General features: G+C 34.1%; 2 protein-coding genes across 2 annotated transcripts; one reads left to right on the top strand and one right to left on the bottom strand.

Annotated features, from left to right (window-relative positions):
- The first annotated feature begins 14,214 nt into the window (after positions 1–14,214).
- Positions 14,215–15,704, top strand: LOC124353965. The gene has a single exon (XM_046804059.1). The coding sequence runs from the start codon at positions 14,277–14,279 to the stop codon at positions 14,766–14,768; it is 492 nt and encodes a 163-aa protein (XP_046660015.1). The 5' UTR covers positions 14,215–14,276; the 3' UTR covers positions 14,769–15,704.
- A 9,708-nt stretch (positions 15,705–25,412) lies between these two features.
- Positions 25,413–37,906, bottom strand: LOC124369074 (proteasome subunit beta type-1). The gene is made up of 4 exons (XM_046826793.1): positions 37,673–37,906; positions 33,733–33,922; positions 27,960–28,196; positions 25,413–25,653 (listed from the first exon to the last, which is right to left on the bottom strand). Exons 1-4 carry the CDS (start codon positions 37,765–37,767, stop codon positions 25,468–25,470), a joined length of 708 nt encoding a protein of 235 aa, XP_046682749.1. The 5' UTR covers positions 37,768–37,906; the 3' UTR covers positions 25,413–25,467.
- Between the last annotated feature and the right edge of the window lie 34,183 nt (positions 37,907–72,089).

The raw sequence follows: 72,089 nt of genomic DNA, 5'->3' as shown, positions 1-72,089 counted from the left end.
GATCGCTTTTTTTTTTAGAACCATTTCTGACGATATGAATTTAGTTATGTCATAGTGAGCAGCACATATAGCATACATGATTGTACTTTTACCACTCCTTAAAGCCCAGACCAACTTATTGATATTGGTATTTTAACATTTGATTTTCAACTCATCTATAGATAAATTTCGTTTCAATTGGACCTTTAGTTATACATTTTTTTCTTGGGGGTTTTAGCTTTTTTGCTTTTTCGGATACTACAAGGCAAGAAAGAGTTCGGCACTAAATTCTACTAATTCTAAAATTATTCGATTGCTGATTTTTAACACCCTGACTTATAAATGGAAACGACTTTGGCTGACTGTATCTTCTCTTTAATCTGGTGTCTTCCTGGCTGTTGTCTCTTGATCCTACAAAACTCCCGTTGTGACGATGATTAAAGGGGGGGGGTTTTTTTTGGTTTTTTGTTCGATTTTCTTTGTTTGGGGGTTTCCGACAGGACAGTTAGAGTAGCCAGACAGTACTTACTTGAATATTATCTTTAATTAATTTTTGTTGAGGAATGGAATGCTTTTTTTTTATCCCATCACCTGGTGAAGAGCTCCTAAGAGTGCTCCCTCTTAGACCAATTAACCAAGCCACTAGCCCAGCTCTCCAACTTGAGCCACCACTTTATTAAAAAAAAATTTTCCTTTGCGAGTATCCGGGGCGGAGAAAAAAATCAAAAACAGACAGCAACTCGCGGCCCTAGGCGTACGTGTGGTCGCTCCGCGTTCTACGCTGTCCCCCTATCCCCCGTTGCCCGTCGTTCGTCTTCCTCCCTCTCTCCCCGTTCCGAACCACCGCGGGGGGTTGGGAGTCGTCGCGGGGGAAGGCCGGGTTGCGCTTCGGCCCGTGGGCAGTGTGTTTTTTGCCAAAGCTCCAGCCTCTGCATCGGATCAGCGGTTTACCACAGAGGCAAAAAAAAAAAAAAAAAAAAAGTTTATTAAATGATCGCAGGACATTTATCCACAGAATGGCGAGTTGTATTCAGGAGCTTTCCGGATCCACAGAATGCCTAAACAGGAAATCGCTCCTTATTAGATGTCCTTTTACTGAATGATTATGTAGGTAACTAGTGAATAAAGTTATACTAGTGTATAACAGCAACAAAGAGTACCGTACGATTCTTAAAAAAACTTACTAGACAGTACTGATGGGAAGAACGGGTCTTTAGAATGATCCCACTCATTCTGGTCAGATCACTGAAATGAACCGACTCATGAGCCGGATCATGTGATCATTCAGATCACTGACGCTACTCACTCCGTCTGCTCGATCAGATCATGGAATAAATCAATTAAAAATAAACCATTAATTTAGTAAGTTATTTTATCTTGATGCAATCAATTATTTTAGTTAAAATCATCAGTTTTACTTTTAATATTAAAAATATAATGTAAAAAATTAATTTAGTTGTTTTTTGTCCTGTGTACCATAAAATATAATTGACAAAAAATTACAAAAGTAAATAGTACAAAAAGGAACAAGATGACTGAGGGTTTTGTTTGTTAAATCTCAGAATTCCAAACTAGCAAGAAATAAAAAATGATACAAATTAATTTCTTCTTTAAAGATTATTTCCCAAGCCCTATTGCAATAAAAATCTACCGGTTGATATTGTTCACATAATTGTTTACATAATAATGTTTAATTGAAAAATAAATTAAATAAAACTAATGAGTTTGAGTTAAAATCTGAAATAATTTATTTTTGTTGTGATGCGTTCATAATTAAGGGTAGTCACATTAAGTAAGTAGTATAACACTGGTAGCTGCTCAAGTTTCATGAAAACCCTGGGTTATAAGAAGAAGAGTGATATTAACTTAAAACTTACACACTAACTTTTTGATCACAGATTTGATCATAAAGGTACTTTTATAATGTGTTTTGGGAATGTTAAATAGATTTAATTGTTTTAATAATTAAGTGTCTTAAGGAAAACAACCTAATTAGTTGTGATCTTTTAATGATGGGTTAAACTTGGCAATAAGGAATGTGTAAATAATATATTTATACAAATCTTTATTTCAAGCAATCTTGTAGTAATTAAATGTTTTCTTGAGTTAGTTATTTAGACATTGGAAAAATTTGGTTCAAATTTGTTCACATAAGTAAAGTTCTAGACACTTTTCAACTCCGAGTTTAAATACAAAATAAATTATGGTTAATGTGGTTTTAATTGTTTCATCATTTGTTAAATACATGACAAAATGTCACTAAAGTTAACATCTAGAAATAGTAATGTGAAATTTTTTGAGCATGAATATGGCACATCTTTTAAATCTATTGATAGAAGAAATGGTAAATACATGATTGTGTTCTCCCGACAATGTCTTTAATTGATGCTGGGCAAATTAGTGGGAAAAAAATGAAATATATGTAATATTTACAAATTAAATTTGAACAAATGCTACATAAGTGTTTTGACATTCAGGTTATCACAACTACGATGTATATTGGTTAAATTTAATTTACGTTAAAGTAAAGATTTTAAGAATTTTACTCATTAAGTAACTATTTGTAGACGTTATCAAAACATTGCACTTTCTGTCAAGTTTCTATAATATTAAAAGTAATGAACAGTTTATTTTGAATTAAATCTTCTAATAAAACCAACTTTGCCAGAAATTTTATGTTACAAAAATTAAAGATAAATTATGAAGTAGTAGGCCTAGTGTACATAATTTGCAGGTTATTAGTTATATCATTCATTAAGCTTTTTATTTTTATGTTTTCTAGTTAATATAAAACATTTTAGTCTAAAATTATCATGTATTGCATTTTGTTAATATTTTGATGAGTATTGGTGTTATTATAAATCGATGAAAGCAAATGTATGAATGATGAAAGCAGATAACAAATTAATACGAATAAAAATATGGCCTAACTTGAAATTATTAAAATTTGGTATAGCACTAAATGTGTCCGTACTTTAATATTTTTGGCCAAATATGTATTTTTTAAACTTGTAACTAAAATATTTTGTAAAAGTAGTTTTTGGAAGTAGGAAAGTTCATCTTATTCTAAATAATTATTGTATATTTACATTTATGTACAAATATTAACATCAAACCAAAACATCCAATCAATATAAATTCTATACATACATATCTAGAGAACATTTTGAGTATCCATATGAGAAGACATTGTATTTTTGGTGGGTACTTTAAAACTGACGGGTATCGATTCGTGATGTATATCTGGTGAATATTTTGAATATCCATGGAGTCACCAGTGATCATATACTGTACTTTTTATGGATATTTTAATGGCCATATACATCCATTGTTATGTGGTTTATATTTAGTGGTGTTGAGCATGTCCACGGAGGATACAGTAAGTATACATTATATAACTTATTATTAATGTGCAGTAGACATTCATAGCAGGGCAATATATATCCGTTGCACATTTTGAATATCCATATAAGAGTATATTTTACTTCTGGTGGATATTTTATAAGCATAGTTATCCATTTGCAATGCAGTATTTATCTGGTGGATATTTTAAATATCCATGGAGTAGTCAGTAATTATATAGTGTACTATAGCTTGACATTTTAATGGCCATGGCCATCCATTGAAATATGGTGTGTATTTGGTGGATATTTAATATGTCCATGGAGGACTCAGTGTATATCTAGTGAACCTTCAAATATACGTGGATGATCCAGTGGACATCTGTTGCATATTGGTGTACATCTGTAGGGAATTCTTGAAGTCATTGAAGAATAAAACGGATATACAGTAGCCTATACTTCTGATAAACATTACATTTTTAAATATTAATATACAATGGATATTCGTGGTAATGCAGTGTATATCTGGTGAATATTTTGAATATCTAATGAATATCAATAAACAAATAATAAGTATACATTGTATGTCTTGTGAAAATTTTAAATTATATTTATTGTTAGTGGATATCCATATCAATTCAGTGTACATATGAAGGATATTTTAAATATCCATGGATAATTTATTACTAAATCCATGGATATGCATCATGGATAAACAGTAGATATACAGAATTGGGACAATGGATATCCTGTGTATATCCATTGGATACCAGTCAATATACCGTGTATATCATGGATATTCATGGTGAATAGCCATTGTTTATACACTGGAATGACTTGTACCGTATGGGAAAGATTTACCAATAGTGCCGCGGCCGGCCGTTGTGAAATGAGTGAACAAACGCTAGTCGAAGACTAAAGGAACTGAACATCTGCTTAGTTCATCTGCTTTCGTGTATGTTTTATCTGTATTGCAAGATAACGCGAAGAAACAAGTTATCTATGGCAACAATTCAGCTTACATTGTAAGATTTAATGTGTCTAGTATTAATTATTTATACGAATTAAATATTGTGTCTTAGATCGGAGAGAAAGAAAAATTTCAAAGTAAGAAATGTAAAACAGATGTCAGCTGTATTTCTTTACTATAAGGGATCGCCCCCTAAAACAAATTAATTAGTTTTTGAGGAAAGATTTTCTAATTTTTACTTATAATTTGTGTTATTCTTGTTTGTTCGATGCACGAAAGAAAGACGTACCCTAACAGTAGAGTTAAGCTTAAAATTATATTCTTGTTAAGAGTTCTTCAAGTATCTGTTATAAAACAAATATTTAATGAAACATATTGAGTGCATAAACTAGTACACTTGATACTATCCACATCTCCTGACTCGATCCCCATAAATGAGTGATACATCCTTTCAAAATATTAACTGTGATCGGAATAGGCATGTTTAAATAATTGGAGAATTAATCATCGATCAATGATGCTGATAAATAGCTTAGTATTGATAAATATTACTAAAATATTAAATATTAATTACTTCCGATGAGTTAATTACAAATATCCAATTAAAAGTAAATATATTAAGTTAAAAAATGTATTTATACACTTGCTAACTACGAGAAAAGTTAGCTAAGAAATAGTCGATGTCAACGACGTAGTTATTTTCAGGTTTGTACTTAAACAACATTTTTTTGATAAAAGGTTCATAATATGTTACCCATTAGTTTCTTCAGTTTATTAAAATTACAAAAGTATATTGCTTTATATATTGTTACTTTTTCATATTAAAGTTGGGTGATTTAAATGTATAAACAAAAAATATATAAAAAATGTATAAACATGATCGAAAAATAATAATTTAGAAATTATAGACATAATAATTATAAGTGATTTTATTTTATGATTGGAATTTTTTAATGCACTAAAAAGCAATAAGCATTCAGTTTTACGCCTCCAACAGCACTGCGTTACATTTCTGCCAATCAGTTTAACGTTTCGTTATTTTTAGTTGTAAATTGTATATTATAAAATTAGTGTACTTCCTACATCTTAAATGGCTGAAAATATTACATAAGCAATTTATGTGATACATAACAAATATAAATATTTCTAAAAGTAAAAAAATTCTTGTCTGCCTATTCCGTTACGACCGCCTTCATATTTTGGCCCTGCCTCCTCAACGCTTCGCTTTCTCACCGAGGTCGCTAATCAATCGTATATTCGGGGTTTGTCGGTAGGCTACTGCCAAGGCTACTGCTCCGCTCTACCCCCACCCTTTCTCTCCAAGATTGCTGATCACCCCATCTGAGTGGCCCGTGAGGAGCTCGTGTGTCAGTACGCCCCTGGTATAAATTTGTCTAAAATGAGAGCATTTGAGATCGGTATGTCTGCCACAAGTAGTTCAGTAGAAAAAACTGGAAAGGCAGTCGCGGAACTGACCGACATAAGTGACTACTTCCTATAATGGCAATGAATATACATCTTGAAAAAGTAAAGTCCTAATTTAAATACCTAGTTATTTTATCTTTTAAATTAATATGAGACACTCGATTTTTTAACATAAAAAGTTGTAAATTTTATATCAACTTTGTACACATTTAAAAATATTGTTTACATTTATAATAAATTTTATTATATTACAATGGCCACTAACTTCTAAATAGTTATACATGTTCATAATTATCGTTTATATTAGTTTCTATAATTTGGTCAGTATCAATTTCATTACGATCTTATAATTATTTCAGAAACAATTACTTCGTTTTCATTGTCAATATATTATAAAAATAAATATGGGGTTTTTTATAGTAACTGAAATTAAAAAAAAATACAAATTCTTTAATAAAATCTTGCTAAATATCTTGTACACAAAGCATCTATTATTTTTCATATCTCGTTGTAGTTATGTTTTTATCGTTTGAAATTGTTACATTTAATTTATCTTTTAAAAAGACAATTAATAACTTTGACGTTACTTCAGCAAAATTTGTATTAAAATCTGTTTTTACGTAATTTATTTTTTAAGTAAATGTAAGGTTAGGTCCAATGTAATTGAGTAAAGGTTATAATAAAATCAACAGAAAGACTAATTTTCTTCCAGGATTAAATTACACTACAGCTTTGTTAGCTATAAAAGATCTAATCAATTTATTTTTACTTTTTTTTAAACCTTGTCAGGACGAAACTAGTAGTGAACTGGACTAGGAATTAATGTTAGCCGTGCTGAAATCCATTTTACAATACAATCTTTAAAAATGCTCTTAAATGATGCTACTAATAGCTGAGTATGAATTGATTTTGTAAATTTTGACAGCTTTTAAATTGGAGTCTGCATTAGCAGGATTAGATGCGATATTTCGGAAAAAGGCATAAGTAATCACTTCAATGATATGAGTAAACTGATCGAACAGATAATCATTGTAAAACACTACTAGATTAGAGAAGCTTTTCGTTATTTTCCTTGTATGTAATGTTGTATGTTATTGTTGTTTATATTTCCATTTTAATCTTTCCTAACAGATTTTTCATTAACGTCACCTTTTATTAGTTCAGAACAAAGGTTTATATAACGGTTTGATTACGTTTCGGTAAAGTTGTCATTCTGCTTTGAAATCATGTGCAAAATATACATCCAAAGTCCACCAATAGAAGTAGTTACTTCAATAATTTTGTATTGATATTAAACATCTTCTGACAATGATATAGAAGTAGCGATGTGAGACGTCAGATAATATCGATGATGGCCTAAGTCAGTGGCGTAGCGAGGGGGGGGTTCAGAGGGTCCGGACCCCCCCCCCGAAATTTTAAGACATATTAAAAAATAAAGCATGGAGCAGGAGAAAAAAAGGAGAGTTATCATTTACTCTTGTTTACAAACATTAAATTGATTGATTTAATTGATTAAAGTGACCGTTGTTAACAATATAATTGTCCTTTCGTTTAAATCATAAAGTATCAAACGATACTTATGGGCTCGGACTTTCGGATAGTGTAGTGTAATCACGGTATTGCTATAGAGCGCGGTCACGTGACGTCGCAAAGCCACCTAAATTGTAACACGGCAAACATTCGACCTCCAGCGCTCGTTGTGTCAACAACTCCTGAAACAACATGAGTAACATCTTCAAGAAGATGGGACAGCGTGCCTTTGAAAGCGTAGCCAGCTAAGAGCGCAGCCTAGCTATCCACCTGCCGGCTCGGCGCCTAAGAAGGTCGCTGCTCCTGCAAAGGGCATTTTTAAAGGCCACAACGTCACCACTGCTACTGTGACATCTGACCAACCTACGGCTTCGGTTTCTACGCCCAGGATACCCTTGCTGTTCCTGGACAGTGTTCCGAACTGGCCTACCCACGCAAAGAAGTTGGAGGAGTTGGCGCGGGACGGCCTGACGACAACATTCCGCGGTGCTCACTATCGCTTGAAAGTGACCACCGTGGAGGACTTCAGGGCGGTTCAGCGGTACCTATGTTTCAATAAGCTGCCCTTCTACACTCACAACCTTGGGCGTGAAAGATCGCTTAAGGTTGTGATCAGCGGACTGCCCGACACCGATGATGTGGAGCTCTTCGATGTCTTAACTGACGAGGGCTTCGCCGTCGACGAGGTTGCACGACATCGGACAGCCAGGGGACCTACCAGGAGCTGGCTGATCACGCTGACCAGGGACAGTGAGCGAGAGAACCCTGACACCAAGAGGGCTTGCCAAATCTACAACGTGAAAAGCCTGCTCCATATCAGGGTCTCAGTCACTGTCTACAAGAAGCCGGTCGGCCCGCCGCAGTGCTACAGGTGCCAAGGTTTTGGCCACGGCTCCGGCAACTGCGGGAGGCCGAGAAAATGCGTCCGCTGCGGGGAAAATTCACAACGCCAACTATCGTGGGTGTCCAGCCTACAAGGAGGCCAGAGTGGCAACTGTCCAGTTAGGCCGCAAGTCCCGGCCAACCAAACCAGCGGCGAGGCGATCAACGGCCCAGCCGCCCAAGCGACCAGCGCGAGACGAGTCACCAGCGGACTCCGTATCGGAGAGTGAAGCTGAGGACGACATGCCGCAGAAGAAGAAGCGCCGGAGGAAACCCCAGAACCCAGCCAACCGACTTCCTCACCCGCCGGCATCTGTGGCTGACCTTCCTGTCACACAGAGGCCCAGGGCGACTCCCAGGCAGAAACTAGAGTGGCCAAATACACCAGCCACTCCGCCGCAACAAACGGAGGCGCCAGCAGCTGATGCAGCAGCAGAAGCAGCCGCCCTCGCCCAGCGCAGCCTACAAGCCGTCTTGAAATAGCTGCGCAGCTGACCGCCCTCACCCGGCTCTTCAATGAAGCAGTGGCCCTCAGTGGCACACCGACCAGCTGCTAGACTGCTGCAGGAGCAAATTGTTCCAGTTGACAGGCAAATCATTGATCTCAACCGCTCAGATACTGCCCACAGACCAGGAGGAGCGCCCAGAGGCTATCCTAGCGACCCGACTTGGACTTGGACAGTTTAAATTAGCGACCACTTCGTTCAAATTCGTCTTGGGGACGTAAGAATTAAGTCACGACGTTGATTTTAGTGTCATTAAACTGTAGACGTGTATATAATTATCGAAAAAAATATAAAAAATCACTTTCGGTCGGAAAATACACTTTAAAAGCTCTACTGATAAGAAGTTCCGACTACTTCGGATTTCACTGACTGAGGTATTATTTCATTTTCCTTAGTATATTCCGATCGGAAGTGATTATTTTTGTTTTTTTTCTCGATAATTATATATTTATTAGTCGGCGTTGAATTAATACCTAAAATCAATGTCCTAACAAAATTATAAATACCACTTTTACCTCAACCACTCAACCAGTGAAATCCAAAATCGTCAAAACTTGAATCTGTTCAAAGCTTTTCTTCGGTATTTACCGACCGGAAGTGATTTTTTGTCGATAATTATATAGGTAGTCGAGTACAGTTTTTAATGATAACAAAAAAATCGTCGTCCTAACTCAATCAAAAATACCACGTTTACCTCAATAACTGAAGTCTGAAGTAGTTTAAGTTCTAATCATTAGAGTTTTTCAGGTGTATTTTATTTCCGACCGAAATGATGTTTTGGATTTTTTTCCGATAATTATATACTCGTCTACAGTGTAATGATACAAAAAATCGTCATTATAACTCATTCATAAATACCTTAATCAGTGAAATCCAAAGTAGCCGAACTTCTAATCAGTAGAGTTTTTCCGGTGCATTTTCCGACCGTTAGTTTGATCTGTACCCAAGCAACGCTCGAAAATTGCCCTCCTTTTCTAAAGGGTTTCGACCGTCAGTGGCCCAATGTCCCCGAAGGGGTATTTCATTTTTTCCACAGAATATAGTTGTGTCAATTATAAGCTTGAGTGAAGCTCTGTTTTGTTCTTTTTCTTTCTTATCCAGTGAATCCAACATCACTTTGGTGCCTTATACTCGGCCAGAATCGAACTTCGTAAAGTTTTTGTAGCTATACAAGAAAATTTGTGGTACTAGAGTTGCTGTGAGAGTTGAATTTGCCTATTACATCTTTCCACTTTCTATAAGGCATAGTTACTAAAGCCCATATTTTTGGTATTTACCTTTTACCAGTGAACTCATTGGAAAATAACACACAAAACGTCCCCCGGATCTCCCGGTTTCGGACCCCCCCAAACGAAATTTCTGGCTACGCTACTGGCCTAAGTTCAGATATACCCACTATACTAGTTTCTCATGAATACACTACGTGATTTCTCGACCTTCACCTACAACGTCAATGAATAAACCACTTTTATTCGATGGTCTATAAACACACTGACCCGTGTATGTAAGTGGCAGTTAGTTCCAGTCGTTCCTATTTCTGTAATTTGCGTGAAGAGTGCGCCACTTATTTATACACATTATACACACGTATGCACCATGAATATAGCAAGGATTATGGTTAGGGAGGAGTCCATTGAAGAACGTGGAGGCTTTGAATATCTCAGAGGTGGTTATGTGGACTTCATATAATTTGTGTAAAATTAAGTACTTTTATAATAATAACAAAAATAATACTTTTAGGTGTTTATTAGAGATGTACCCAAAGTAGTCACCTGAATGGTTACATTAGGATAGGTTTTATCTTAAGTATAACCAAACATATAATAAATGTAAAACGAGTTTTATGTCTTTAATTGAAACAACTTTTTAAAATTATAAATATTATAATAAACTTTAAAAATTATAAATAAAAATAGTATTATAAACCCACATTTGAAGGAGCATTTCCCCTTAGATCATACGACTGTGTAGCACTCATAATAGTGTGTTTCTTAACCAAACTTAAAAGGTCATAAGAATCTGTGGTTGATCAAAAACACAGCGTGTTGTTTCTATTTTTCAGATAGGTTTTTAGACTTCGATCAGATTTAATGTCATACAACACTTATACATGTATATCGACCGGCCCATCAGCCTTTTATGGTGTTAATTATGTAAAATCATATAGTATAGAAAATAAGATTTAACATTTCAAAGTCACAACCTTTCATAAAACCTTCCTGGAGACAGGGAAAATATATAAAATTCAATTACTTGACGATAAATTCTAGCATTGAAAGTAATACATTAGGGGAAATTTTGTAATCAGGCCCGAAAAATGACGGCTGAAGGTAAGGATATGAGTATTGACAACGACAGAGCATTTTATGTATAGTAACGAAAAATACTGTCAAGACAGTCGACCATCGTAACTCAGACGTGGATATTGCAGAATATACGTACAAAAATTACATTTAATGTACCACACGACTGATTTTACCGTTACCCAAAGCTTCCTGAAATGTGAACTTAGAATAATCAATTAATTGGCACAAATCAAATGGTTGAGGGGCGATTGATGTAGAGCGTACTTCTACCGCAGAGTAATTAATTTTAAATTAGTGCCTATCCAAGAAAAAATAACGTTATTAAAGAATTAATTCGCTTAGCATTTCGTTATATCCATATGCAGGCCCGTACTCAGACCGGGTGTTTCAGACAATTTTACCCGGACCCGGACCAGCCCCGACACTTGTAAGGGGGCGGGTGGCGGACATGACGGGGCCCGATCGGAAATCTTTTCCGGGCCGCAAAGCTGAGTACGACCCTGTCTATATTTAATATGATATTATAGTTGTTATTAAAGTGTGAAAAAATATTTATATATATATATATATATATATATATATATATATATATATATATATATATAATAATGTACGACCCTTGTAAGTTTAAGAAAGGCGCATTCTTTTATAAAACACTAGTACTAACATGGAGTATTAAAAAAAAAGTAAAGAATGTCTTATTTTACCAGGCGAAGTTAGGGCTAAGAAGCCCTCTCTAACACTTAACCTGGGGACCAACGGCTTAAAGGTGACTTCCGAACCACCACCAATGGCCGGGCAGGCGGGCCGCTTGCAAGGACAGGATCGCTCAGCGGTCACCTGTCCAAGCAGCAGCCACGCTCGCTCGTTGTTATTTTAGTGGGTCAATCAGTCCTAACTTTTTATAATAAAAAGTAACTAAGACTCATTCTGCCTTTCAAAAAATGACAGGTGATTAGTTATTTGGCAATGTAGGTGGCCAACGGTAGTGTCAACGGACTTGCCTCTAGAAAGCCGGTTTCTGATTGGGCTACTTAGTACAAATTTCTCTACCTTGCGTCGCCTTTCTTCCAGCTTCCTTCTCCCAGCCGGACAGCCTTGAAAGTTCAAGTTTGTCTGCTTCGCACGCTCTAGTTTTCGAACCACATCTCTAATATTGACGGCTAGTTTTTTTATCGTCAGCTACGGAAATAGGCTGTTGGGATGGGCAATAGAATATAATAGGAATTTTAGGAACATCATTGGAACCTGCAATATTTTATTCAATCCCGAGAATTCCAATGTGGCTGGGTGGACGAAGTAACAATCTCTGGAAGCATGTTGGTCATACACCTCGTCCACACATTGAGTGACATTTATAATACCACATAGACTATCGATTAATTTAGGTTAATAAACCTAACATAATTAAGTTAATAACTTACATGTGTCGCTTAAAGTAAGGTAGATTTAGTTTAATTTGTAATGATTATTTCTCTCTCAAATATTGCAACTCATCATCAGACGTTATTATGCAATACGACTATTATTATTATGTAATGCCCAGGCGTACTGTATCAAGAAATCCACACTGAGACAATGAAGTCTACTCCCAGGGCCGTATTCAGGGCCGTTTTCTAAAGTGTGATGATACCGTGTATTAAACAATAGAGACCCTTAAGAATCCAGCAAATACCAATGACTAAATAATATTATGCATAAATTAAGTGGTTGGATACTGTTTGGTAAATATAATTTGAATTAATTTTGTACGTATATTTTTATCTTTGGTTACACTTTTGGAGTCTGCATATCCTTCATGGTGGGATAGTTGTAATCCCCATAGATCCCCTCTTGACTACGCCACTGTCTAAACAAAAAATGACGTTACTGAGCACAACGCACTTTGGAGACAGGACTAACCTCAATGACTTGTCATCTTAGTACTTGCATTAGAGCGTGCAAATCACTTACCGCAAATGCAAATCACTTACAAAAAAGTACGGTACAATACCAAATTTTGTCATTTTGGACCTAATATTACATACTCTCTCATTTTTTGTTCTTATGTCAGTTTTGTAAAAGTATCCAGTATATGGCCACGATTTTTATAACAATAAAACTTATAAATACTAATTTGGGCCCACAAATTATATCTGTGCTAAGAAATAAAATAATGTAAGATAACCCGTTTGTGAGTGGTGAATTTGTGACGAACAAATATTTAAATGTTGTGTAATGCATAAAAAAATGGTTAAATTCAGTAAAGTCAGTGATCTTTTCTTTCATCAATACCAAAAAAGACAAGCAAAATATAAGAAATAATGTTGTTAACCGCCTATTTATATTGTTTAGAATGTATTGAATATTTTAACAAATCAAATTGTATCGGCCTCCGAAGCAACTGGTGAACTTTCAGTGATCGTCATTAGTATCTACTGTACAATGGTTAGCCCATGTAGGCCTAATCATATTTTTGCTGTTAGTTGAAAGCCTCATCTGGGGTAATTTGTTCCCTTGGACGAGTCACGTGGTTTCATTAACGATTATGTGAATAGGCATTTGTTTACAGCGGTAGATTCGTGTACGCAACACTACTGATTATTGTAATCAACTACAATACGTACTTGTAATTGCTAGTATATTAATAAAGTTATTGATTAATTAATCTATCACAGGTTTACAAAATAAATATTGAGAACTAAATGTAATTATTTATTTCAAATTAGAGCTCAAAACTACTGAAATAGTAGACATAACATTGCGTGTTCTTTCAACTAACGCACTAAAACTTTTCCCACTGAAGAAAGATTTAAATTCATTACTTAGTTTCTAATTTTAATTTTTATATTATTTGTTATAAATTGACAAATCATAACGATTTGTTATTTTAGCTTACAATATCGATTGAATAGATTTAAAAATCACGTGACTGGCCTTCTCATGTCTTTAAAAAACATTTTTTCACTTCTATCGGGTCCATAAAGTATTGAACTGATCAGTGACTATCGATCAGTCTGTCGTTTTAAAACTGAGCCAGCCTAACAGACAAGTTATAAACATAGTTCAAGTGATTAGCAATAATGCGTTCCAACTTGCTGTTAAACCCCGCGCGTTATACTACAGAAGCCCACATAACTACCATCACGGCACCTTGACTTGCCAGTCGTGTGAGCATCGGAACAAGAACAAGTCCAACAGTGAAGAGTGAAATCGTTTTTTTCTGATCGAGTAAAAGTGTGGCAGCGAGGATGGGAGGAGGAGGAATGAGGACAGGAGCGGTGGGGCGTGAGGGCGCAGGAGTGTCCTCTGCTCCAGCTCCGACAGTCAGACCGTGTCGTGAACGTGTGAGTATCTCATGGCAAGCCTCTCCATAGCGTGTTTTGTGTTATTGAGTGTATTTGTGGTCCTCGGTGTCACCGGAGATGAACTTACAACAACAGAAATTCCGGATTCATCGAACGCTACGGACGCCCTAGAAACGGGAGATGATTTAGTCTCCGGTATGACCGCGGTGTTCGAGACGATGAGGCTGACGGGCTTGGAAGTCTCCCGGAACTCTACTAAAAAAGAAGTGTCTGTGAGCGCGCGTATGAAGATGTCCGACATAATGTTCAACCCCGTGATGTTGCTACCGCAGTTGATCATGTGGGGATTTGCGCCGATCGTCCTCGCAAACCTGCAGATGTTCGTGATGCACGCGCTCATGATCAACAAGATGGCGCTGTCCTCTGCCATCTTCATGACGCTGAGAAATATTGTGTTCGGTCCCCGTCCCGGCCCACTAGTCAAGTACGCCAACTACGGTTACAAGCACAAGCCCAATCATTACCACAGGAACAGGAGGTAGCAGTTGCCGTCACGCCGTCTAACTACTGTTCAATCTCTTCAGGACTCCACTGACCACAGTTTTGAATTTTATCGCTGTAAAATATGTCATTATTTATTTATTTAAATCAAAAATCTTCTTGTTGTTAGTTTTTATGTCTGTAAATGATATATAATATTTTAGAATAATTTATAAATATTTATTTATTGCACAATAATAAAAAATAGTCTGTGCCATTTTGATGCCAAAGCCAAAGCATGTAATTTATATATAGTATGCCATGCCATTTGAGTTCCAGTCATCAGGAAGCATTACAAATTAATGCTCCCCATAGTAATATTCTAGTTTTGTGTTTTACAAGTGGTGTTTTAGAAATAGTTTATTTATTACACAGTGTCTATAATTTAAATTGTGTAAAGACGTCTAAATACGAGTACTTATGATAAAAAACAAATCTAAAAAAATGAAATGATTACTTAATACACAATTTGGGAACTGGACAATAAATTCACTGTCATTAGTTAGTCCTTATTTTGCAGGAATTGTGTATTATTTATTGTTGCATTCACCTTCATTATATTGGAAACAAATGGCAATCCCCCTCCAAATTTGGCATGAGGTAGTAAATTGATAAATACCAGGATGCTTTAATCATTATTATATACTTTTAATTTTACGACATTAAAAGTATTAAAAACAACATTTTTGTAGAAAAACCAATTTTTCCTAAAAAGCGCTAACAATTTAGATTAAAATATTGCACTATTTATAACATATTAGATGTTAACAGAATTGCTTAAATTGTATGTCCAAAAATATTCTCTTTAAACACTTATAAAGATAAAATTTCGATTGAGAAGAACATAATTTGAAATATATTACCTTATTTTGATTTTTACCATCTAAGTTACTTTTTCACCTTAAATTAGAAAGTTTTGGTTTAAAGAAAGATTTTGTGAAAATGCCAAGAAAAATATAGCAGATATTTCAATTTTAAACCCACTAAATGGTTGAACATACTGTAAACCAAATCTACACAAGAATTCAATTGAGAAAAGATCTAGTATTGATTTTGTGTACAAATCCCTAAACACTCATAAAAACACAAATAACCCAATCTTGGCTTTTTAAACTCACTTGAAATGTAATACATTGTTATCATAGGCCTTGGGGTTACTTTCCTTCAACCACAAAAAAGATTTCTGTATGAGATAACTAATGTTATTATCAGTGTCAGCTGTACAAGATTATGTTTTGTCATTGGTAGAAGTTGTCTATATCTTTTTTGTGGTCTTGATTAGACAAAACTAACAATAAAAAAAATACTAAATTTCAATGACTATAACCTAAATAGCAGTAATTTTAACCTCCAAAAAGTTATCAGAAGGATGGTGAAACATGAAATATTGTTGTTTAAGTACGTAACTTGTATGAATTTTGATACTTAGTCTGTTACAAATAAAATTCCTTACAATTATCTTTTATTATTGTTTGCAAATTTGAAGTAATATTTTAATAGATATTGCAATAAAATCTATATTTCCAACTTGTATGTCTTTTAATACAACTTTATTTATCCCAATTTCATGAAAATACAAATTTCTATTCCAATTTAAACATTTATAATTAATTATTTTACTAATTACTAACACTCTGACATTTTAAATATTTTAATTTATTTTTAGTTTGGAAAAAATAAAAATATTGAAAATGAAGAACTGAAATAATATGAGATGTGACAGGAAGGCATGGAAACTATCTCCACCTTGGTTACAACCAGTAGTCATAGGTAGTCTTCACTTAGTTTTGGGCTATCCTGCTCCCAACACAAGATTATGTTTTGTAATAGCTAAATACTGCTATTATCAGTCATCAGGTAAGCATAAATAATTGTATTATGTTTAGGCGTAAGTTTAAATAGCCCCTGACTTGTAATAAGGAGATTCCATAAAGGTGTTTGGTCACATTATAACAAACATTTACTTTACAATTTCTTTACGGCAACCTCCTTACATAAAAAATTGGTGTAAATATTTGCACATACTTTTTAATGACTAGCTCAATGATTATTTACAAGAAATTTGGGTTAAATGTATTTTATGTCCACAAAATTATACAAATTCAGACATGTTCATGACTTTATAAGATAGAGGTTTATTATTATCAAATTGTAATGTTAGCCCTGTTTTTATTGATAAATAAATATTAGAGTAATCCATGTGATGTGGAATATTTCATGCTTACTGAAAGCTGTAAATAAAAGGAAAGAGCATTCAGTCATATTCGTTTTGACACATAAGCCTGTTAACACAAATTTTGTGTCATGCTAAAGAGCCAGTGAGTGACTATCAGGGAATATAAGCGGTAAATAGGGACGTGTCAAATGAAGAAACTTTTAAAAAACTTTGAGAGGGAGAGTAGGAACTAAAATGGATTGGACGGTAGAAAATAAAAATATTTTTCTTATTTATACAAGTTTCTTATAATATAAGTTTAGAATTTTTCTCTTACCAAACTACTGTGTAAGATGGTTCTAACTTTTTTCTTTGAAGATTCTCATTTATCTATATTTTTTTATGCGACAAACTTTTATTATTACTTAAGAAAACTCCACAATGCTGGTATGGCATAGCTTTTTAAATGTTCATATTTATTCACAAGGGAGTAACTTTGACCATAAAATATACTAAGGATTAACAAATTTAATATTTTACCTTAAAATTAAAGTACTTGGTATTATTATTCATTCAGAATTAAAAAAAACCCAAACAGGAATACAGGGCCATTTGATTTTAAAAAATGGCAAATGTGTTAAATATTACATACTTTTCATTTAAGACAACTAAATACTTGATTTGATTACTCATAGTTATAAAATACTCCATATTCAAAAAATGAATCAAATAGGATTTCAACGTTTGATACTTCTTACCTGACGTAATTATACTCTCATTTTAAATTACAATAGACCTATCATTTAATATTTCAGGGTTTTCTTGGCAGTTACACTAATTTTTCCTTTACCAAGTTTTATTCTCATTGCTTGTTTTTAATTTGTTTGTCTTATCTTTCTTCTGTTTGATAAATAGCTGCAATTATTATAGCCTGTGCAACTTCAGTTTCTTTCATGTCATCTTTGCTTAGAACAGTTTTCAATCTTCTGTTACCTACTTCCAGTGTTTTTCTGATAATTCACATTCCTGAGCAGCATTCTCCTTTACACCTACCAAGTTTTCTTCTAAACCGTAGATTTACTTTTGTCATCTATTGCTCTTCCTGTGTATTACCAAGGGTTTCCTCCTGTTCATTCTTTTTGTTAATCTTAATCCTAAGGATAATTCTGAAAACTGTTACGACAAATTAAAACCAAAGATATTACTTCTATAGTAACAGGTACTTGTACTGGATGGTTTTTGCGGTAACATTATAGTAAACCTTTTACCTTCAGCCTTGAAATGTATTATTTGTATTTTCATCTACATTTCTTTCTCAAGTAAAAGTTCTGCTGATGAAGAACATTTTTGTGCCACAAAAAGTACATCACATTTTAATATCTTTTAAATACTTGGCAATTGATTGATATCTAAATTTCCTCAGCTAATTCTAAATTTAGAAAAAATTTAAGAAAGTTAAAGCAGCCTTGATTCTGGCAATCAATCAACTGCAAGTTCCAAGGCGGGCCTGTGACTTGAGACATTATTAAAGAATTTGTGGGATGGCAAATTAATTTTCTTTTAGATAGTTGTGAAATCTTTTAGTTTTGCTGGTTACCCCTTTTATATTTCATGAGAATCTAGCCACTTCTGAAAGTGACTAGGTAATTTGTTGAGGTAACAGACTGGAGATTTGAAATTTCATTCCTACTCTTCTCAAATGAAATTATCATTGTCTTTGATTCATTAAAAATAGGTCTTTGTTCTTGCAGTATAGCATGGTTCACAGCCATATATGAGTTTAATTATATATTTTTCCTTGTCATTGGCAATTAAAAGCATATACATCAGCTTACATTATCAGCTTGCTGTAGGGGTTTAGAATATTTGGCACATCATTAGTAAATGAAATAAACAATTCAGGGCATAAGATTGTCCCTTGTAGAACACAAAGGTTCATTGTTAGTACTTTAGATATTGAAATTGTAATAGCTCCTTTTGATTTTTGGACCACTTTAATTGTCTGTCCTCCAGGTAAGGAGGAAACCACAAAAGAGCTGGATCTTGTATTCCTAGAATAAATAGTTTTGATAAGATCATGTAGTGGATTAGAAAATTAAATGCTTTACTGAGATCAAGATGTATCCCTACTATTGTGTTCCAAGACTTAATGTTATGCACTATGTATTCGAGAAGCTCAACTATTCCTGCTATGGTGGAACGTCTTTTGGTAAAACCATGCCGTTTCTCTGATAGGGGTTGCTTAATTGTAAATGATTAAACAATCTAGCAAGCACAATTTTCTCAATGATTTTGGAATGAGTTGAAATCAATGAATTTGATCAGTAATTTTAAAATAGGTCTTTACTGGATTTTATAGAGGAATAACTTTAGCTATTTTCATTCTAGATGGGAAGGTGCTATGTTGTAAAGCTAGTTGTGTAATACGCAGAAGACATATTGCCTCTTCATTTTAAGAAATTCAGTATTTTTGAAGACAGTACAGGGATCTAATCAACCAAAAGACGATTAGAGACACGAGGCCCACAAATATCAAGCTCCTTAACTTTCTGCTCGCACAGGAGACATTGAGTTTTCTAAATTATGATGATCCCGTAGAAGTACAATTTAAAAATTTCGAGGAAAACTTTAAGTTTCATTTGAACATGAGCTGTCCTTTACTCCCAAAAACCGAGAAAGCAAAAGTGCACATGGATTACCAAAGGTATCCTGGTTTCGAGAGAAAAATTATTATTTTTCTCCGAAATTAATAAACACACTTCAAATTTAGAATTCAAAACTTTCTTCAAAAATTACAAATGAATTTATAGAAAGGTCATCAAAGCTGCGAAAGCTTACAATGTCAATAATGCACTGCTCACGACAAAAATTTTTTCAAAAACAGCATGGGCCATATAATTATGGCCCATGTTTTTATTGGCCCATCTGTTCATGAGTTTTTATTGTTAATACAATAAAAACTCATGAACAGACAAACAAATTGAATTGAAAATTGGCAATGAAATAGTCAGCAACCCGTCAAGGATCGCTGATGAATTCAACACTTTTTTGCCTCGATTGGAGCGGACAAAGGACTTGGCCAGAGTCAACGGATCCCTCCATTGGCGCAGAGCCCAGCAGCTTCCATGGCTCTGGCCCCGGTCACAGAGGAGGAAATTGCCAGTGTTAAGAGACCTTCCACCCAAAAAGTGGAAATGACTTAAATCATGTCTCAACATGGTGAACGCTTGCCTTCACAGGTAGGTGCTCAATTTGTCAACAGACTGCAAAATTCCATTAAAAGTGTAAATATGCCCAAGGCATTTAAAGCTCGTGTAAAATCATCATTTATACGTGCAGTATTTTATAATACAGATGAGTTTTTGACACACAATTGGGAGACCGCTGAATTGGCAGACTGACACTGCGGCTAGAGTGGATAAATTCGAGTGAACGAGATTAAGGATGGAAACTATTGTATGTATGAATGAGTCCAATTGTCGTGAATGAATGGTAAATTTTAGTTGACATATAAAACTGACAATTGCAATACAACTTTATACATTGTTTACACAATAAAATATTTTTTATTATTATTATTATTAGACATTCCATACAAACCAGAAGAGGATTTTGGTTTCAAAAAGTATATTACTGTATTTTAATAATTTCATAAATTGATATAGATTCTATTGAGGTAAGTGGGGTTTAGACTGGAAGATATTGATGAGGTAGTGGAATTCAGCAATAATTGAAATAGTTCAGCAATAACTGGTCCCGTTTTTGTTTCTTCGGCAATTGTTAAGAAGAAATGGTTAAGTGGTTGGCAATGTCTGTAGTCACCCTTATGTTCTTTGATCTTCATAAGTATGAAGCTAAATACTAAAATTTCTTCCTTGTATAGTTTTGTCTTGCTGTTAATAGTGTCCCAAAAAGACTTGCTTTTGTGAATAGAGTGATTTATTTAAGAAGCACTTGTTTCTTTTCTGAGTGTCTAACTTCATTAAGCTCTTCTGAGCAGTTGTTCTGGCTGAGTAACTTTAAGTCATAGACCTTCTATAGTTGTACAAAGTTTTGTTTATCTTCCTCTCTGCCAGAGAGATGATAACTTGCACTTGGTTTAAGCACTCTGGATTTATGTCACCGATTAGAGATGGTGTGTTCTGAAGCAAACAGAAATTGTCAGATAATATAATTGCCCAAGGTGGTTGCTTATACAAGTGTTTATAACTTGTACTTGACATTCTTTAATTTCAAGCACCATCAATTGAAGATCTTTGGCCTGGTTTTAAAATGTCAATATTTACATCTTCTACCAAAATGATTCTGCTACACATTGGTAGGGACTCCAGAACCTTACGGATAACATCAATGTGTGTCTGTGATGATGAAACAATGCATAGAGTTTGTTTTGAGCTTCTTCATGGCCGACTGTTTTGGATCTGTTGGAGATAGATATTGCTTTCAGATTCCAGGAGTCAAATCTTCACAGTGTTAGACTTCAGATACTGCACTAAGTGGAAAGTGAAATGGAGCTGAACTTCGTATTGAATCAACCTCTCCACCATTGTTCTACATTATTGATGTGCTATACAACTGATAGACATCACGACAATAACATTGAAGTGTTTGGCTTAAAGAGCTATTATATTGCAAATTAAGTTTTTTTTTTAACTTTCTTGATTCAAACATGACAGATTTTATTCTTACAATATAGTAAAAAATATAGTCATTTCATTAAGTTATTAAAATGTGCATTTGTTAACTGTGAAAGTAGGTCAGCTCTGACACTTTATTAAATGCTTTGTTTCTTCTAAGTTGGTAAGTTTTTAAACAGTTTTTACATGTAGTAAAACTCATGGTACTTAGTTCTACTTTGCTGAACGTAGGTGTAACCTAATTTACTAGTGAAATACCAATTTTTCCCAGAGATAAATATCACTGTATATGCACTTGGCAGCCATGTTGTTTCATGTTAATGGTTTTGCCACTTCATGATTCAGAGCAGTCAAGTAGTCAGGTTGGGGAGACCAGCTGTATTAGTGTTTGTAGGTATAATATTACATGGGCCACAGTTCTAGAAATATATTATAAGCGAGAGGTGTTTATTTCTAATTGCTACTTTTCATTATTTAACCCTGAGAAGGACCGTTTGTTTTGGTCTTCGATAGCTGCCATAACTGGGAGATCACAAGAGTGACGGTCCAGCTACCAAAAATTGCTGTTCGTTTAGCGTTACCCAGGGAGCACGTGTAGCAAGCTACGGACGCGAACAACTTCACCCCCCGATTATACTCCAGACCTATGTTTTTGCTCTTGTGCCCGCTCTCTTAAGCCTTTAGCAGTTGGGAAGGAAAGTTCTTGGTGCCTTTCCTCATTCTCAGCATAGGCCTGTGCTTATTTCAGTCGGAATCAAGATTCCTCTTGTAAGATCCTTCCCTCGGCCTCGCTGGAATTTTAACAAAGCTGATTGGAAAGCCTTTACATCTAGACTTGATGATGGCATCAGGTTTCATCCCTCCCACGATAAGAAACTATGACCGGTTCACAAAGCTAGTCCTGGCTACTGCTAAACTGTGCATTCCACGAGGATTTCGAAAGAGCTATGTGCCAGGTTGGAGTCAAGAGTGTGAGGACCTTTACAGTGAGTTCAATGACACCGGGAACACAGAAACAGCTGATCGGCTGCTACAATCTCTTGACAAAGCAAGAAGAGAAAAGTGGGTACACACAATGGAAAACCTTAACTTCACCCATAGTAGCCGTAAAAGCTTGGTCCCTCTTGAGAAAGCTCTCCACCGGCAAGCCTTCGACGAACAGTTCTTTGTCACATCCGAAACCCTGTGCAATAGCAAAGCGTATTGTTGCTTTGTCCAAGTCAGTTCGCCACCCATCTGACAAGCTGGTTAACTACAAGTTAAACGAATTTAAAAGCAGTCGGCAAGCTCCTTTGGAAATATCGAGAGCATTTGAACTTGATGAAATTGAAGTGGCCATCTCCGCTCTGTCAGTTGGGAAGGCAGCCGTATCGATAATGTCTTCCCAGAATTCCTAAAGTACTCAGGAATCAAAGTTAAATACTGGCTTCTTACAGTGTTCAACGAAATACTGGCTACAGGTAACCTGCCTGCAGCATTTAAAAGATCTAAAATAATCGCAGTTTTGAAGCCCAACAAAGACCCAGAGCGTATTGAGAGCTATAGGCCCATAGCCCTGTTGAGTGTGTGTTATAAGCTGCTGGAGAGGTTGATCTATAATAGAATATTTCCCATTCTCACCTCAATGCCAGCATTCCTATAGATCAAGCTGGCTTTAGACCTGGTCGTAACTGCTGTGACCAGGTGCTTGCGCTAACAACTTTTATTGAGAATGGTTTTGAAAGGAGAGCAAAAACCTCTACAGCCTTTATAGACCTTACTGCAGCTTACGACACTGTCTGGAGAAAAGGCCTTTTTAGTAAAGCTCTATAATCTAATTCCTTGCCCTTTCCTTCTGCGGCTTCTTAATTCAATGATTAGCGACAGGCTTATAAAAGTATGCCTTGGCCGTGAGGAAAGTTCTTTCAGGCAAACTTAAAAACGGCCTTCCACAGGGCTCAGTACTTGCTCCTTTGTTGTTCAAAACGTGTACTCTGCCGACATCCCAACAACGTTATCCAGAAAGTTTTATTTAATGCGGATGATATTGCCTTAGCATACCAACATAATGACATAAAGAAAACAGAACAGGCACTCACTGATGATCTTTCAGTCCTCGCAGATTATTTTAGAGCCTGGAAGCTAAATCCAAATCCTAATAAAACTGAAGTATCATGTTTCCACCTAAATAACAGACTGGCGAACTACAAGTTTAAATATAACTCTTGATGGTGTCAAATTGAAACATAATGAACATCCGCAGTATCTGGGAGTTACCTTAGACCGATCTCTCACTTTTAAAAGTCACCTTCAAAAGACAGCAGCAAAGCTGAAAACAAGGGCTAATATAGTACAGCATCTTGCTGGATCAACTTGGGGAGCCAACGCTAAAGTACTGCGTACCACTTCTTTGTCCCTTGTGTACTCCGCTGCTGAATATTGTGCTCCTGTGTGGCTTAATAGTGCACATGTGCGAGAGGTCGATGTCGTTTCTTAATAGGGCCCATGAGGACAATTACTGGAACTCTCATGGCAAACACCAACACCTTGGCTCCCAGTGCTGAGCAATATAGCACCACCTGAGATTAGACGCAAAGAGGCTCTTCTGAGAGAGTTCAATAAGATCGTGTCCAATCCCGAATTGCCCGTTACGCGCGGACCTTCCTCAGCAAGATAGCCGGCTCAAATCACGCAAGCCATCACTACGAAACAGCATCCCAGTTGATAGAGGAGAACTTTACGCCTAATGCTAACTGGGCGTCATCCTGGGAATCATTCGATGGACGGAACAAGTTCTTGATATCCGATCCTACGAAAGCAGCGGGTGGCTTGGAAATTCCTCGAAAGGAATGGGTTTTATTGAATCGTTTTCGAACTGGGGTTGGGAGAAGCAATCACTGGAAATTCAAGTGGGGTATTACTGACGACCAGACGTGTGATTGTGGCGCAAACTCTCAGACAATTGAGCACATTGTAAACGACTGCCCTTTGCGATTGTTTTCTGGTGGTCTGGCTGGTCTGAGTGGTTTTAGAGGATGGGTCTCTAAACTGGCTCAGTAATTTGGATTTAGCTTTGTGACGGGAGATTTTAATATTATTTTTTAATTTATGACTCAAGAACTTTGTTCTTACGTACTTTTTAATAATTGTAATTTTTAATTTATTTATTTATGGATAGCTGCCTTTGTCCCCCATACGATATATATATATATATATTATTTAAACCTTTTGGCTACCAGTAACGTATATTGCCCGTCATCATTTAGTGTCGACACAATTACAGATGACGGGTACTGCTTGTCATACTAAGTTCGTAGTTTTGGAGTAAAAAACTATTCCTAATATAAATTATTTTGGCATTTATCTATCTATTATATCAATGGTGTGTTAAAATATAACATGTTAAATTTCGAAGCTGGTCAACTCTCTTGAAATTGATTGTTGTTTACCATTTCATCTGTTGATTGTTTGTTTTGATTAGTTGCCGTCTGAAATGAAGTCGTTCTTCTCTGAAAGTTTCGGAAACTTTATGAAGAACAAACCAATGAGAGTAAAAATGAAGTGAGTGATGGTAACTTTGACGACGAAATTTTAAGTAAAAGTGGCAATGAAGAAATTTAAGTGACAAGGCCGAAAACCTTTTTAAATGGTCAATTAAGTAATTTTAAATTTTTATATACTTTTGAATGGTATTTTTTTTATTTCATCAAACTAAGAAATCTTACATAGCGATAACTCTCAGATTCTCTCTCAATTTCAAAATGATTTACAATTTTCTCCATAATATAACTTTTCATAATAATTTGTATAACTTCAATGATATTCAAACTTTAATCAAAAGTATTAAAAGTACACAGGGAGGGTAAAAAATTCAATTTGAGTTACTTAACCAATTTAATGCAAAAAAATGAAGAACTTCAATACATGATTTTAATCTTTACGCAGAGGAAAGGTCTCTTCCCGGATGCCATCCTTGGTGATGATGTTGATACAGATGGCGTCACCTGTGGCGATCTCTCGCTCGGCTGCGGAGATAAAGGCATCCTTGATGAGGACCAGTGCCTTCTCTAATGTTGGTGGGGTTGGGATCACTCCTTCCATGTTCTTGAAGCCTATCTGGAAGACAAAAACAATCATCAGTAGAGCCACGATGTTCCAATATTCATCAGTGGTTTTGTGACAGTTTCTAACAAAGCTTTTGACTTCTACATGAAAATGAAAAGTGAAATAAATAAGTTTATATTTTATAATCTATATCTGGAATTAATCTTAATTGTAGAGACATTAAACATATTCATCAATATTCAAAAATCTAAAATTTTTACAGCTTACAAGTAAAAAGGTTTGCATTTTTGATATATTTTATAATTCACTTATCTAAGTTTTCCAGTTACCACAGTGCTGAACCGATTTTTAGATGTTAAACGTGAGCAGGATGTTACAAAGAACCGGCTGACAAAAATGTAAAATAAATCATGTCTGAGTATAGCATAACTGTAAAACATTTTAAATTACTACGCAAATACCACAGAGAGTATTGAAAAATAACTCTGATCTGGGAGGCAAACAACAAATATGACCGCCAAGCTATCAATGAAAGTAGTGTGGCCATCTGTACTGGCCATACGAATTGTGAGGACAAACTACGTCAAAACTAACACGAGCTGTCTGCAACCTTGGTGTGGCCATTGCTGCCGGATTTTCAAGTGTAAAAAGTTAACACATTCGAGTCTACGCTCGAGCCAGACGCGAGCGCCATTGTTTAAACCCCCAGCCGGCGCTCGAGCGTGACTCGAGCACAGCTTTGCCGATTGATATTCGAGTGCCGTCTGCTGCATTAGAAAGCCAGCTTTAATGGTTAGTTCAGAAAAATTCCGCTAGGCGCTACTACGTCATACCCGCTTGAGGCTTTTGTTTATCCACTGACGTGGCCTGGCGCGTCGTCAGTGTGTCTACGACAACAAATATTTTTTTAGCATTTGAAATTTTTTTGGCAATTAAAATAATTATTTGTAAATATGTATATAGTAAATGCATTTAAAAAAATTGAAATTACTTGTTTTATTTATTCAAAAGTTAGTTTTCAAGTAACACAAGACATGCGGGAGTTTTTACTTTTCTTAAAAAAATCTAAGTTTTGAATTTTTTTAAAAATTAATTAGATTTTATGGGAATACAGCTTTACATGTCATTTTAAAGAGGAAAGATAGAACTTTCAAGAAAATATAATATGTTATATATAATATTTAACAGTTTTCTAAAAAAAAAATCTGAAAACCAATTAATTTATGCAGACCGGGTTATAAAAACAGCAAATAGCGAGCCAGACTCCAATGTGTTAACACTTAGGGAGCCCCATCAACTCCAACAGCCATCTTCCGCAGTAGATTAGTCCAATCGATCTACACTTGCACCCCAATATTTTTACATTTACAGTTAGTGATGTGCCGTTCCTGGATATCCATAGGGTTGCCCAGATTCAAGTAACCAAGCTTACCACCATGTAGTAAATGACCAAGTAAGATAGATTTATTTTGATAACATTTACAAATACAGTGTCTCGGATATTTGTATAGTTGATAAAAATTTATATTAAGCCTAACCGTAACATTTATTTACATTGCTTCAGAGCAACAAAAGGTGCTTGGCCTAGGCACTAATAATAATTTAAGATTATTGTTTTTACTAAGGTATATTAGACTATATTAACATGTACTGAATCTGTACAAATATTTTACTAGTGTTGTACTTAACCTTTAATTTGAACTAACTATAGTTATTAATTGTTTTATTAGACTTTAGTTTTGTTAAAACTACCAAACCCAAAACAATTGTACGATCAAGATTTTTTTTATTTTAAAAACATTTTTACATGGTGAAGCACACTAAACTCCCATGAATTTTATTTTGGTATATGATTTTACGCTTTTTGTAGATATGAATTAAAAAAAGACATGATTGATAATCACTCTGCCTTTTTAAAATTTTGCGATTTCATTAAAACACCTTATCCGTACCCTAAAAACAATTAAAGAATTACCAAAAATCATTTTTAAGCCACATAAATAAAGATAACTAGAGTTTTTATTATTTTTCTAAAAGCAGTACAGTTTTCTTAATAATATTGTAAATTTTCATTAAATGAAGATACAAATTTTTTTAATAAAAGTACAAGCTCGTCCGGAGTTCTTGGAATCTGTAAAAACGCACATTTTGCCCAAACTTTAACTGCCTATAAAAGAAAAACGGGTTGAGGTAGGAAAGTAAAATTTGTTATATTTCGATATCTATATGGAAAAATTTAAAATAGTTTCTTCAAAATCTGAGATGGTGGGTGACAAATCTAAAATTTTCTAATGATTTGATGTGGAATGACCCATATATTATCTTTTTCTAGCAATACTATCCATCCTGTAACCTACCTGATTGTCCAGCAAGGACTGGAGCAGAGCCCCTGAGTTGCCAGAAGCCCGGTAGTCAGAGCGGGCATAGTGGCCGATAGGGTCGTAGCTATAGACAGCTCCCTTCCCCTCATTGTCCAGTCCTGCCAGGATGTTGCTCACGTAGTAAGGAAAAAACCGCTTGTTGTACATCACTGTCGACATCATCTGGGCCACGGCCGGAGTTGCCATGGGCTTGTTGTGCTCGTGTAGGTACATCTTGGAGACAAAAGAGAACATTACTAATGGCAGTACAACACAAAGAGCAAAAATAAAATATAAAAATTATGTTGGAAGCAACCTAGTTTACATCAATATTTAACTCAATTGTTGATTATGTATGTTTTATTATGTTTTTTAATGGAAATTAGCCCCACAAACATTTAGCCTAACTGAATACTGACATAAAAATTACTGATAAAAATTATCGTACCAGAGGTTAGTAATTAGTAGATAGGATGGCAACACGTGCAAGTCTTTTATCCTAATGTAACCGACAATAGAATGAATTGTACCTTAGAGTGTAATTGGATGAGCGTTAGCTAAGTCTATCACTTGAGGGGCTTGACAAATTTCATATCTGTATGTCTGCCCATACAATATCTTGAAAAGAACTGATCTATAGATTTTAAACATGTCATGAGAGATATTAGCAAATGTGGTCAAACTATCCCAACAAATACATAATTTTATGGTCACCTGGTGTGAAGACTTTTATTATTTAAATGCTGATAAGAAATCCAATTTAATAAAAAATTATGAATTTATCAAGTGGCAAGATATCTTTAAAAATATTTCTCTGTAGTCGAGTTTTGCTTGAAACTTAATTTCTGGATACACAAGAATAATTCTAGGATGGCTACTTTTGTCTATTTTAATTTACTTTCTGCCTAAGATTTGTCAAGTGTTACAATGATAGTTTCCTTTTTTTGCCCGATAAAGAAAATATATATCTTGCGTATGACTGAAAAGTTACTGCGGTCCAAAAGAGTCAGATATGACCAGTTAAATTCACTTCCACGCTAATTTATGTACAGTTGCACAGTAGAGTTTTATGTTGTTGCACTGACCAAGAAAATAAACACATATATGGGTTTTGGAATCCAACTTAAATTTAAAAGTGTTTATTTGCGGTCTGCGGTGTTTATGGTGCTATAAGTAATATTGATTCTCACTTTGATCAAGAAAATATGTGCATAGTAAAGCTTAAAAAGTCTACTTTAGTCAAAATGTATTTACTTCCATTGTTTATATTCTGCTTCTGATATAAGGAGAAGTGTGCCATCCCTTTGAATTTCCTTTAACTAAAATCAAATTGTTAAGCGAGGTAACCAGTTTCGATAGGTTATGTGCAAAACATACACAAGTTTGTTTATCAAGGTCGGTTTTAGAATACCACTTAAATATTATTTTCAATGCATTAAATGGCACTGGTATAATCTAAAATAAAAATCTGCAATCTTCATTACACTACTGATGAAGTACTGTACAATTAATCAATATTTAAAAAATGTAATGTAAACAAATGTTTTGTCACTTTGGTGAACTTCAGCTGAAAATGTCAACAGCTGTTTAGGGTCAGACAACTTTAGATTACATGTAGCAAATATTATAATTATTTTCTAGAATTATTAATATTCTGAGAAACTTTTCCAATGTTTCTCACCTTTTAACCCATTGAGGAAGCAATTAACCTAGCCTCTCTAGGATTGAATGTTTGTATTGATTTAGGCAAAAATACATGTGTGTACGAAAAATATTAATAGAATGAGTTTGGATACAGATAAATCAGTAATTTTTAAGGACATTTTAGTCTATTATTTTGCTCTACAATAGTGTTTGTTGCTTTCTCCAAATAATATTTTATTTCTTTATTTAGTATTTATTAAAAAAATTATTAGGAAGAAAAACAAAAAAATCAAAAGCAACTGTCAATATTCTATTACGTTTTTGTTTACCTTTTTAATAAGGTTTTAAATGAATATAGTACGGTATATGTTTTTTTCATAGAAAATCAGTTTTTAATGAATAACTTAATTAGAAAGTATAATAACAAAACAATACAAGTTCACTTCCATTTTTCAACTTTTTATGAGTTTCATGAATTAGTTGCCTGGGAGATGAGATAAAATTTGTTATATTCATCTCATACTATTTACATGATATACAATGACCATTGATTTACTTTTTATAATTCACTTTTGTGTCAGTCTTTGAGTATCTTTGATACCTCAATATAACTTCCAAGTATGCAAATTGTCTTGTTCCATGAGGCAGTGGAAGAACTAAAAACTCATTCAACAACTATAAACAGTTAAAACACTAAACATTGAGAACACAATACATAAAATATAAGAAGAACACTGAAGTGATGAAAATTGAGTATATAGCAAAATGTAAACAATGACAAAACAAGCTAATATTTGTGGTTCCAGTGTGCAAACATAACAAATTGAAACGGAATGATTGCTCATAAGGATGCAGGAGGGGACAAAACTGCGATCTAGTGGGAAAAAAAAACAAAATATGCGGTCTTTAGCATCTAGAAAGAGCACAAGGGCAAAATTATTCAGTAATACTCGGCCGCAATAAATATGTATGTATATGTATATATATATATATATATATATATATAAAATACATGTATATATTATCTATTTTTTAGGACCAAAACTAATGGCTAATGCTAACAAATTGTTGAGAGAATCAAATAATATTTACACTGGTTTACATGATTTCATGTGAGATCCTCAAGATAACACATTTAAATTTATTGAGTTACTTTATTTAAAAACATTAATTATGCTTTATAGTTCTTACGGTTATATCGACTACTATCTTCAATTTTCCGGTTTATAATAAAAACACTGATATATTGGCCTTACTGTGGAAAAACAAGAAACATACTATCTAATTCTGCTAAATTTATTACATAAATAAGATGACAGGAGATACAAGAGAGTTACAAGAATCGAATCAGCAGGTCACAGATCTTTTGTAGAAAGATCACAACTGTAAAAATGGAAAAAAGTTAACGGAATCAAATGAAACCCCTATGTATTTGTTAGGACGTTAGTTCTTCAGTCAAATGATGCTCATGTAATTAACTGGAATATGAAAAGAAAACCTGTGTTATACCATAAAATATTGCTTTGTATTATAAAATACAACGTGTGTTTTTAAGGAAATACCGTTTTGAAAGTCCACCGCTGCAGGGATACGGTCGGCACCCCGCACTTGGGTACTGTCTACCTTAATTTTTTAGTAAGCCATAGACGCAATTAGGCAAAAATCGAACGTTTTTACATCTGTTAACACATTCACTGCGGGTGACGAGCATGCTCAAAACTCATCAGTTGTTGAAGGCTTTCCTATGTTCAAGGAGTACATGTCTCGAGATCGATTTCTTGGCGTTTTGAGATGTCTGCATTATTCAAGAGTTGATACCCCTGATCACCCCGAACCTACTAACGACCAGTCTTTTAAAATTTAAAAATATTGTTGATTATCTCAACAATAAGATGCAACAGATCTATTATCCCGACCGTGAACTGACAATCGACGAAGAGATCGTACTGTGGCGTGGCAGACTGGTCTTTCGCCAGTGGCAAAGGTCATACAGTCAAATTCATCATGAAGCTCATGAGTGACTTCCTGGGGAAAGGCTATTCCATGGATAATTTTTATAATAGTTTTGTCTTATCATCCAAACTTCTACATCACTCAACCTACACTACTGGCACCCTACGCATCGACAGACTCCATACACCTCTAGCAGTGAAGACAAAGTGTCATGATTGGAAAATGGATGGATAAGCGGACGGTGACCTACATCTCCACACAATATGACAACGAGATGGTCCAAACAACCAACAGGAGAAACCAAAAACGAACGCTGCCAAAACCAATCATGTACTATAACTCTCACATGTAGGAGAATGACTGCTTGGACCAAATGGTATCTTATTACCTCTGTGAGCGCAAGACCCTGCGATGGCACAAGAAAATTTTTGTGCACTTTCTCCAGGTTGTTGTAGTAAATTCTTTTTACCTGTACAGCATGTACACCTCAGATAGACTGTCCCTGTATGACTTCCGAGTTCGTGTTCTTGAAGACCTGTTCCCTCCAAAGGAAGCCCCACTGCTCATCACACTGACGCACAACAGCATGCATCGTCTCTCCAAACTAACGAAGCGCAAAGGAAACGGCAAGTCAGTTACCCGGAGGTGCTGCGTTTGCTACCAAGAAGGCAAGCTTAAAGAAACAGTGTACTATTGTGCAGTGCCCCCTGATGAACCAGGTCTGTGTGAACTCAGTTGCTTTGATAAGTATCACAAGGACAAATAAGTAGTTTTTAGTCTTTGGCGGTGGGTGGAGATGTATATAGTTTTTTTTCTAATTTTTACTCGGAGAGGGGGTAGTGTTAACTGTTTTTGATGTTGTATATTTTTCAAACTAATATGTAATATATATGTGTAATTGATGTACTATCTACGTGTCATTTATGTACTATGTACATGTAATTCGCGAGTGTTTGTGCCGAAACCTAGTGCGCTGCGAGCACATACAACACGGGGACCTGCACCCGGTGCGGATGACGAGCAGACTCGGCATGGACATGACGTCACCCGTTCCGGCCAAAGAAGCTTCCGGGATACCTTGGACAACCCTTTCGGCTATCCTGACAACGTTTTGGGCAGGTAAAAAACAAAAAAAATTCCTGCATTTTCTGTCGCCAGTAATTTTGTCATCCGCAGTGAATGTGTTAATGCATTTTTTTGAATGATTGTGAATCCTGTAGACTGTAAAGTATGTGCTGTTACTTGTTTTCTTGGTATTAAAGCCGTGATAGCAATTGAAATTAACTAACAGAATTGTGAGTGTATGAACAAACATTATCAGTGATGGAATGGCATTCAAATTGGTAAGAACTTTAAAAGATGGCAAAAAAATGTTCATGATGAGAAACGCAGTGGACAATCCTTAATGATCATCTATGAATGGGCGTAGAACGTTAATGATAAAGTAAAATGAACAGATATTTCTCAATTTCATTGTTATCAGAAGAGTTTCCTCAAGTTTCAAGAAGTGTTCTCTAAGATATGTTTATTGAGAAACATGTTTTCCTGTATGAAAATGTCTATCCCCATGCGACAAAATGAACTCAAGATCTCATCACAACATTTTTTTAGGAACAATTTGATAATCTCACCAATATCCCCAATTTAGTGCCTATTTGTTTTTTCATAAAAAGAAGCATTTTGAAGGTCAGCACCATACTGACAATAGCGCATAAATGATCATGTTTAGTCGCTATTAAATCAGGCGGCAATCTTTTATGACAACAGTATACATAAAATTGATTTTAGATGATAATAGCCTAATATTGATGGCAATTATGTAGAAAAGTAGATTTAAGTGTGAGCTTTCATACCAAAATAACATTGTTACAATAAGATTTCATTTTTTTATATATTAAGACAGTAACTTGAAAATCATGCCTCGGATAATCTTGCTACTGCAGAGTATGTAGCAGAGGTCAGTTTAAGGGTTAATCCATTAGTGGCCAGAGCGAATGATTGTGTCTACAAAGTGGATTCAGACTGAATTGGCTCTGGTTAGCACAGAGTTAATGTTTTTATTCATTATAAACATTATGTACCATAAAGTTTAAACATAATTGTGATCCATATGTTTTAAAAGATACAATAGATTTCTACTATAACTTCGGATAGAGCTGAGAAATCCACTTACTTGTAACCTAGCCTCCAAAAGGCGGGAGAGCGAGAGAGTATCGCACCAACATCCCGAAGATCCAAGCACTGTTGTGGATGATAACCGAAATAGTTTTGGTTGTTCTCTTGTAAGAATAGAGTAACCGGTTCCCAGTCTTGTATCAGATGCAATAACACAGAAGTCAGGCCCTGCTATTGCCACTGTGGTTCTGGATGACAGAAAAACCAAAAAATAGAACTATAATCCTAATTTTTTAATGTAAAATATAACTTACAATTTTACTACAAGACTTTTCACAGATATACTGATAATGAAATTGAGGATGAATCAATTCACATTTTAAACAAAAACAGTTCAGGAATTCTCAGAATATTCCAATAATAATGTTGTTTTACTATATCTTGGATTTAGAAATATGTCAATTACTATTAGAAGTTCACCAAATATTGCAAATAATTATATTTCATACATAAATATAGAAAAACTATTTGACAGTGTTTATATTTAGCAGATTGAGTGATTTGAACATGGTTATAACTCTATTGTGCATAGTCTGATGAAAATAATTTACAACTGGTCTCCTTAAAACCAACTTTTTCTAATGTTTGAAAAAATTATCCTGGATCTGCTTATTTACTAATATAATGATAATTTACACACTAATAACATATTCTTGATATATAGATGAAGTAAAATTGCTGTATTACAGCTTGTTTTTAACATATCAGAAACAAAGCTTAAGAAGACTGTATTGTTACCAATTATTTCCTATATTGTATTCAATGCATGCACTAAACTTCTTTAGTTATAGTTGCCTACTAAAAATAATAAAATAAAAGCATTAGGTGCAGTGAATACTATTTACACAGTAATTTGAATGACAGAAAAAAGTTTGGTGAGTTGTTGTATACCATAATAAATCCACAAAATCACAGTCACTGTGAAGATTACTACAAGGCTCAATCTTGGGAAATGTATCAGTACTATTCCTATTACTTACTAACAATCTATCAGCCCAGTTAGGAACATTTAAAAATAGTTATGTATGCTGATACTGTCAACATACTTGCAGAAAAACTAAATTATTAAAAAGAAGAAGCTCCACTACAGCCAAAGAGAAACTCTAAAGACTTTGTTCTTGAATGAATAAAACTGTCCAGGTAAACTTCAATACAAAAGACAAGAATTGAGAGTTAAGAACTGCTGATTTAAACTTTAAAACCAACATAAAATACCTCACCACTGTAAATAACTCCTATCTATAATGTGAGTTAGTTGAAGACCAGTTGGACACGAAACTGCTTGGAAACTTTTATTGTACTTAAGACTCAACCAAGCATATACATCAGATGTAATTTTGTATTTCCCAAACTCCAATGTGATCCACTGGCGACACAGTCTCAATTAGATATACAGCTGCTTAAAACGCTTTGATGTGAGGCAGTTGATGTTTTGAGAGTAATTTAAACTAGGTTAGGAATTTGTGTTTTAGATTTGTGTACATATTTTCCAGTCATGGTACAGTGAGATATTGAATTTTTAAAATTATTTGATGATACAAAATCAAATTTTATTTGGAGATAAAAACTTAAAACAACACAAAACCCTAACTTGTATTTTATTAGTGAATAAATAGTTTAAAATTTGTAAAGTTAACACATTTTCAACTTGAAATAATTACATAAGAAATAATTTACCTAGAAACCATGTAACCTATCATCAATGCTCTCTAATACGAGGTTTCATAATATATTTTCATAATATTTAAGATAAGGTTTAGCTTCACTATAATGAGTGGGGACCATGACAATCGAATCAGAGAACCAAATTAATGATTAGAAATACCTAAAATACTGAATAAAACATTCTAATTACTAACACTGTTAAATGAATAAAAATTTTCCAATATTAATTTTATTATTGCGAGGCCTTTCGGAATCAATGATTCCATCATCAGGCACTTCACAAATGAGTGGATGCCTTAAAGAGCATACAACCCCTAGTATTTACTAATTTACACCAAAAAATGTTATGAATTCAAATGCAAACATGGTTTTGTTCATCCAAGTTCATTAAGGGAAGATATATCTCCAATGCCAAAGAATAGGTTACCAACAATCACGTGAGAAAAGGGCAAGGAATTTGAACAGCAAGAATAGATCTACTACCTGCGTTTCACGATCATTTGAGAGTTCTTCAGTACTTGTTTTTCACCATATTGTCTACATTTTCTACCTCCATGGTTAAATTTATTCATCATTTTTACTTTATTATTTCAATCTTGTTTGCCATGGAACATTTTTAGGCATCTCTGTGTTGGATTTCCTGATTGGTTAGTTAATTTAAAGACTCAGACGTTCTTTATAACTACATTATTAGAAAGAACAGACTTTATTTTACTTGCTGTGAAAATTACATGTCATTATAATGATTGGTTCTGGTTTTTTACCTTCCACAAGGAAATAATGACTGAGAGGAGACCTCTCAGATCCTACTATTTATTATTATTTATTGAGAACTTTTTTTCTTTTTTCTCCCAGAAGTGCTGAAGCCCAAAGTGATGTCTAGGGGTATTTCCGATCGGTACTTTCCCGATCTCAGATTATGTCCCAAATTGTCCAACTTTTCTGTCATCAGCTCATGTTGTGTTTATATTACGCAAGTATGTATTTACCAACTAGGGAGGAAGGCCTAAATAATAACAGAAATTACAACGGAAACGTCTCTGGCCAACAGTGTGGTCTTCAGTGGCGCCACTCCGCACTTCTGACAAAATAAAAGAACATCCAAGAGATAGTGTACATAATTCGAGCTCATATCACATGAGTGCCTGTTTCTGCCTTAACCAAAATTCCTTAATAATGATCTGACATTTGAAAATTGGGTTATTCGGAAGCCAACCAGCCAACATAAGAATTAAAGTACCTAATAACATTTCAAACATAATATAAAAAATAATAAGGAACAAATAAAAATAACAGAAATTTAATGAAGAGGAGAATACACCTTCTCAGCTGCTCTGGGAAAGTTATGAAGCCTGTCTATCACACAAGGAAAAAATGCAGGCTAAAAACACCCATTGCACTTATTTCACAGGTTGTATCACTTCACCGCTTATAGAAGGTAACTTCATTGTTTTACTTGGAGAACCCAATTTCATTAAAAAGGACGCCAACACAAAACGACTAATGGCGACACCAAAAAAACAAAGTCTTTATTTTACAATGTACAACACAGAAAGATCTGACCAATAACGAACTGGCTAAAAATTATTATTTAAAATGAGATACAGTAGGTGCGCATTGGTACAAAATATTGTAAAAATGTTTAGAAAGAGTAACAAGACTGAGGGCAAAAAGGAATAAACGTCAACATAGAGGTAGAAGCAGCAAAAATGCTAGTAGGCTATAGAGATAGAAACTGTGAAAAAATGCTCGGACCTCTAACATTTCTTCTACTCTTTGGCCTGAATGTTTGTCTTGATTGTCTCCTCTATCAATGCCTACACCTCCTTAAATTGTTATTCCCCTCAACCCAGATATTCTGATTTCCCTGGGTCCCCTAGATTGCTGACTATTTAAGATTTAACCTAAAGTTTCAAACATACTATTAGTTGTGCAATTATGGATCGTGACCGTCTAAATATTCTTTCTGGGATTGAAAACATTCTTTTTTTAAAGATATTTATAAAAGTGGTTTGAGATTTGTTATAGCTAACATGACTAAAGTAAAGTACCACCAAAATAATTAGCCTAACTAACTTTAGGCCTAGCACATAAAAAGTAAAAACTGAACATGTAACTGCAATATAGCTTAATTAGATGGCTTGCAACTGCAGTTGTGTTAAAAGTGCAATGCAATAAACCTGTAGTGCCTTTATCTGCAGTGATGTATCAATATATTAGGCCAGAAAATTTACATTATTAATTATGTTAGCTTAGGCTAGGGCTTATCTTACCCTCCATTGTCGTCATAGGGTGAAAATCCTTCAGCCTTCTTTGGTCCCATATAATCAGATACAGCTCCTCTAAATTCACCCATGTACGAAGCCATATTGATAGAAAAAATTATCGAAATAAATTACAATATTACGCTTATTCCAACAAGAAAAATTACCAGTCACTACGATTATTACAATTCTAACCTATCTCTTGCTTTGCTTACTCTCTAATGTGCAAGTTGTTGTATACAGTGCGTCCACCTCGTTCAAAATAATTTTCCCTTCCTAAAATATAAAATTTCCCTTTTTATAAGATCAGTTGTAAAAAATTAAGTTTTCCTTAAAGTGTGTTTGAATTGTTTTTAATAAATATTATACAAGTGAGTATAAAAGAAAACAATAATAATTAAAAAATATCACTACAAAAAGTCGTGTAGTACTCATGTAAAGCTTCAGATAAAGCTAATTAATTGAAATAATTATAATAACAATATTTACAGCTATTATAAAAATAAAAATGTTAGCTTCCTGATTTTTGAGATCTAAAGTATTGCACTTTAACGTACAAAGTTTAAAATTAAATTATTTTTATTGAATCTAACGTATTAAAAATAACATAATTAATATTATTTCTGGTATGTAATTGATGATGGATGAAATGTAAAGATAATTAATTTGACGTTAAAATATAAAACACATGTTTCAAGGATTAAAATCTACCCTCTTCCTTTGGGCATCAAACACCTGTGGTATTAAAGATAAATATACACAAAAATAGCTTAAACATGATAAATGCACTTCCTCACTCTAAACGAAATTTGATAACAGTATATTTTATACGTCCAAAAACCAAGTATGTACCTGATTAGTAAAAAAAAACTGAATATCAGAAATCAGAAACTCTTTATTACAATAACTTTGAGAAATGTATAGCGTCACGTCAACTTACAAAAATTTTATGTCTATAATATTTACAATAATACTGTTTGCATAAGAGTACATACAGTTGTTTATAAAGTTAAAATGTATGCTAGGTTTTTAAATCTTCCCAGTGTAGGTATTCTTCCAGTGTGTAAAAGGGTCTTGAAGTCGCCCATTCAGTCAGCGATTTCTTTAGTTTCTTTCCTGTGAGAATCTTCATTTCTGTCGGTAGTAGGTTGAACAGCTTCTGGCATGCATATGGCGGTTTCTTTTGGTGCAGCGTGAGATGGTGTACCGGTAGATGGTAGTCTGCAGCATGTCTGGTGCGGTAGTCGTAAAGGTCGACTGCTCGAGGTAAATTTTCCCCATCAACATGTAATATCACTTCCTGGATATAGAGGGATATCGCGGTCATAAATCTGAGATCTGTAAAAGATCCTCTGCGGGTGTCTCTTGGTTCCAGGCGATTTAGAATTCTCATCGCTTGCTTCTGAAGACGCAGAATTCTTTGTAAGCTCCCTTGAGATGCTCCTCCCCAGATAGCTATGCCATATCGTATGTGTATTTCAAATACGGCAAATTATGTTGAATTTGTTGTTGCAGTGTCACTGACAGTAGCGTAGCCAGAAATTTCGTTCGGGGGGGGGGGGGGGGTCCGAAACCGGGGATCCGGGGGACGTTTTGTGTGTTATTTGCCAATGAATTCACTGGTAAAAGGTAAATACCAAAAATATGGAACTTTTAGTAACTACGCCTTATAGAAAGTGGAAAGATGTAAATAGACAAATTAAACTCTCACAGCAACTCTAGTACCACAAATTCTCTTGTATAGCTACAGAAACTTTACGAAGTTAGATTCTGGTCGAGTAGAACGTACCAAAGTGATGTTGGATTCACTGGACAAGAAAGAAAAAGAACAAAACAGAGTTTCTCACTCAAGCGTATAATTGACTCAACTATATTCTGTGGAGAAAATGAAATGCACCTTCGGGACATTGGGCCACTGACGGCCGAAAACACTTTAGAAAAGGAGGGCAATTTTAGAGCGTTTGCTCGGGTACAGATCAAACTAACGGTCGGAAAATGCACAGGAAAAACTCTACTAATATTAGAAGTTCGGTTACTTTAGATTTTCACTGATTGAGGTATTTATGAATGAGTTATAATGACGATTTTTTGTATCATTACACTGTAAACGAGTATATTAATTATCCGAAAAAAATCACTTTCGGTCGGAAATAAAAATACACCTGAAAAACTCTAATGATTAGAACTTTAGCTACTTCGGACTTCGTCGGTTATTGAGGCAAACGTGGTATTTTTGATTGAGTTAGGACGACGATTTTTTTTGTTATCATTAAACTGTACTCCGACCACCTATATAATTATCGAGAAAAAATCACTTCCGGTCGGTAAATACCGAAAAAAGCTCTCTACTGATTTGTTTTGATGATTTTGGATTTCACTGGTTGAGTGGTTGAGGTAAAAGTAGTAATTATGTGAGGACATTGATTTTAGAGATATAATTCAACGCCGACTAATAAATATATAATTATCGAGAAAAAAAAACAAAAATAATCACTTCCGATCGGAATATACTAAGGAAAATGAAATAATACCTCAGTCAATGAAATCCAAAGTAGTCGGAACTTCTTATCAGTAGAGTTTTTCCGGTGTATTATCCGACCGGAAGTGATTTTTTTCAACTTTCCTTCTATACTTATACAAGTATTAGTCGGCGTTCAATTGAAAACCTAAAATCAATATTCTAACATAGGTTGTCCCTGCCTCTTGTCCCGTATTGATGGACGTTCCCTGCCCCGGACCAACTCGCACTTAAATCGGCAGTAACAGGGCGACATCGAGGATGTAGAGAGACAGGGCAAAGTTAGCAATCCAAGTTCCCTAAAGGCAACTCTGCAATGAATTTCGGGATTTAAATTTTTGAAATGATGCGGACAGCTTTTCTTTTGACTTCTAAAATACTCGCTCAAATTTGTATTTAGAACAGCTGCCCCCGTAGCCTCAACCCGTATGTTAGATTGGGGTGTACAAGGCCGAAGTAGGTCAATTTTAGTACATTCCGGGAGCACAATTTTTGAAAGGTTCCGTAGAGCATAAATGCCTGAAGAAACCTTTAAGCAGGTACTTTCAGTGTGATCGTCCCCAAGTCAGAACTTCGATCAAGGTACATTCCGAGGAACTTGATGGAATCAGTTTCCTCTATGAGGAGATCGTCCGCCATCACAGCAGCGCGATCCTCAATCTCTCTTTGCCGCAAACAGAAATTTAGTGCATTTGATTTGGAGTTGTTGGTCCTCAGATTTAATTTAGAAAAAACTGAATACACGAATTCAGTTTCTAAAAAGGAAATGATTTCTAATTCATGTGTTGTTGGAGCTTTAATGAAGAGCGTTGTATCGTCAGCATACTGGACCATTTTACCTCTCAGGAGCGATGAGTTCAGCCTGCTGACGTACACAAGGAACAAGACTGGTCCAAGTATAGATCCCTGTGGGACTCCATAGGAAAAACAAAAAAGTCCGCTAATTTAATGTGATTTAATTGTTTTTTTTTCTCGATAATTATGTTATGTATTAGTCGGTGTTGAATTAATACCTAAAATCACCGTCCTAAACATAATCCTAATTACCACTTTTACCTCAACCACTCAACCAATTGAAGTCCAAAATCGTCAAAACTTGAATCTGTAGAGAGCTTTTCTTCGGTATTTACCGACCGGAAATGATTTTTTTTCTCGATTAAATTAATATAGGTACAGTGTACAGTTTTAATGATAACAAAAATCGTCGTCCTAAATCCAATCGAAAACACCACGTTTACCTCAAATCACTGAAGTCCAAATTAGTTGAAGTTCTAATCAGTAGAGTTTTTCAAGTGTATTTTCCGACCGAAAGTGATTTTTTCGATAATTATATACACGTTTACAGTTTAATGACACCTAAAAGCAACGTCGTAACTTAATTCTAAGCGGTCATTTTACGTCCCCAAGACGAATTTGAACGAAGTGGTCGCTAATTTAAACTGTTCGCCGTGTTACGGTTCAGGTTACTTTGCGATGTCACGTGACCGCGCCCTATAGACATACCGTGATTACACTACACTATCCGAAAGGCCGAGCCCAAAAGTATCGTTTGATACTTTATGATTTAAACGAAAGGGCAGTTATATTTTTTAACAACGGTCACTTCAATCAATTTCATATTTGTAGACAAGAGTAATGATAACTGTAATGTTTTCTTCTCCTACTCCATGCTTTATTTTTTAATATGACTTAAAATTTCGGGGGGGGGTCCGGACCCCCTGGATTCCCCCCCCTTCGCTACGCCACTGGTCACTGATGGGTTTTATTCGTTTTAAGATATAAAGGCTTGTATTTAATTTCATACACAGGACGTCAAAATGATATGTCTATGACATATTTTCGTCAATAATCATACCTAGAAATTTGGCCTGTGGTTTCACTTCAACTTCTGGAAGAGTTGGGGACTTGGTTGCGTCTTTTGCCAAATGCTATCTGGTTTGTCTTTGATATATTAACCACTAGGTCATTTGTGTGACAGTATTGGTAAGCCATATCCAGAGATATATATGAGCTTACTGCCGGTTGATCATCATAATTCCCTGAAGACAGAAGGGTAGTGTCATCTGCATACATAAGAGTATGACAAAGTTCGTTCAGGTATTGTGGCATATCGGTTGTGAATAAAATAAACATCACAGGGCCAAGATCCTTGAGTTACACCTCTGGTTATAGCAAGTGGCTTGGATCTTATAGTACGAGTTAGTCCTCTTTCTGTATGTTTGACTTCGATCAATTTATAGTAGGATCTCTGATACCTAGGTTGTCAAGTTTAAAAAAAATTAAGTTATAGCCAAGGCAATCAAATGCCATATTAAAATCAAGCATAATACCTGTAACTCGTTCTCCTTTCTCAAGGTGGTCAGTTATAAACTCGGCAAGTTCAATTATTGCAGTAGTAATTGATCGTCCTTTTAAAAAACCATGTTGTCTTGTCGTCAGTAACTTATGTCGCTCACAATGGTCCATCAATCTCTTAAGTACAACTCGTTCAATCATTTTGGAGAAGGTTGAGATGAGTGAGATTGGTCTGTAGTTACTTACTTGCTTTGGACATCCGATTTTGAACTTAAGATATATTTTTGCTAGTTTTAAGGCCATTGGAAATTTTTATGATTTTAGTAACATATTAGTTATTAAAATCAGAGGTGATATACGAGTTTCACACATTGTTGTAATAATTTGGATGAGACTCCGTCCATTCCTGATGAGGTTTTGGGCTTGAAGCTCTTCGTTATACTTTGAATTTCTTCTGTCCCAGTGTCAGGCAGATGTGTGAGATGGCTTTCATAGGCTGTACTTGTATGTTGTTGGCTATTTTTATGTGATGTGTGTTGTTTGTAAGTGTCTCATCCGTTATGTTGATGTAGAAATGGATGAAGTATATTCTGCCACTTCCCTCGGGTTGCTGAATTCTTAACAGCCAGGCCCTTTTTCAGTAGTCTAAAGAGAAAGGTAAGATTTTGATCAAAAGTAGATCTCAAATAACTTTTTATTCTGGACACTGCAGAAAACGATCTTTTAGCTTCACAATTGTTTGCTGGTGGATATAGAAACAACTCAAGGTAAATACTTATATTTGGGTATAAGTTTTGAAGTACTTTTGACAAGAGAAACCTTGTTAACGTAGCTACGGTGGAAAGGGTTGATTAAATGCAGAGTTTGCTATCTGACACCGTCACAAACTCGATTCCCAGAGTCATGTTCGTCTGAAGTAACCAAAAAATGTCGGCAACGAAGAAGCTCAAAACGAACTCGTTACATCGTTTCGACGTCAGATACATCTAGGCTACAAAATATAAAAGTATAGTGTAATCTAGGTGAAGACGTATTCTCATTTCCTGATCAGGTGCACAATTGAGTGCACTACGATGTTTCTGACACGATCAAGATCACGGCGAAGCAACCGAGTTTTCTAAAAATAACGTAGCTACGGTGGGAAGGGTTGATTCAATGTGAACCTTGAGTTTAGCTCCAGTTCACCTTCCTCTTAGTGCAGCGTCTGGAATTTGAGCGTTTAGAGTTTCTTCGTAACCGAATTTTTTGGATCTCTTCAAACGAACATGATTTCACATTCCAGGAGTCAAGTTTGTAACAGCGTCATATCCCACAGGCTGCACTAAGAGGAAGGTGCACCGGAGCTAAACTTAACATCCACAAACCTGTTAACTTACGATAAGGATATTTCTTCGCCACTCTCTGCATTTTCTTGATGTAAAAGTCCCTTTATAAGTGAAGCAACTCAACAATAAATGAAGAAATTTCAATGTCAGTTGTATACATTTTGTGCAAGGAGTAGACTGCTGTAGTGATTTCATCGTGACTTAAGTTGCTTACGTTTGATAAGAATGAGAGCCTGTTGATAAATTTACTATAGATTTTTAACATTTTATTTAACTCAGAATGAAGTTCGTCAATAATATTATAGTATAATAATTTTTAAGCCGTTGATCTGAATGTAGATGAATTTGTCAAAGAGTTCTTTCATTTTCCTCAATCTTTTAGGGTTGTGTTTGTTTCCAATATATTCAATGACAGTATCACTGTAACAAATACGAGTATTTACGATAATCCGCGATTTTTCTTCAAATACCTTAAAAAATCGAAAATATCTCTTAGTGTGTTCACAATTATAATGAGGGATTTGTAAAGGCTCACAACTATATACAAGTTCATTCGGGCAGACTGAACTTTTTCACTTGCAGAATTGAACCTTGTAAGAACTTCTCACTAAAAAACTGCCGTAAATATTGTTTCTTCAGAAACAAGTTGTTCTAATAATCCTTTAACTTTTGCTATTTTGTGTGATTTGTTTTACCTCTTCACATCCACCAATACTTTTATTGGCCTTCGTAATTGGCTCAAAATCTCTGTTCAACATTTTGCAAGCTTCTTCTATTGCCGACCGTCTTGTTGTGCTTAATGAGTTGACAGTCAGATTCTTATCGTCAAAGTTGAAAACCTATTGTAGAATATTTCATTGATGTGAAGAGCCGGAAAAGAAATGTAGAGTGATATCGTAATTTACAAAAAGTTTCTGGATATCGCACAACATTCTGCAGCACTTGATCCTATCAAATTCAGTGAATGGGCAGAGCAAGGCATGTAAAATATTAATGGGTTGCTTATCTTGTAAACCGGTACGGTACATCCCTGACATGATGCGTTATCAAATGATAGTCTACGGCAGTTTTAAATGATTTTAGAACAATGTTACTCAACAGTTCAATTAACTTTTCACAATTCGTTGATGAGAGGTAAAACGACTTAACTGAATCATTGTTTCCGTACTTATCAATGTGAAATATAAAAAAACCAAACTCAGCTATAAGTTCTGAAAATATTATAGTTTACATTGTTAGTGAAACCAAACTCTTCAATATCTCTTCTAAAAGCAAGTCTTAGTAATGGTAGTTGTTGATACTGACAACTATCCTGTGAAGTACATTCCTCCAATATTTTACTTCTTTTCAAACTTGAATTTTAAATGGTTTCTCTACTGTCCCTGCATCAGAGGTCTTCTGCTTGAACATTAGCACACTGTCAAGGCGTTCAATTAACCCGAAGATAATCATGTTTCCAAAAAGGAAATCCGTTTTGTACGAATTTGGCTTGAAGTTTTGCACAAATTTACTCCGACCACAAAACAACAGTTAGGTGGGTAGTTCCTATTCACCACGTCTCTATTATAAAGCTTTCGATCATTGTTTCAAAATTTGGGTTTTCGGGTTGTGGTAAAGTCGCTATATTTTGATAGAAACCATTTTATACCAAAATAGTCTATGGTAGTACTGGATACATTGAAAGAGATTGTGAGGGAGATAGAAGGAAGAAAGAAGAGGAAAATCTGGAGCTAGCTTAACCAGACATGAAGAGGATTTTCAATCCAGAAGAAGAATAATGACCCTACTGGACTGAAGGTCTTTCTGAAGATCTTAACTTTCTCACCATTTAAAATGTAATAATGTCGTAAGTCTCCGATGCTCTAAGCACTCCACATTTTCACGAATAAACATAGTTATCTGCTTTATCCCGTGCGGCGGACCCACGTTATCTGCTTTATCCCGTGCGGATCCCGTGCGGCGGACCCACTTGACGGGCATCGTAACGTTACCGGGCGTTACACTTTTTCATGAGTGACTCCGAGCCGCAACCTAATTTAATACGTTGTCACGTCAAAAACTAACTCGCTTTAGTGTTTAATCAACGTCCAGAACATTAGCACAAGATGAAACATCGTCCTCCCGATTTATGGTTTACAGTAGAATAACAAAATATTATTTCTGGCATATTCCATCTTATACATTTATTGTATGTATATATGATCTTGATCGATGCACAGGTGATCAGTTATTTTATATTATGTTGTATTATATTAGTTATTCTTATAGATGGAAAGTTTAAAAAGTTATGTTTCAAAGTACTTAGAAAGTGGAAACTAACCGTCAGAAAAATTAAATTAACAATGAAGAATTACAAACAATGTAAAGTTGCGTATACGACGCAGGGTACACATTGTAATTTGTCGTGAGAGTTTGGACTTAGAGAGAACTTTGTTGAGTAAGATTACGTTTCATTGAAGTCTAATCTCAACTCATTAACAGTTAATCAAAAGTTATCGTTGTTTCCTAAGTCCAAAGCTGCGAGATGCATTCAAGGATCTATTACGGACCTATTTTGTTTAGTACAGTTTAGTAAGTTATGAAATTGTCTGTCTTATCTAGTAATATATTTAAATTATTAGTTATTTTTCTGAGTATCCGTTTTAATATGATAATAACATCAAATGTGATATAGTTAATACTATACGAAAATTAAAAGTGATATCACCTACTACTACAAGCCTCCTTTTCGTTTGATGTTAAAGGCAACAGAACAAACTACTCCAAGAGCTAGTTCCTCTACTGAATTGAATTGCCATGTGCTTGGATACCTTTTGAGGGATAATAAGAACGTGATGAAAACATATTGTATTCGACGCGACACGCAGGGCTTTATAAAAAATTATATCGTTGTCTGTAATAGTTATCCCTTTTTTGTAATTGATTAACTTTTATCTTTCAGTAACAAACTACATAACTAAACTGATTGTTCTTGACGATTTGCGGATCCTTCTGGTGAATTAAAAAAACGTGTAAGCTGTTCTCGCACATCGAATAATTTCTCTGTAAACCATGAATCCAAAGTAGTTTCAGTAATCGAAGCCGCATTTACCATTCAGCGCTCCTAGGCCTACAGAGCAAAGAGTGCCCCCTCCCAAACAGTGATCATATCCCGTATATATCCAGTATGTTTCTTAATTATTGTAGATTAATGCAAAATATATTTACCCACAGGTTGTAAATAAATAATTATACTTGATTCTTGTCAAGATTGTATTTGGATAATGTGTAAAATAACTTGAAAAATATGAGTTCTTTAGTAACTTATTTTAACTCTGAAATAAGACGCAATATGTTTATGATGGGCAACAATCACAAATCCTGATTATGTATTAAAAATAAGGAATAATTAGATCACGATTCATAATGTAGACATATAATTGAAGAAAACATTATTTTCAGAGCTTTTTTATAAATATGCTTAACTCAACAAAAGTTCTTGTCATTTCTTCGAATTCCAACGCGTGTGAGAAGTAAGAAAATACTCTTCTAATGCATAGTCTTTTTTTATTCCGGCATGAAGACCACAGTACACTCTTGCCATATTGGAACCATTGTCGATGCTCTGGTAATCGACAATCTGTTTCATCAATTTTGTGACACTCTTCTTTTAATGAAGCTGTAGCCAACTTTTCCGATTTGTGCCCAGTGTTTTGGGAGGTACTTTAAAAAACTCCCTACTGGCTTAGTGCTCTCTACCTTTGGGTAATACATATCGCACAACTAATTTAACTTGATGTACATGGCCAATACCGGGAATGGAATCTAAATTAAGGAGTAGTACCTTGCTTTATAAATTTGCTTTCAGATGTACTATCTAGGTCTTTGTCGGCATGTTATGACATATGTTGGGATAGAAATATATAACATTGTGCCAATAGTTCAAGTTAGTTTATGTATACACAGTTTCTGCTTGAACTGAAAAACTAGTCTGATCAATTGAAGGAGTAACCTCTAGTAGGTAGGGGTTTTCCGTTTTATTTATAAGTCGCAAAGCGTGTTTTTAAACTACACGCCAATATTTTACGAGTATATCACATTCACCAGTTACGACGAGGTTTGTCAATGCGATTTTATAATTTTGTCCTACTAACTTAAGACAAAGGAGAACTTCGGTGGCTGGAACTGGTATCGTATCGGGCGAGCTGCGTGAAGCTGGCGGCACCCATTAACGAAAATACGAAAAACTAGTAGAATCGTTTGTTTAGGATTGTTTAGCTATTTTTAGCGTTTGTTTGGCATTAATGCGCGAAATATGAAAAAAAAACAGTGTGTGCCGCTTGATCGCTAGTGGCACCCATTAACGAAAATACACTGTATCGGGCGTGGTGGAGATAAGTGTGCCCAGACACTGTATCGGGCAGGCTTCGGTTGGGAATAGCGTTATGTTTATATTTATACAACACATTAATGAATATTCAATATGATTATTGTGATATAGAAAAGAAAGAAACACTTCTTTATTGAGGCGAAATTAAAACCATATGGTCCTTTCTTACATTTAACCTCTATATATGTCAGAATAAAGAGATCTCACCAACGATTAGTATGCCATAAGCATTTATTTACTAATGGCAGCATGGTCCGCGTGAGTTAGAGCCAATGGTAGCTCCACGTCTACGAACGAATTTCCGTTATTCCTTTGTATTGTGCGTGAGCATAATCCTGCATTATAGACCAAAAGTTTTGCTTATACATTTTGGTAACAACTTCTATGCATGCCAGGTAAGTATGGAGGTTGGTAACTAGTTGTTTGCGTTCATTTAGGCCACGAGAATTACTATAGCAACTAAACCGAAGTCGACATAGTGAAATCGGACAGACATTGATTTTATAAATAGGTCGCTAAGGAGATTACAATTTAGGTTCAGTTTAAATTGTATAGAGTTTGCGTGTTTTAAGTCAAATGCATTAATAGTGACCATTAAACACACGCTACTTTTGTTATACTTTAGAAGTGCCAACAGTATTGTTCTTTGAATACAGACGTTAAATACATCTAAATAAAAACCAACATTATTGATTGAGCTCTATATGCAAGTGGAAAGTACGACCATGATTTGTCAAAGGGTGAATATTGCACACCTTTGCGGCCACCCCGCGCCCTGGGCAGCCATCGCTCTTCTGTTCTTTACTGCACTGATCTGAACACACAGCACTCTAGGGACTGGACTTGTTTTTTCTCCAGTTTGCAACTCATCTCGTCCATGATTTAGATTCTTGAGATAATTCTACTAAACCGTCTCTCTCTCGTAACATATATGCATTATCATCACGGCATCGGTGGTAATTTAATTTTCTTAACATAATTTCTTGATTAAATTACAGAACTAGCCATCTTTAGGAGAACAGCCTACATACGTGGTTATATAAATTTATTTCCAAGGATTTTGTTTGTTCTTACCATAGTAATATGATACCCAGTTATCACACTATTGATTATATCACCTCAAACAGCTCCAGACACAAGTTGGTTTGTTCGTATCACGTAATTCAATAATCTGAAGTCCGGCCACGTCAAACAGTTATGGAGACTCCTTATTTGCTCATCTCATGAAGTATGTAGTCTAATAATAAAATATCCTGGTGACGCAGACAGCTTAGCATATTCTTTTTTTGTTCTTGTTGAGGAATATGCGATTTAATGTTTTGCCTCTTCCTACAGAGACAGAAACCTGTGACTGTCGGAGACATGACCTAATCGGTCGTCTCGTCTTCTGAAACGGTTATAGAAACACAAAGTTTTGTTTTTACTTTATACACCAGCACAGTATTCCTCTCTCGGCTGTGCTGATGTGACGTGAGATTGTGAACTTGACTTCTCGTGCTCGTGATTTGTAATGTAATATGATATTACACGCCTGGATGATATTTCGAAACAGCCACGAAACTGTAAATTCGTCCTGTAAAAGTTGTGATATAAAACTGAAAATACACTTAAAGTTAAAATTAACATATCCTTTCATACAATACACATTAAAACCAGCAACTATAGTTTAGTGAAGAGTAAACTATAGTCTTCTAACATATTTTCAAGACGTCACTACCAATCTAGTTTGTTTTAAGACTATTGCTTGTATATATAGTACAAGCGTTCTTTTGCTTTCTTATTGAATGAATTGTAACCTCATGCGATAATTCCTTCGAACTACTACCGCGGTTCCTGTTCACATAACTAGTTCCCGTTCACTGGATAGCAAATTACCATAACAGGAATTCATTATACAGTAAGTCAGAGACTGATTGAAGATTCGGCTGTTTCATCAATAAAATAATAAAGGTATATGGTTTTTTTTTAACTCTTTTGTAATATAATAACAAGTTCACTACTCAATACAAGAATCCGCAAAAGTTTAGCGATTGGAAACTCAGCGACGGTGACTGATTTATGTGTCTTATTTGTCAAGTTAGACAAATTGGTCGTCTTCAGTTACCTGAAAGTGACAAGTTTTTGCTTCAAGTGGTTTTTATGCCCCAAGATCGATTCAGAGAACCTAATATTTAATTTTTACAGAATATTTATATAACGCTTTTAAAAAGTAAACATAATAAAAATAATAAACTCGACTTTATTTAAATTTTTTTGTAACCTAATAATTTCAGATAAAATGAGCGATACTGTAATAATTATTCACTGCTATGAATGGTTTGTAGGTAATATTGTAGCTTTCTATAAAAGAGAACCACGGAACCACATCAGGGGTTCATATCATCATATATAAAAATTAAAAAAACCAACTATTGGTAAACTCTTTATGAAATTTCGTACTTCTTAGCTAGACTCTTCCTCAAACGTAACACTGTATAAATAGTTACAAATAAAAAATTATTAAATGAACTAGTAAATATAGGTTTTTTCTGAACATTTGCCATCGTTTTGTGATTCCTGACTTACGCGTGTCACAACGCTCTGGTATGATTTGTTTATTTTAACCTACGAAGAATCTTGGAGCATTGTAAAAAGGTTTAATTTACTATCACTAGTATATAACTAGTACATAGCAAGGCCTTTCTGAATCAATGATTCCATCATCATACACTTCACAATAATAACATTTATATTAATTTGAAATTTTTGTATTCATTTACCAGTGACAGTAAATTATACGAACCTAGTTGATAATTAGGTGTTATCTTAGTTATTTACCTGCAGAAGAGATCAGATTGCAGATCTCGAAACAAAGTGTTACTGATTTTTTGTACCACCGAACGAATGCAAATGTCCAGAAGAATCCTGTTTCCTTCACAATCCTTCCATCGCCAAAAACAAACTTGAAACAAAGAATAGTAAATATAAACAAGAAAAAAATTAGAGTAAGTAAAAAAATACGTCACATCTGTGTTCCACCGGAATTGCCAAATAGTAAAATTACAATGTTTTTATATAGATTTACGAAGGTTCAAACCGAAAGAAACTTTTGATTGTATATTATAAGTATAGTATAAGTTGTAATTAATTCTGCTCATATTTTCGTTGGCGTGTAATGCCTTTCAATTTATAACAATTTTCAATTTTTCCCGATTGTGTTCCCTGGAATGTACAGCGAGGGGCTTGTCATCTCCATGAACAGTACTGTAACGGTGACCTTTTATTGAAAACGAAGAGAGTTAGAGGGTTGGCCTATATGGCTTATTACAAAAATTACAATTTATCTGATATATTATGTTGCTTGAATTTGCAATCAATAGTTCCTTTAATGGGACTCGTTTTATTCCAAATCCCAGTCACTTTGTTCTTTAAATTTTTCCAAGCACACAGGTACATTTGAAGGTTGAGATTTAGGAGTTTAAACATTCTTTGTTTAGTTTCATTACTGATTTTATAGTACTAAAGATGGTTCCTTGAAGTGGCAATTCTCACATATGTTTTGTGTCACATGATCGTCACTGATAAAGAAATGACTGATATCGCTCTCAAAAAAAGTAAAGACTCCTTCGTAGAATAATTGGGCACCTCGAAATCAACGAAGTCGGAACAGCATTGTATCAGCCTAGGTCTGTCTCAGAAGTGGAGAATGAGGTTAATGACACCGTATTTTAAGGAACAGATAGCCGTCAAATAGTTGTAACGGAATCTTGCCTCCTGTGTGTCGTTAATGATAACTGTGTTCAAATATCACAGACTTTATATGTGTGAAAATTAAACATCTAAACTAGCGTAACAATACATCTTCAGTTTAACATTTGGAGATGACGGCCACATGTGCTATTTACCTTTCTCCCGATTGATCTAGAAGAAATATTTTTAATTAGTGATATTTATTATAATTGTTACCCTTCCTTGTTGAATTGGAAAGTCTAGGTTTTAATTGTGCTCGCCGGCTCCAAAACGGCAAAACTGGGTTTGATCGTTCTCTCTATATTTAATATTATCTATCTGACACTAGATCTTATGTGCGATATTGTATTGAACTACCTAACCAATATTTCTGTTATTAGCAAAAACTATTGTTTTCTCAATGTTTCGTACAAAATTACGATCCCGCCAAGAACAAAATCATAACTGAACGCAATTTGTATTGAAGTCCAGTTATCAATACAGTAGTGATATCAACTTCTTCCTGTTGATATAGTAGTTAAAAGATATTTGCCTGTGAAGTATTTTGAACTTCATATTTCGGCTAATGAAACCGTTGCCGACATTGTTAAATATTTTCAATATTTCATCATAAAATAATTAAGCGTTATCCTTATTTTAAGTAATATAACAAATTGTTACATGCTTGAGCCTCATCTTTTTTATTTACTTTTGAGTTAGTTAGCCAGAGGGCCATTGGCCAGTGAGACGGAAGGTCTTTGTTTTGTTGAGAGGAATGTGAGTTTATACAAATATTAATTTAAAATTTTATTTACATTATTTATTGTAAAGTTATTGTATTTATAGCGAAAAACTGTGTTTGCAGCCAAATATTGTACCTTTTCAAAAGTGTTATGGTTCCAAAATATTTTGTGTACATTGAAACTATAGTACTTGCTGGTCAAGTTCATTTAGGTTTACATCTCTACACAACCGGATCAAAACATTTCGTATTCCGCTGAAAGAAGTGCGATTTAAATTTTATAAACACTGCTTATTAAAAGATAAACAATGAACAGTACACTCTAATTATCATGCGTTATAATTAAATTATAATAAGTTTTGTGTATTTTTAGTAGTTAACAGAGTTGGAACGTTGATGCAGATTCTTACTTAAGATAAGAAAATAATGGCAAAGAAGAAACAGTTTCATACCACTATAGAAATATGTTTTGAATGATTTGTGGCACAATAAAGGCATCCTGTGAGAGTGCTAGAGACAACAGTTACGCAGGGAAGACAGACAGACTGACGTGTTCATGTTCAAGCCGTTGATTTACTCCCGTGTGGCGTCGTTGAATCATGGATTCTTCACCGCCATCATAACTCTACATACCTGCTTTTATATCCGTGTAAACAAAACATATAACCTTTTTGCAAATACAAAATAATTATTTGTTTTGCTAAAGTTATGATTTAAAACAAAATAAAATAATTTGTATGTGACAGTTTTTTTGCCTAAACTGAGGTAAAATACAAATCTGTTTTTGGAACAAAATTATCCACTGGTTTCTGAAATTGAAAACTTTCGGTTTTTAGAGATTCCAAACCAATGAGAGATGGAAGTTCTTAGACTTGTTCTACTAAGACACACGGTGCTAAATGTAAGGCATTTTTCCCTCCATCTGACACGCAATCACTACATAGTCATTGTTATTATTACAATGTAGGAGAACGCCACACCACGTGTCGCGTAACAGGTTTTACTAATAACCTGTTAGATCTATAGCTCATTTCATGCTCAATATGTCTTACAAACAGATAGATATAAAATTTCTATACAGAAAAGACATTTAAACATCCCCCGGTATACAAAGGAAAGATTGTGTCAGCCTCCTGAGTAAATAGGATTCAATGACTCTAAGCCAAGATCCATGGTCGGATCCTTCTCTTCATAGAACTCATTCTTATGTATGTAGAAATGAAATTTCATACAAAATTAATAGTTTTCACAGTAAATCCTTCTCGAGATATCTTGCCACACGATATATTCAGATTCTTGTCCGTTAAGTTGTTTCACAGCACTGTTCAAACAATAGACATTTATGAGATGTAGGGAGAGTACTGCGACGCAAGAGTACGCTGAAATAAAATATTATAATTAATTTTTAATAATGATTTTCCCACTCTATAAACTTTTTAATGCGATTAATACAAATTTCACTTAATGATATCTCATATAGTTGCACTCAGTTTGTTTACAAATGTATATATAATGATATTTTCTCGTTGCCATCATGGTTACCAGTAAGACCAATATAAAAATATTCGCTAACGTTCAGCCAAATTCCATGGAGTGACATGCACCATGTAACTCAGTGTTACCGAAGCTTCATGGAAACTTTCAAGTCTATATACGAGCTTATTTTTTAGATATTATACGAATAGACAGACATATAGCGGACAGACAGAAATGAAAATTGTCCAGCCTCTGGATTAATATGCTTCGTAAACGCTCAGACAATTAATTATTTTTAATGCTAACCTTTAACCTGATATTTTCGAGAAAAAATATTTAAATTTTTATTTTAGTTCATATTTAAACAAATAACTTTAAATACCAGCTTCTTTATTGCTTCCAAAACCAGTATTAAAATTGAACTGAAGAATCGCAGAGTTCAAGTAAAGGTAGAGTTACAGCGCCGGTGCCAATAAACATTATCGCACTAAGATGAAACCTTCGCCAGCTCCGGCTTGGAAGATTTGTGGGTTGTAAAAGTGTAAAGTGGTTTAGTTTAGCCGAGATTTGAGCTGGTTCCATCATTTATCTTCCGTTTGTAAGTTATTCTCTCACTTTAAAATCGGCCAACCAATATTATAACACTGCATATCGATACATTTGTGTTTGTGGAATTTCGATACAAAACGTTGTTTTACTCCTGAACATGATACTGGATCTAGAATAAGAAAGAGGGTTATAACTTTATGAAATAGGTTATAAAGGCACCTAACCTATCAACATCAATGCAGTACCTTATGCGTTGTAAGATATTGCAACCTTTTTTAAATTATATTTTAATATGCTTACTTTGGTGTGTATTATAAATCAAATGTGTAAGTATAGCAATAAACTATTCTGGCTATTTAGACAGGTTTTTGTAATAAGATAGTATTGAAAGAACGTTTTAAACATACGTTTAGGATGGAATACTTCAACCAATCCAAATTAAACGTCGTTAAATGTATGTCAATATTTAAATATTTTTCATATACAAGTTGTAGTATTGTAAATTTAATTGATAATTCATTGAATTTAGGATAGAAGAGTGTGCAATAGATACGGACAGTTAGTACTTAAATGTAAATTAGTATTAGAATAATATTTTTGCTAATAATTACTAGTGTATATAATTTAAAAGCGTATTGGTTGTACATTATCCGGAAAGTATGATAAAACGATACAACAATGTCAAAGGACCAGACAGAATGTAACGAAAGAATTATAACATTTATACTTGCAGGTGGAATTACATTTTGTTTCAAAATTAGTATAGTTCTGCTTGAACAGATAGAAACATACGTACTATATTCAAGTCCATGGAGGGGTATCCAAACTTTTTCGTTTGAGAACTGAATTAAAAACATAAATTTGTGGCAGGTGGGCCAACAAATTTAACGCGTATTCATTGAAAGACAATGGTAAGCTATGTATATTACGTTCTAAGAATCAAAGTTCAGTAGCTACTACAAAAACTAAACCAGTGGACCCAGCAGGCATCTTAAAACTGGTAACTAATATCAGCCAGTGCCTATATATTATGGTTGTTGCACTACTGTAACCTATTTGGAGACAAGCTGACTGAATTAAACAGTTTGCTGGTCTTGAGTATAGGCTATAGCTTCCAACTGCCTCACCGTCAGAAAAGGCTTGCCAGGCTTAAATAGTGAGTAGCACATTTTGCAACGTGATCGAATAGCATTCTCGTTGTGACGTTTACTCTATGTAACCGTATTTCTGTGAAACAGTTTGAGTAACGGACTCGTTTAGGTAATATCATTGTTTAATCAACGGATCTCTTTCGATCTCGTTTGATGAGAGTGTTTGCAAAATGTGGTATACAGTTTAGTTAAAGATAGTTTATAAGGATAAATTAATTAGTTATGAACGAATATAAAACGACAAATTTAACGAAGAAATGGATCGTGTCCATGCAAAATGTTCGATCTCGCCATCTAGACTAAAATAATAAATGAGGGTGGCGGAACGCCAACAGATTCACCTTCTGTACATCTCTGTATCACTTTCTTCACTCAACTCATAACCTGTACCAGTGTTTTCAATAAATATTAAAATAGCGAAACTCTTTATATTTTTTATAAGGAGTGGTCGGTTATGACAGCAAATTAATTTCATGCTCTCGCCGCACTGTTATGTCACAAGTCTATTGATCCGGACTAACTTACAATTTAAATTACTATCCTAATTAAATTAAATTAAACATAGCCCATTTTAAATAATGTTGTTTGTATACATATATTTTAGAATGCTTAGCTACGTGAAAGTGAAAACTACTTTGATTATTTTTTGGTGAAGTGCTATTTTTACCGCAATTTTTCATGAGTATGGCTGTGTGGACCACATCCACCTCATCACGCCTATACTGTATGAATTTTTAAATTCTAAGTATTTATGTTTTCAATTCAACTCATGGATAAATACGAATTAATGCGTGTTTGTCGTAATTTATGCCAAGTCGGCTATTATAAGTGTTTATGATCTCACATTAATTTTATATTGTTGATACAAATGAGGCGTACCAATAAATAAATATCGTAAGAAATATTAGGAATATTGGGTTTTATTTCGACTTGTAACACAAACTATAAAAGAAATAATGCTATGGACTTGAAATTTTGCACTCCAATTTTGTTATTTCCAAAGGGGCGAAACTAGATATAACTTTACCAGTCTAAGTGTCTAAGTGGGCTAAGAGATACGATTTTTCAAAAACGCGTCAAACTCGGCGTTGTAAGACGATTATGAAAGGCTTGCCAGGATTATCCTGACATTAATGTATTGCTGGAAGTGGAGCGGCCGGAAAGCCAGGTGACACAGCAAATACCTTCTACCTGGGATAAACGTTTCCCAAAGTAATTACCTCACACGTGCATTCACGTCCTCGTCACTAAAGTTGTCACATGATTTAATGTGCTTCACTAAACCGTTCGTTATTACATGTTTTGAATAAAGCAGGCAAATTAAGCTATATTGTTTGTACTGACAATTATTAAAAACTAGCACAAACCTGCGGCTTCGCCCGCAATTTACATACAACATTCCGTGTATTTGATTTAACAGCTCCCACGATTTCAGCAACACTTGAGCTATTTTAGACCAATTTAGAGGAACTACAAAGTCGAAATTCATAGTTTTCATAGTGAAAGCACTTGTGGTGTAATACGATAGAGTCGTATGGTATTTTAAAAATGGAATTAATCATATATAATCAGGTACCCATTTTTCATTGTTCATGCACACTGATTAAGAGGATCAGAGGCTAAGCAAAATTGTAAGTAATTCTTATTTAAGGTTTTGCACTTCTGATTAAAATATATTATATTTTCAACTAAATATTGGAGTTTGCTATTTTGCCCCGAAAAATAATATATTTATAGATTTACATATGGTTTTGTCATGAGATTGGATTCATAACAATAGTTTTTATTTTGGATATATTTGGATATAAATATTGTTACTGAAAATTAAAACTTAATTATTATCAATGATACTGACATTATGACAGTTGTCAACCACATGTAAAGAATTTACATGATAGAGTAAAATCCATGTTCCTGCTTCCCAAACCATTTTCGCCATATCATACTATTTTCTCGGTTCAGCCTAGGAATTATATAAGTATTATATACCTCACCAGTGAAAAATGTCAGAAATTAATTTAGCTGTAATCAAACTTAATGCAATTCATATATTTTCTCGGCCTATCAGCCTATATATACGGAGTACTTAGCTGTGATTATTATTAAACCAACTATTGCCAATACTCACGCTTCTCGAGTTTTGAGTCAGAAAGTGATGTAGTATTTTTATCAAACCTAAAGCCATACATATCGCTTATTGACCTATTGGCCTAGATACTGGTAGCACTTTGCTGTGATTAATATTAAAACGTACTGCCCATACTCGATTCTCGACTTTTGGGCCATAAATTATGTAGCTGTGATTATTATCAAATCTAATACTATACATATCGCTTATTGACCTATTGGCCTAGATACTGGTAGCACTTTGCTGTGATTAATATTAAAACGTACTGCCCATACTCGATTCTCGACTTTTGGGCCATAAATTATGTAGCTGTGATTATTATCAAATCTAATACTATACATATCGCTTATTGACCTATTGGCCTAGATACTGGTAGCACTTTGCTGTGATTAATATTCAAACGTACTGCCCATACTCGCTTCTCGACTTTTGGGCCATAAATTATGTAGCTGTGATTATTATCAAATCTAATACTATACATATCGCTTATTGACCTATTGGCCTAGATACTGGTAGCACTTTGCTGTGATTAATATTCAAACGTACTGCCCATACTCGCTTCTCGACTTTTGGGCCATAAATTATGTAGCTGTGATTATTATCAAATCTAATACTATACATATCGCTTATTGACCTATTGGCCTAGATACTGGTAGCACTTTGCTGTGATTAATATTAAAACGTACTGCCCATACTCGCTTCTCGACTTTTGGGCCATAAATTATGTAGCTGTGATTATTATCAAATCTAATACTATACATATCGCTTATTGACCTATTGGCCTAGATACTGGTAGCACTTTGCTGTGATTAATATTCAAACGTACTGCCCATACTCGCTTCTCGACTTTTGGGCCATAAATTATGTAGCTGTGATTATTATCAAATCTAATACTATACATATCGCTTATTGACCTATTGGCCTAGATACTGGTAGCACTTTGCTGTGATTAATATTAAAACGTACTGCCCATACTCGCTTCTCGACTTTTGGGCCATAAATTATGTAGCTGTGATTATTATCAAATCTAATACTATACATATCGCTTATTGACCTATTGGCCTAGATACTGGTAGCACTTTGCTGTGATTAATATTCAAACGTACTGCCCATACTCGCTTCTCGACTTTTGGGCCATAAATTATGTAGCTGTGATTATTATCAAATCTAATACTATACATATCGCTTATTGACCTATTGGCCTAGATACTGGTAGCACTTTGCTGTGATTAATATTAAAACGTACTGCCCATACTCGCTTCTCGACTTTTGGGCCATAAATTATGTAGCTGTGATTATTATCAAATCTAATACTATACATATCGCTTATTGACCTATTGGCCTAGATACTGGTAGCACTTTGCTGTGATTAATATTCAAACGTACTGCCCATACTCGCTTCTCGACTTTTGGGCCATAAATTATGTAGCTGTGATTATTATCAAATCTAATACTATACATATCGCTTATTGACCTATTGGCCTAGATACTGGTAGCACTTTGCTGTGATTAATATTAAAACGTACTGCCCATACTCGCTTCTCGACTTTTGGGTCAGAAATTATGTAGCTGTGATTATTCTAAAATCTAATGCTATACATATCGCTTCTCGGCCTATAACATAAAGGCAGATTTATCACTATTCTATTTTTCTACCTCAGGAATGATTCTTCTGGTTCGTTTGCAATTATTTATTACTAGTTGAGGGTATCAATTGCGTCTAAGATCCGATTCAACTTTCTTAAATTGCTCTTTTAATCCATTTTTATCTGAGCATAAGCTCTTTGTTCTACCAAATAACGAGTATGCCACTCCTTCTTTGACAGATTTTCCATGGTTCGATTTAAAATTTAAATATTTTCCTGTGTGTTTTCTTTCGAATAGCAGTTGTTTTAAGGACATCCCTATCTCTTAATACACATGTATCCAAAAGAGTAAGCTTGTTTTGGACTTACACATCCATTGTGTGGCGGGTGGAAGGAGAAATACTATTAATGTGATTCAAAAACTCATTCAATTCAGTGTCTCCATGAGGAAAAATAACAAAGGTATCATAACATACCTTCACCAAATCTTTGGTTTGAACTGAGCTAAAGCCAAAACCTTTTTGCTTTTTTTAATTCCTCCATAAAGATATTGGTGAAAATAGGAGACAGTGGAGAAGCCATTCCCATCCATTGCTTTTTAAGTTAGTGCAGTGCTTTGTTTAAACTGTGAAACTCCATAATAACGTTCATTTCTCTGAAATAAACACTCATAAAGTATGGCAAACAAAGATGACAAACAATGATATTGTAAAATTAATTATAAGGTTGATTTTAAAATATTATGTACTGTATACATAATGTATGCCTCGCCTCTCTATTATTATCACTTTCTGAAATCGTTTTTATTTGTTTTGTTGGAAATATAAAACATATCAAACTAGATTTAGACAGAAAACAAGCTGCTAATGTACACTATTCTAATTTATTATTGTTATTTTCACAATGTTTCTTTTATTATACCTAATGGAGGTAGGTATTTGATTATATTTATGAACTTTCCAAATAAGCGATATATTCCGTGTAGGAGTATGCCACGCCACACTACGTGTCACGTATCAGGTTTTGCTGAGGTTGCTTGCAAAATGTCTATCGCATATTTCATCCTCGACATGTCCTGCGGACAAATATACATAAAGCTAATCAGACAGAAAATACAATTTTACACTCCCTGCAAACAAATGAGAAATTGTCAGACTTCTGAGTCATGATGCTCGGTCAAATTCCATGTTATGACCATCATAGAACTCATTCTTTTTTATGAAAAAATGAAGTTTCATGCAAAAGTTAAAGTCTTACATATGAAATATTTCTCAAGATATATTGCCACATGATACATTCACATTTTTGTTTATTGTCCACTCGTTTAAAGTCCCATATGCTTATAAACAGTTTGTTTACAAATGAATTATTCTGCTTTCTTCACGTTGCCATCGTAATTACTCATAAGACCCATGTAAAAATATTCACTAAAGCTCAGCACAATTCTATGGCGTAATTTTCACCACCAAAAAATTGTGCTGCCTAATAGAAATTAATCTTCACGCAAACTTTCAGTTGTATAGGTCAAATGCCGTGCAGGCAGACAAATAAACAGACAGAAATAAAATTGTTCAACCCTCGAGTGATAGATAGATTTCAGTAATGCTCAGCCAATGAATGTTTGTATACATTTTAAAACTAATAAAAGTTCATGTTACCTTATATACAAATATCTTCTAATATTACCGTATTTCCAGGATCGTTTTTTATGTATTAAAGCAAACGATAATGACGTGAGAGGTAGTAGTTTTGTTTACGACTACAAAAAATATTTTCATAACTTCAAATCGCAATTCTGATGAAAATCATAAAAATCTAAATCACTATGAAAGTATCAACAATCGGTTAACTAGATTTACAGAGGGGTTCTTGTTAGAAATTACCTCCCGAATCACCTCTCAGGGATACTACAAATGTCATTGCCATGTTTCGCTGAATATTTTAAGAATTTATTACGTTTAGGCTCAATGCTTAGATAACTGAAAATTAGAGAGCTCTGGAAATTATAACAAACCAATATTGCAGGTGCATAATATCTTCACTAACTTCTTCCCTCCACTATATGCATTCTATCAGTCGTTTGCTCCGTTTACGATGATGGCAAAAAATTCCAGTGACAAATGGTTCTGACATTGAGTAATTCTATTGAAAGCTGTCTGAGTTGTACAGTTATGAATTTCGTCGTTAATCTATCGTTGCAGTATAATGTAATTTTTCCTCTGCTGCACACCAAAGTTTTGTAAGGAGTTGTATTTAGAAAAAATTATGGTACCGAACGTTTAATTTACTTAGAGCTCCTCCATCTGTAATAGTTTTATAGATTATACAGAAGCTTTGTGTTTCTGACATGCAAAATACTAGTTCAATTTAGTTATAAATAAATAAATACGATCGTAATTATAAATAAGATTTCCTATGCAATACGCAATATATACTCGTTTAATACATAACTTATCAAATCGATTATAGTGTAAAACAATTTATAGAAAACGAGAAAAGTTTTAGCAATAAAAAAAGGACAGTATCAACAAATAAAACTAGAAAATTTGTTCTATATTTGCAGGGAAACTATTTCGCGGGGCTTATTTGCCCCTATTATGTGACGCTCACGATAAAGTAACCATTTTACCATTATGAGAATCTTGGAGGATTAAATTTAACAACCTAATTCACTCTTACTTAGGTTCAATCGATTACCACACACCATTTATTGCCAATGTAGATAATCTATTCTTGAGCCACAGTTTCATGTTACAGAGTCCTCATGCGATGGCTTACGTACTTACATCCGCCTCCATATGATCTTTTGATATTTAATGGTGACCAAACATTAAAATATCTCCAATAGTACGCTTATCACGATATTATCCGAAAGATACAGATAATGATATCTGCATCTGCAAATAACAAAATCTGTAAACATTAGGGTACAACGAAACTCCGATTTTTCTTCAGTGTATACCTCATTCTGTCCTTTGTATTTTCTAAAGTTTAGGATCAATAGCTTTTTACTGATGTGGAGATTATTCAAATCCTATTATTGATCTAGTGCAATCCGTTGAAACATATACTCATGCCAATAAGTGGTATACATTTCTAAGTTTTTACATCTAAACATATATCGCATATCAGTAGTTCTACAGCATGTCCATCTGCGTAGTCTACTACTATAAGTATGAATTCAAAAATTTCCATAAATAAATTTTAAATATTTTGCAGAAAGCAATTATAATATATGATGGAAAAAAATGATACTTTTAGAAAAAGAAAGCGATAATCTGAACACATAAATTGTTGTTAAACAATATGACTAACGGAAAACATCAAACAGTGATGCTAAAGCGGATATTGACAAACATAGTGTGTTAATGACAACATTTCATCACACGTAAAATCTTATCAATATTATTGTTTGTTATCTCAATAATTTTAATTTAATAATACATAACTAACAGTATTACCAAAGTAGGCCACTTGGAGAGTTAATGATGAGAGGAACATGTTTGCTTATACGGTGTGGTTATTGTACAATAACTATTACTGATATCAGAGAGTGATATGAGCTATTAATCGTTATAACACATAAATGTCAGCTATACCAAAGTGGACCACTCGGAGGAGTGAATGATGAGAGGAAAATATTTACTTATATGTTGTGGTATAGTCAATGTCAAGACGAGCCTAATATTAAATTTATTCAATTTACAATGCAAACCTTCCATTAATTAGATTTTGAGAAGATAAATCTAAATCAATATGAATTTAAAAACTGTAAAGTAAGCGATTTCTCCGTGTTAGAACTAAGTATATTCGGAGAGAGTAAGGGAAGTCACGTGACTCACAAGGGAAGTCACGTGGTATCATTCCGCTCCGTGATCTGAAGCCACTGCTCTATAATGTAACGTTTGATATATAGTTCAGCCTATATTTTAAGAAAATTGAAGAACAATCTAAATTATTTTAATGTATTGACATAATAAATTTACCTTACAAAAATCGCAATTCGAATATAAAATTTTAACTTACGCAACATCAAAACGGTTTTTGGATACAAGAACATGAAACACAACCAAGTAATTCGCCGAATACTGAAAAATGGCACAAAAGTCGCTAGCCGGAGCCTTAAATCTCGCGCCCCTTCCCTAGCATACGTTACATTATCAGACGCCCCTGATTGGTCCAATGATCCAATTACGAGGCCTAAGAAATTAATTGTCATCTCTCCTACACGACGTCCAGAGAACCAGATGGCTATCTGTACCATTAGCTACCTTCGCGGATCCTTTCTTGAAAAATTACATTCTTTATTTACCTATGCTTTAACAATTATACTAATATTCTAAAATTGGTTGTATGTATTTTCTCCCATGACATCATTTATAAATTAAATTTTTTAATGCAACTATTGCTAAAAGTACGTCTGTAAGACGTATAATATTGTATAAACGAATGTACCAAATACCATGTATGTACATTTTATAGGGTGTGCTGGGCGTTGAAGAACAGTCATTCAGTCAGAACACCTTTTATATATATCTGATTTGGTGTAGCGAAAGTTGAATTGTTTTATTAATATCATATAGTTTTTGTACTTAAACGAAAACTTTATAAGCATAATCAAAACTGGTCTCTTAGAAAAATGAAGTTAAAATGATTCGTCTTGTGGTTATTTTATTGTGTAATAATTCAGCAATTCCAGATGCTGTACGAGTATGTGCCGAAATACTCTGACCAATAAAATAAAATACATTCATTACCCAATGGGAAATTATTTTTATTTAGACATCAATAGATATAAGTTAAATGATGAATGACAAGGCCCATATACCTTGTCTGATACAACTCTTAATGTTCATTATTTTTATGCTATAATCTATTAATAACCATAAAGACTGTTATACTTGGATAGCTCTCGAGCAAATTTGCACCGAGTACTAGTATGAGTGTGTCATATGTACTTCTGATACAATGGTAACACGATTTAATTAAATTGCATATGAGAGACGAGTTAAGTGCAAAACACTTTGATATAAATCTATGCCAGTGATTTAGCATTGCAGATACAATCAGATCTCTGATATCAGATCAGGTCGCCTGCAGCGCTGTCAATCGTCATTACATTCAAATTACAAACAATCTATCTCGTGGATTATACTTTCACTATCCCAAATCAATCAGATTAACGCGTGTTAAAAAAGTATTAGGACTTAATGTAACAAGGACATGATTATATTATATACAGTATAATTATTAAATTGCACTATTAAGATGGCAAAAATGGTATTAATCCGGGTTTGTTTTGAATTAAACACATTTTTATTCACTGGTCTACAAGATAACTTTTCTGAAGACAAGAAAATCATCTTTTGGTTATTTCACGATGGATTGTGTGCATGAACAACAGTAAAGATAAGTTTAAGAGATTTTTACAAATGTACTCACATATAAAAATAATTGACATTTCTTTTATAAACAAATTTTCTTAAGCTATATTAAACAATGTAGTTTTCTTAAATTATATATAAAATTGTAAAAAATGAAATTCTTTCTGTAACAGTTTTACCTGGGATTAAAAAAGATACTACTCTTAATATTCAAGTAGAATTCAAAAACGTTTTAAATATTTTATTTTATATCCAGAAAAATAATCTTAGATTAAAATCCAGAAAAAGAATCTTAGAAAATTAATCAGGAACTGTCTCTGAAGGTTTAGATACCTGTACAAAAATCGATTGCAACATCTTAAATACATTGTCCGTTTCTCTACCTGAACTATAACTGTTCATATAACTACTAGACTAGAGGTAATTAACATTTGCATAAACAACATTAAATGAATAACCATCATATAAACATGTTAAACATCTTTTCCACGAAGTTTAAAACGGACAACCTATTTGTAATTAAGAAGATACAATGTTGAAAATTATATTATTATTTTTCATGCGGGCTGTGAAAACAATGGTAATAATTTCATCCTCAAATAAACAGACATTATAAACCCAACAGTTCTTTGTTAAGGCCGTATCTAATTAGCCTTGCTGCAACAAAAGGAATGGTAAAAACAAAGGTGTTATAAACATTGTTTTAATTTTATATCAGATGCAACATATTTAATTTTGCAATTTATTTTTAGAATATCCCTTACAATGGTTTTTATGAACGATTGTGCACTCGAAATGTTTTAAAGTGATTACACTACTTGTTTAAATGGGTAATATTTTAAAACCCGTTACAATTTTTACTAAGCTCCCCTTATGACAACTTTGCTGAAGTCAGAAAAAATAATTTTGATAATTTTACAGGGAACTATATGTATTTTCACAGTATAAAAGGAAATTTTATAAATAGGTCCATAGAAAAACGAGGAATAAAAAGATTTGAATTATTTTATGCTGTATCTACTCTATGTGTAATATAATAGTCTTGACTCTTTACTAGGCAGTTTATAATGAGTGTGTCATACCATCGAGCTAAGTCAGGATGTTGTATCTAAATATATACATGATATGTGAAGGGATAAGTGGTAATTGGGTTATTTTCTTAGCTAAAATCAAGCTTTTCAAAGTCTTATATACGAAACCCATGCATTGCGAAAGTATGTCACACCACTAAGATTAGACAAAATTAGGATGTTATTTTCTTAGTCAACATGAAACTTTGCAAAGTATTATATACGAAACCAACGTGAGAATGCGGTGCACCCCTGAAGATGACGAAGGAAAAACATCCCTGAAGCGGACTTTAAACAATAGATGAAGCATCACTTCTATATAGGCAACATCAAGTTGAAAAATTGTATATTTTGCTTAAATATCACTAAAGGTTCGGGCCCAATCGCTCTTCTGTCTGTCTTTCCATCTCAAGATTGAATTGGGATATGGACTAAAACACTTTAGATTTAACTCCATTTCTACATAGATAACGTCGTATTTGATGATGGACATGTTCATGTTTGGGATTTGGCCGAGAACGACTTTATTCAAAGAACACAAATTTTGCATGAATTAAACTTAATTTCTATATGGACGAGAGCGAGTTTCGTGTCTATCCATGGAGTTTGGCTGAGTCGTTGAAGGCTGGCAAGATTTTTCTTCTGACGGCCTGAGGGCTGTAAAATTTTTATTTCTGCCTAATTGCCCTGATGTCCTTTATTGCAGGACATCGCGAGAATGTGATGATTTAATCCTACCTATAGATAAAAAATAGATGATAGATTTGTAGAAAATGACTTGAAGGTGCTTTTTCAGAGGATTTGGATCATACCTGACGGTCCCTTGCTTCTCCCTCATATTCCCTAATAAATCATCCCATTCATTTACTGCAGCTCTTGAATAGATCAAAATTTTAATTGTCACAAAAATTTCGTCTTTAGTGTTTATTGTCTAAAAAGGAATTTAGATGAATGAAGAGAACAACTAGATTAGTACCCACAAAGGCAAAAACGAGGATTACGGTTGATGCCAAAGTATTCCTGTGACGCTGAGGCATGGAATTATATGTTCATTCATAAATCAACATCTTTACGTCATATATTTGTCGATTTAATTATGGAAATTATGGAATAAAAATTGATATACGTATGACATAGCAATCGAGGCAGTAGCTCAGGATCAGGAGAAATCACTTTTAATTGATCCTCCGGTGGTGCTTGGATTTCGCTTTTGCGCAATTGATTCAAGATGACTCGAACAAGTGATTTCCACCAACCAACGTATAATTTCATCTATAAACATCACCACTCTGCTGTTTGTTTGTAGCAGAGATATCTGTAGTTGGGACACTAATGTCTTGTGAACTAGGCAGTAGTCCCCCACCTCAGTAACGAGAACGTTAATTTCGATTCCAGATTTCACACATAAGACAATAATAGAAAAGGCGTTGAATGAAGAGACACCCGCTAAAATATCAACCTTACTCTTTTTCTTTGTTTGAAGGTTATTTTTGACGATGGAAGGATTGTGAAGGAAACAGGATTTTTCCGGACATTTGCCATCGTTAAGTGAAACAAGAAAACAGTAACACTACGTTTCTCTTTTTACCTACTTTTTCTGGGTCAAAGTTCACTTTTGGATCACAGGTACGTTACCTCGTAACAATACTTTCTCAGCTATTGTATTTTTGGCTATTTATTTCATAGTGAAAATACCTACTTTGCACACCATGTGTTTGGTGTATGTGGCTAGACAACAAGAAAAACACGGTTTTATTTTATTGTAAGTTTGAAATATATTATTTTATACGATTGCTTCTGTACTTATTCTTCAGTGAAACAACTACTATTATACGGTAGGTCAAATACCAGAGCTCAATCCATGATTATAAATCCACCCAATCGTAACGATTATGTACTTGTTAAGAAATATAAAATTGCTTACATTAAAAATATTGCCGTGATGAAGTAAAACTAAAAAATGGTGAATTACATACCAATTTCTGTTAGAAGAATATTATTTTTTATCTACGGATTTTAAAACATTCTTACCAATTTGACTTACACTACAGGCTCAGTATAAGGTCAGTAACATATGACACTACTTGCAGGCTCTGTGTGCAGTGACATATCGGTACAAACCGCGTCCACACATGGTTGTGGAGCCACCAGTTGTCGCTGGGCCGCCACATGTCACCTGTTCTCACCTTTGACACTACCAGAATTTAATTATACTTCCATCAGTTTGGTTCCGAACATTTGTAACTATCAGATTTAAACCAAAAACATTTAAATTCAATCAATAGTAGAAACTCTTATATTTCTATTTATGAAGTAGGTCTCAAATTGAAAAGTGTTTATTACTTTTTAACTAGGTAATGATACAGAATATGCTGATAGGCCCTAACGCAGACTGCCTGAGTGATTATAACTGTTTGGAGATATACTTTAGAGGATTTATTTAGAGGATAATGTTAGTATTTTTCTTAATACATATGATAGACTGACTTTATTCCAGCTTTATCTTCTCATCTTCATGGTTCTGGGCTAGGATCATATCACGCAAAACCAGTGAAAAAATCACTGCAGTTGAAGATTGATTAATCTGACAAAAATAACTAAAAGCTGATTGATTGTATTATTTTTGCCTTTGTTGTACTCCGTTGTTGGGATCAACCTCTAGTCCTGTCAATGTACTTTTCGGCTATTTTTGGATGGTTAAAAAAATAGTTGATAGGTTTGCTAGACTGTGCGGTTTCATAAATTTAAAGTTAAAGTGTAATCAGTTTTTTCCAATAATACAGATTTTAACTTTAAGCCCAAAATGAAATATTATAGAGGTAATTACAAAAAACAAATCGTATTTATTGTTATTGTAAATTTAATTTATAATCTGAAAATGACATTACAGAAATTAAGAAAAACAATTTTGTAACTTAGAAAGGCCTATTTTACTAGGCTGTAATTTCTAAAATATTTTTTACTTTACAGTTAAAGTATGGTAAGAGTATACTGTCTCAAATACTTAGTAGCCAATACAAAGAATTTAAATATAATCGTTTTCTTAACACTTATCATAGGAGATTGTAATATCGTACAAGGAGATGCAACCAAAAATAAAGTGTAATTAACATGGTTAGAAATAATATTTAAACTGGCGAAGCTGTAAAACTGAACTAATATTAAACTTCAGTTTTAAGAAGCGAAGGTGCTTTGCATGATAGAACTTCCTTGAATGTTTACACTCATATGAAAGTTTAAATAGGTTGTATAGAAATATTTCTTTGTAAATGAAAGTTCATACGCTTTATAGCTGCCAGAGTTTATCATGAGAATACGTGAATTTAAAATTATTTAAAAACACATTTTGGATGATTTGCATAGTTATTTTTATATAAGTAAGTACGTAATCTGAAAAAACTAATTTGATTGTGCAGCTTATAAAAGCGTAAAATAATTATAAATTATTGTTATGTATAAAATAGGTCTGAGAAATTCGATTAAATACAAGATATCAGTCTATAAAAAACACACTTTGCTTTTTGACGCTCCAGAATCCTTTTACGTAACTGGAATGAACAATCAGAATAGTTTTCATTGGCAGTAAAAGCAGTCAGGTGTTTTATAGTCGCGGAAATGGTTAGTAAACCGACACTGACGGCTAATGCAGATGGATTTCCTACAGCAATTTAGGTATTTGAGGAAAGGGTACTTATCGGTATTTATTTAGTATTCAATAAATAAATAAATAAATGTGTATATATATATATATAATTTTTATAAAGCGTATATAAGGATTAATAATAATAATACTAATGATGAAACAAAATTATTTACTAATTTCTATTATATGCCCATAAAATAAATGCTACTTTCCATTAAACTTTATTTGAAGGTAGGAGGCCAATTAAACCTATTATGTTTTATTTAAAAGGTTTAAAAATTTAAAATAACAGGCTTAATCACTCAAAGTAGTACTATACCAGACCTTTTTCTGGATTTTGAAAAATATATACTTTTTTATCTAAATTGTTAAATATAGCTACTTTAATTTACAAATTAAAGTACGTACATTATATACAGTTGCATTTAAACTCGAATCTTCTACTAAAACTGTGTTATTGTATTTTTAAACCACTTACTAAATAATCTAATGAGTAAAACTCAATTGATTTTCAAGTAGAATAATATAATAAGCGTTTTTAATAAATTGTTATAATCTGGTAAATATGTGGAATTATAATACTACCGAATCATGAACCTATTAGTTACTTGGTAGTAAACGTATTTATGGTTAATTTAATAAGAATAAAGGTTTTAGTAATAAACCAATATAAAGGAATATCAAGCTCTTTACTACAAAGACATGATTAACATGTAAAGCAAACGTCATTACTGTATTTGTAATCTTTTTTTCTTACGCCACAACGAAATTAAAATTGATACGGACAATTCAGAATTAATCTTCATTTATTTTCCACTTCTAGAGTCGGCGTCAATCCCCGATCGGCCGGTCTCCCAGTCATACGCCAGAAACAAACATTATAGAGAGCCTGAGACGCTAAAATGCGTTTTGAATGTGGTTTGAACACCTTAGTCATCGAGGCATTTTTAATGCAGTTTGGTAAAAACATAAAATGAGGACCTGCCTGGGTGGGCAGTGGGGGTTCATAGCCTTCTGTTGTTACCTCCCAGTTCAGTAGTTTCCCTCATTATAATATAATACAAATGTATGTCTCGACAACTTGTCAAGATCTATGCAGAAATGTTTCAAAAATTTAGTGACTCGGTGAAGTTAATAACTCCAATTTTTTGACGATTTCTCTGCAAATTGCTCTGAAATCGAAATGAGCAATTGTGCCACCCCATAATACGTTTTTATCAGAATCTGAGTAAGCCAGTACATGTCTGAAGACCTCAAAACCAGGATGGTTTCAAGCAAATAATCAATGTGACCATTTTATGTCAACCCTCGACAATGACGATGTTTATCTCGACATTGTATTTACAGGATAATTAAGCTATAGACTTCTACCAGTTGCGGTCTGCCAACATGACAGCAGGGCTTCACGAGTCTGTATGATTCAAGGGAAAGTTCAATACATTTGATTTGTATGTGTATATGTATGTATATATATATATATATATATATATATATATATATATATATATATAAATTAAATTTCTATAAATAGTAATAGTCGAAATTATGTTTCTCAATAAACATTGAATCACAAAAAGTATTTGCTCCACCGGGACTCGAACCCGAATCTCTCACTTGCCGGGTGAATGTGCTACCATTACCCTACAGAGCCCTCACTTTTTACGATTTAATTATTTTGTATTTGGCCGTATCTGTCACATATGCGTTTCAATAACCAAACTAACATCTGATCGGAAGACCAAATACCTGTCAAACAACAGGTATATATTATATAGTACGTCAAGTATACTTGTATACCGGGTAACAGATAAAGCATTTAAAACTAGATTTAAACAGCACCTCATTGTTACCAGGATTCAAAATGGACAAAAATCTAGAAGCGTAGAAGACTTAATTACGACATTAGGTCAATGAAAATGCTAAATTACACATTTTATGAAAAGAAAAACATTTTTGTTCCAGTATTTAAAATAAAATCAGTAACGTTTCACTAACAGTTCCGCTGATATTATGGTACCATCCGTTCTTAATGTTTTTTTATGTCATCAAAATGTATTACTTGTAACGATTAATAATGTTTTATAACTATAACTTCTTCCTGTTACTATAGAATTTAGAATAAAAGTAATTATTTAATTAATAAATTAATTATTCTTAAAGTTAGCCACTATGTACAAGAGTTATCATAAAACCCAATTTTAAATATTTGTACTAATCATTCAATGATAACTTATTTTCTGTGAAAATACAAATCTACAAACAATTGAGTCAACAGTAAAATAGCTGAAATTGTAAATCACGTTCTATAAAATTTTTGGAGTTGTTATTAACACCGATATGTCATATATCGAATGTAAGATGTTTTTGTTACGTGGACTCCTATTAACAACTGTGATATAATGTTTCTGTCAGCATCTATGGATCAAATTGTCTTTCATTAGTGGTATTTTAGCAAGCACAAGGGTAAACTTCTTTAGTTACA

Source organism: Homalodisca vitripennis, chromosome 1, assembly GCF_021130785.1.
Source record: "Homalodisca vitripennis isolate AUS2020 chromosome 1, UT_GWSS_2.1, whole genome shotgun sequence".
NCBI lineage: Eukaryota > Metazoa > Arthropoda > Insecta > Hemiptera > Cicadellidae > Homalodisca > Homalodisca vitripennis.
The sequence above is the reverse complement of the archived record's forward strand: the minus strand, read 5'-3'. Positions and strand labels throughout refer to the sequence as shown.

Excerpts from the sequence above, each read along its gene's own strand:
- LOC124353965 (XM_046804059.1), top strand. The coding sequence starts at position 14,277 with ATGGCAAGCCTCTCCATAGCGTGTTTTGTGTTATTGAGTGTATTTGTG.
- LOC124369074 (XM_046826793.1), bottom strand. The coding sequence starts at position 37,767 with ATGGCTTCGTACATGGGTGAATTTAGAGGAGCTGTATCTGATTATATG. Across the intron at positions 33,923-37,672 it reads CCCTATGACGACAATGGAGG|AACCACAGTGGCAATAGCAG; the intron begins GTAAGATAAGCC and ends TCTGTCATCCAG. Across the intron at positions 25,654-27,959 it reads AGTCCTTGCTGGACAATCAG|ATAGGCTTCAAGAACATGGA; the intron begins GTAGGTTACAGG and ends TTTGTCTTCCAG.